The sequence below is a fragment of the Pongo abelii genome, chromosome Y (assembly GCF_028885655.2).
Source record: "Pongo abelii isolate AG06213 chromosome Y, NHGRI_mPonAbe1-v2.0_pri, whole genome shotgun sequence".
NCBI classification, from domain to species: domain Eukaryota; kingdom Metazoa; phylum Chordata; class Mammalia; order Primates; family Hominidae; genus Pongo; species Pongo abelii.
Window position 1 is genome coordinate 21,219,756 of NC_072009.2, and position 72,089 is coordinate 21,291,844.

A 72,089-nucleotide genomic window follows, 5' to 3' on the forward strand; every position below is an offset into this window, starting at 1 on the left:
TGTAGAGTGTGCCAGGGCTTATTGTGAGCGCTTTGAGACCTATGTTAGAAAAGGAAATGTCTTCTTATAGAAACTAGACAGCAGCATTCTCAGAAACTTCCTCGTGATGAGTGAATTCTACTCACAGAGCTGAACATTCCTTTGGATAGAACAGTTTTGAAACACTGTTTTTGTATAGTCTGCAAGTGGATAATTGGAGCGCTTTGAGGCCTGTGCTGGAAAACGAAATATCTTCACATAAAAACCAGACAGAAGCATTCTCAGAAACTTTTTCTCATGTGCATATTCAACTCACCGTGTTGAACCTGCCTTTTGATAGAGCAGTTTTGAAACACTCTTTTTCTAGAATCTGCAAGTGTATATTGGAGTGCTAAGAGGCCAACAATGGGAAAGGAAATATCTTCCCATGAGAACTAGACGGAAGCATTCTCAGAAACTTCCGTGTGCTTTATGCGTTTAACTCACATAGTGCAATCTTCCTTTAGATAGCGCTTTTTTGAAACCCTCTTTTTGTAGAATTTGCTAGTGGATGTTTGGGGCTATTTGAGGCGTGTGCTGCAAAAGGAAATATCTTCACATAAAAAGTAGACAGAAGCATTCTCAGAAACTTCTTTGTCATGACTTCATTCAACTCACAGACTTGAAACTTCCTTTTGAAAGAGGAGTTTTGAAACACTCTTTTTGTAGAATCTGCAAGTGGATATTTGGAGCGCTTTGAGGCCTATGCTGGGAAATGATATATCTTCACCTAAAAACTGGAGAGAAGCATTCTCAGAAACTTCTTTGTGAGGAGGGCATTCAACTCACAGAGTCGAACCTTCCTATTGATAGAGAAGTTTGGAAACACCCTTTTTGTAGAATTTGCAGGTGAATATTTGGAGCGATTTGAGAAATATGCTTGAAATGGAAACATCTTCACATGAAAACTAGACGGAAGAACTCTCAGAAACCTCTTCGTAATGAGTGCTTTCAACTCACAGAGTTGAAGCTTCTTTTCCAAAAAGCAGTTTTGAAACACTTTTCTTTAGAATCTGGAAGTGGATATTTGGAGCGCTTTGAGGCCTATTCTGGGAAGTGAAATATCTTCACCTAAACACTAGACTGAAGCTTTCTCAGAAACTTCTTCACGATATGTGTATTCACCTCACAGCTTTGAACCTTTCTTTTCATAGAGCAGTTTTGAAACACACTTTTTGTAGAATCTGCAACGGCATATTTGGAGCGCTTTGAGGCGTATGCTTGAAAAGGAAATATTTTCACATAAACGCTAGACAGAAGCATTCTCAGAAACTTCTTTCTGATGTGTGCATTCAACACACAGAGTTGAACCTGCCTTTTGATAGAGGAGTTTGGAAACACCCTTTTTGTAAAATCTGCAAGTTGATATTTGGAGCTATTTGAGGCCTATGCTGTAAAAGAAAATATTTTCACATAAACACTAGACAGAAGACGTCTAAGAAACTTCTGTGTGGTGAGTGCATTCAGCTCATAGGTTTGAACGTTGGTTTTGATAGAACATTTTGGAAAGACCCCTTTTGTAGAATCTGCAGATGTTTATTTGGAGGGCTTTGAGGCCTATGTTGGAAAAGGAAATTTCTTCACATAAAAACTAGACAGAAGCATTCTCAGAAACTTCCTTGTGATGAGAGCATTCTACTCACAGAGTTGAACGTTCCTTTTGATAGAACAGTTTTGAAACACTCTTTTTAGAGACTCTGTAAGTGGCTACTTGGAGCGCTTTGAGTCCTATGCTGGAAAACGAAATATCTTCACATAAAAACAACAGCGAAGCACTCTCAGAAACATTTTGCGAGGTGCGCATTCAACTCACCGAGTTGAAGCTTCCTTTTGGTAGAGCAGTTTTGAAAAACTCTTTTTCTAGGATCTGCAAGTGGATATTTGGAGTGCTAAGAGGCCAGCACTGGAAAAGGAAATAACTTCACATGAGAACTAGACGGAAGCATTGTCAGAAACTTCCGTGTGCTTTATGCCTTCAACTCAAATAGTGGAATCTTCCTTTTGATAGCACAGTTTTGAAACACTCCTTTTGTAGAATTTGCTAGTGGATGTTTGGAGCGATTTGAGGCCTATGCTGGAAAAGGAAATATCTTCACATAAAAACTAGAGAGAAGCGTTCTCAGAAACTTCTTTATGATGAGTGCATTGAACTCACAGCCTTGAACCTTCCTTTTGGAAGAGCAGTTTTGAAACACTCTTTTTGTAGAATCTGCAAGTGGATATTTAGAGCGCTTTGAAGCCTATGCTGGGAAATGAAATATCTTCACCTAAAACGTAGACCGTAGCATTCTCTGAAGCTTCTTCACGATGCGTGCATTCAACTCACAGAGTTGAATCTCATTTTGATAGAGCAGTTTGGAAACACTCTTTTTGTAAAATCTGCAAGTGGATATTACGAGGGCTTCGGGTCAATGTTGGAAAAGGAAATATCTTCACATGAAAACTAGACAGAAGCATTCTCAGAAACTTCTTGGTGATGAGTGCATTCAACTCACAGACTTGAACCTTCCTTTACAAAGAGCAGTTTAGAAACACAGTTTTTGTAGAATCTGAAAGTGGATATTTGGAGCGCTTTGAGGCGAGGCTGGGAAATGAAATATCTTCACCTAAAAACTAGACAGAAGCATTCTCAGAGACTTCTTCCTCATGTGCGCATTCAACTCACAGAGTTGAACCTGCCGTTTCACAGAGCAGTTTGGAAACACTCTATTGGTGTAAACTGCAATTCGATATTTGGAGCGATTTGAGGCCTATGCAAGGAAAAGGAAATATCTTCTGATAAAAACTAGACTGAATCATTCTCAGAACCTTCTGTGTGATGAGAGCATTCAATTCACAGACTTGAACCTTCCTTCTGATAGAGCACTTTTGAGACCCACTTTCATTGCCATCTGAAGATGGATGTTTGGAGCGCTTTTTGGCCAATGCTGCAATACGAAATATCATCACATAAAAACTAGACAGAAGCATTCTCAGAAACCTCTTTGCGATGAGTGCCTTCCACTCACAGAGTTGAACGTTCCTTTTGATAGAACAGTTTTGAAACACTGTTTTGGTAGTATCTGGAAGTGTTGATTCGGAGCGCTTTGAGGCCTGTGTAGGAAAAGGAAACATCTTCACGTAAAAAGTAGACAGAAGCATTCTCAGAAACTTCTTTGTGAGGAGGGCATTCAACTCACAGAGTTGAACCTTCCTATTGATAGAGAAGTTTTGAAACACCCTTTTTGTAGAATTTGCAGGTGAATATTTGGAGCGATTGGAGACCTATGCTTGAAATGGAAACATCTTCACATGAAAACTGGACAGAAGAATTCTCAGAAACCTCTTCGTAATGAGTGCTTTCAACTCACAGAGTTGAAGCTTCCTTTCCAAAGAGCAGTTTTGAAACACTTTTCTGTAGAATCTGGAAGTGGATATTTGGAGCGCTTTGAGGCCTATGCTGGGAAGTGAAATATCTTCACCTAAACACTAGACTGAAGCATTCTCAGAAACTTCTTCACGATCTGTGTATTCAACTCACAGCTTTGAACCTTTCTTTTCGTAGAGCAGTTTTGAAACCCACTTTTTGTAGAATCTGCAACGGCATATTTGGAGCGCTTTGAGGCGTGTGCTTGAAAAGGAAATATTTTCACATAAACGCTAGACAGAAGCATTCTCAGAAACTTCTTTCTGATGTGTGCATTCGACTCACAGAGTTGAACCTGTCTTTTGATAGAGGAGTTTGGAAACTCCCTTTTTGTAAAATCTGCAAGTTGATATTTGGAGCTATTTGAGGCCTATGCTGTAAAAGAAAATATTTTCACATAAACACTAGACACAAGCCTTCTAAGAAACTTCTGTGTGATGAGTGCATTCAGCTCACAGACTTGAACGCTGGTTTTGATAGAACAGTTTGGAAACACCCCTCTTGTAGGATCTGCAGGTGTTTATTTGGAGCGCATTGAGGCCTAGGTTGGAAAAGGAAATATCTTCACATAAACAGTAGACAGAAGCATTCTCGGAAACTTCCTTGTGATGAGTGCATTGTACTCACAGAGTTGAAAGTTCCTTTTGATAGAAGAGTTTTGAAACACTCTTTTTATAGACTCTACAAGTGGCTATTTGGAGCGCTTTGAAGCCCAGGCGGGAAAACGAAATATCTTCACATAAGAACTAGACAGTAGCGTTCTCAGAAACATTTTGCGATGTGCGCATTCAACTCACCGAGTGAAACCTGGCTTTTGGTAGAGCAGTTTTGAAACACTCTTTTTCTAGGATCTGCAAGTGGATATTTGGAGTGCTAAGAGGTCAACACTGGAAAAGGAAATATCTTCACATGAGAACTAGACGGAAGCATTGTCAGAAACTTCCGTGTGCTTCATGCATTCAACTCACATAGTGGAATCTTCCTTTTGATAGCACCGTTTTGACACACTCCTTTCGTAGAATTTGCTCGTGGATGTTTGGAGCGATTTGAGGCCTATGCTGGAAAAGAAAATATCTTCCCATAAAAACTAGACAGAAGAATTCTCAGAAATCTTTTCCGATGCGTGCATTCAACTCACCGAGTGGAACCTGCGTTTTGATAGAGCAGTTTTGAAACACTCTTTTTGTAGAATCTGAAAGTGGATATTTGGAGTGCTAAAGGGCCAACACTGGAAAAGTAAATATCTTCACCTGAGAACTAGACGGAAGGATTCTCAGAAACTTCCGTGTGCTTTATGCGTTCAACTCATATAGTGGAATCTTCCTTTGGATAGCACAGGTTTGAAACACTCCTTTTGTAGAATTTGCTACTGGATGTTTGGAGCGATTTGAGGCCTGTGCTGGAAAAGGAAATACCTTCACCTAAAAAGTACACACAAGCATTCTCAGAAACTGTTTCACCATACGTGCCTTCAACTCACAGAGTTGAAACTGCCTTTCGATAGGGCAGTTTGGAAACACTCTCTTTGTAATATCTGCAAGGGGATATTTGGAGCGATTTGAGGCCTATGCAAGGAAAAGGAAATATCTTCGCCTAAAAACGAGACAGAAGCATTCTCAGAAGCTTCTGTGGATGAGTGCATTCAACTCACAGACTTGAACCTTCCTTTTGATAGTTCAGTTTTGAAACACTCTTTCAGTCCCATCTGAAGGTGGATATTTGGAGCACCTTTAGGCCAATGCTGGAAAATGAAATATCATCACATAAAAACTAAACAGAAGAATTCTCAGAAACCTCTTTGTGATGAGTGCATTCAACTCACAGACGTGAAAGTTCCTGTAGATGGAAGAGCTTTGAAACACTCTTTTGGTGGGATCTACAAGTGTTTATTCGGAGCACTTTGAGGCCTATGATGGAAAAGGAAATATCTTCACGTAGAAATTAGACAAAAGCATTCTCAGCAAGTTCCCTGTGTTTTGGGCATTCGACACACAGAGTTCAACCTGCCTTTTGATAGAGAAGTTTTGCAACACTCTTTTTGTACAATCGGCAAGTGGATATTCAGAGCGCTTTGAGGCCTATGTTGGAAAAGGAACTATCTTCACGTGGAAACTAGACAAAAGCATTCTCAGAAAGTTCCCTGTGTTTTGGGCATTCAACACACAGAGTTCAACCTGCCTTTTGATAGAGAAGTTTTGCAACACTCTTTTTGTGGAATCTGCAAGTGGATATTTGGAGAGCTTTAAGTCCTATGCTGCAAAAGGAAATCTCATTGCATACAAGATTGACAGAAGCATTCTCAGAAACTTCTTTGTGATGAGTGCCTTCAACTCACAGAGTTGAACGTTCCTTTTGATAGAACAGTTTTGAAACACTGTTTTTGTAGTATCTGGAAGTGTTGATTCGGAGCGCATTGAGGCCTGTGTTGGAAAAGGAAATATCTTCGCGTAAAACATAGATAGAAACATTCTCAGAAACTTCTCTGTAAGGAGTGCATTCAACTCACAGAGTTGAACCTTCCTATTGATAGAGAAGTTTTGAAACACCCTTTTTGTAGAATTTGCAGGTGAATATTTGGAGCGATTAGAGACCTATGCTTGAAATGGAAACATCTTTACATGAAAACTAGACGGAAGAACTCCCAGAAACCTCTTCGCAATGAGTGCTTTCAACTCACAGAGTTGAAGCTTCCTTTCCAAAGAGCAGTTTTGAAACACTTTTCTGTAGAATCTGGAAGTGGATATTTGGAGCGCTTTGAGGCCTATGCTGGGAAGTGAAATATCTTCACCTAAACACTAGATTGAAGCATTCTCAGGAACTTCTTCACGATCTGTGTATTCAACTCACAGCTTTGAACCTTTCTTTTCGTAGAGCAGTTTTGAAACACACTTTTTGTAGAGTCTACAACGGCATATTTGGAGCGCTTTGAGGCGTATGCTTGAAAAGGAAATATTTTCACATAAAGGCTAGACAGAAGCATTCTCAGAAACTTCTTTCTGATGTGTGCATTAAACACACAGAGTTGAACCTGCCTTTTGATGGAGGAGTTTGGAAACACCCTTTTTGTAAAATCTGCACGTTGATATTTGGAGGTATTTGAGGCCTATGCTGTAAAAGAGAATATTTCCACATAAACACTAGACAGAAGACGTCTAAGAAACTTCTGTGTGGTGAGTGCATTCAGCTCACAGGCTTGAACGTTGGTTTTGATAGAACATTTTGGAAAGACCCCTTTTGTAGAATCTGCAGGTGTTTATTTGGAGCGCTTTGAGGCCTATGTTGGAAAAGGAAATTTCTTCACATAAAAACTAGACAGAAGCATTCTCAGAAACTTCCTTGTGATGAGTGCATTCTACTCACAGAGTTGAACGTTCCTTTCGATAGAACAGTTTTGAAACACTCTTTTTATAGACTCTGCAAGTGGCTATTTAGAGCGCTTTGAGTACTGTGCTGGAAAACGAAATATCTTCACATAAAAACTAAACCGAAGCACTCTCAGAAACTTTTTGCGAGGTGCGCATTCAACTCACCGAGTTGAACCTTCCTTTTGGTAGAGCAGTTTTGAAACACTCTTTCTAGGATCTGCAAGTGGTTATTTGGAGTGCTAAGAGGCCAACACTGGAAAAGGAAATAACTTCACATGAGAACTAGACGGAAGCACTGTCAGAAACTTCCGTGTGCTTTATGCCTTCAACTCAAATAGTGGAATCTTCCTTTTGATAGCACAGTTTTGAAACACTCCTTTTGTAGAATTTGCTAGTGGATGTTTGGAGCGATTTGAGGCCTATGCTGGAAAAGGAAATATCTTCACATAAAAACTAGAGAGAAGCATTCTCAGAAACTTCTTTTTGATGAGTGCATTCAACTCACAGACTTGAACCTTCCTTTTGGAAGAGCAGTTTTGAAACACTCTTCTTGTAGAATCTGCAAGTGGATATTTAGAGCGCTTTGAAGCCTTTGCTGGGAAATGAAATATCTTCACCTAAAACTTAGACAGTAGCATTCTCAGAAGCTTCTTCACGATGCGTGCATTTGACTCACAGAGTTGAACCTGCCTTTTGATAGAGCAGTTTGGAAACACTCTTTTTGTAAAATCTGCAAGTGGATGTTAGGAGGGCTTCGGGGCCAATGTTGGAAAAGGAAATATCTTCACATGAAAACTAGACAGAAGCATTCTCAGAAAATTCTTTGCGATGAGTGCATTCAACTCACAGACTTGGACCTTCCTTTTCAAAGAGCAGTTTAGAAACAAAGTTTTTGTAGAATCTGCAAGTGGATATTTGGAGCGCTTTGAGACGATGCTGGGAAATGAAATATCTTCAACTAAAAACTAGACAGAAGCATTCTCAGAGACTTCTTCATGATGTGTTCATTCAACTCACAGAGTTGATCCTGCCGTTTGACAGAGCAGTTTGGAAATACTCTATTCGTATAATCTGCAAGTCGATATTTGGAGGGATTTCAGGCCTATGCAAGGAAATGGAAATATCTTCTGATAAAAACTAGACTGAAGTATTCTCAGAACCTTCTGTGTGATGAGAGCATTCAACTCACAGACTTGAACCTTCCTTCTGATAGAGCATTTTTGAGACCCTCTTTCAGTGCCGTCTGAAGGCGGATATTTGGAGCGCTTTTTGGCCAATGTTGGAATAAGAAATATCATCCCATAAAAACTAGACAGAAGCATTCTCAGAAACCTCTTTGTGATGAGTGCCTTCAACTCACAGAGTTGAACGTTCCTTTTGATAGAACAGTTTTGAAAAACTGTTTTTTTAGAATCTGCAAGTGTTTTTTGGAGCGCTTTGAGGCCTATGTTGGAAAAGGAAATGTCTTCACATACAAAGTAGACAGAAGCAATCTCGGAATCTTCTTTGTGGTGAGTGCATTCAATTTACAGAGTTGAACCTTCCAATTGATAGAGAAGATTTGAAACAGCCTTTTTGTAGAATGTGCAAGTGAATATTTGGAGGTATTTGAGGCCTAGATTTTAAATGGAAGCATCTTCACATGAAAACTAGACAGGAGAATTCTCAGAAACGTCTTTGTGATGAGTGCATTCAACTCACAGACTTGAAGCTTCCTTTTGAAAGAGCAGTGTTGATACACGCTTTGCTAGAATGTGCAAGTGGATATATGGAGCGCTTTGAGGCCTATGCTGGAAAAGGATATCTCTTCACGTAAAAGCTGGAAAGAAGCATTCTCAGAAACTTCTTTGTGATGTGTGCCTTGAACTCACAAAGTTCAACCTTTCTTTTGGTAGAGAAGTTTTGAAACACTCTTTTAGTAGAATTTTCAAGTGGATGGATGGAGTGCTTGGAGGCCAATGCTGGAAAAGAAAATATGTTCACGTAGAAACTACATAAAAGCATTCTCAGAAGGTTCCCTGTGCTTTGGGCATTGAACTCACAGAGTTCAACCTACCTTTTGATAGAGCAGTTTTGAGACACTCTTCGTAGAATCTGCCAGTGGACATTAAGAGCGCTTTGAAGCCTTTGCTGCAAAAGGAAATATCATTGCGTAAAAGCTAGATGGAAGCATTCTGTGAACCTTCTGTGTGATGAGTGCATTGAACTCACAGAGTTGTACCTTCCTTTTGGTAGAAAAGTATTGCAACACTGTTTTTGTAGAATTCGCAAGTGGATATTTGGAGCTCTTTGAGGCTTATGCTGGAAAAGGAAATATCTTCATATAGAAGCTAGACAGAAACATTATCAGAAACTTCTATGTCTTGAGGGGATTGAACTGAGAGAGTTGAAGATTCCTTTTCCTGGAGCAGTCCTGCAACACTCTTTTTGTGGAAACTGCAGGTGGAAATTTGGTGCGATTGCGGCATCTAGTGGAAAAGGAAATACTTGCAGATGAAAACTAGACAGAACCATTATCAGAAACTTCTTTCTGATGAGTGCATTCAACTCACAGACTTGAACCTTCCTTTTGAAAGAGCAGTTTTGAAACACTCCTTTTGTAGAATCTGCAAGTGCATATTTGGAGCGCTTTGAGGCCTATGCTGGGAAATGAAATATCTTCACCTAAAAACTAGACAGAAGCATTCTCAGAAACTTCTTCACGATATGTGCATTCAACTCACAGAGTTGAAACTTTCTTTTCATAGAACACTTTTGAAACACACTTTTTGTAGAGTCTGCAACTGCATATCTGGAGCGCTTTGAGGCCTATGCTTGAAAAGGAAATATCTTCACATGAACACTAGACAGAAGCATTCTCAGAAACTTCTTTGTGATGTGAGCATTCAACTCACAGAGTTGAACCTTCCTTTTGATAGAACAGTTTGGAAACACCCTTTTTAGAAAATCTGCAAGTGGATATTTCGAGCTTTTGGAGGCCTATGCTGGAAAAGAAAATATCTTCACATAAACCCTAGACAGAACCATTCTCAGAAACTTCAGTTTGATGTGTGCATTTAACTCACAGTCTTCAACGTTCATTTTGATAGAACATTTTGGAAACACTCCTTTTGTAGAGTGTGCCAGGGCTTATTGTGAGCGCTTTGAGACCTATGTTAGAAAAGGAAATGTCTTCTTATAGAAACTAGACAGCAGCATTCTCAGAAACTTCCTCGTGATGAGTGAATTCTACTCACAGAGCTGAACATTCCTTTGGATAGAACAGTTTTGAAACACTGTTTTTGTATAGTCTGCAAGTGGATAATTGGAGCGCTTTGAGGCCTGTGCTGGAAAACGAAATATCTTCACATAAAAACCAGACAGAAGCATTCTCAGAAACTTTTTCTCATGTGCATATTCAACTCACCGTGTTGAACCTGCCTTTTGATAGAGCAGTTTTGAAACACTCTTTTTCTAGAATCTGCAAGTGTATATTGGAGTGCTAAGAGGCCAACAATGGGAAAGGAAATATCTTCCCATGAGAACTAGACGGAAGCATTCTCAGAAACTTCCGTGTGCTTTATGCGTTTAACTCACATAGTGCAATCTTCCTTTAGATAGCGCTTTTTTGAAACCCTCTTTTTGTAGAATTTGCTAGTGGATGTTTGGGGCTATTTGAGGCGTGTGCTGCAAAAGGAAATATCTTCACATAAAAAGTAGACAGAAGCATTCTCAGAAACTTCTTTGTCATGACTTCATTCAACTCACAGACTTGAAACTTCCTTTTGAAAGAGGAGTTTTGAAACACTCTTTTTGTAGAATCTGCAAGTGGATATTTGGAGCGCTTTGAGGCCTATGCTGGGAAATGATATATCTTCACCTAAAAACTGGAGAGAAGCATTCTCAGAAACTTCTTTGTGAGGAGGGCATTCAACTCACAGAGTCGAACCTTCCTATTGATAGAGAAGTTTGGAAACACCCTTTTTGTAGAATTTGCAGGTGAATATTTGGAGCGATTTGAGAAATATGCTTGAAATGGAAACATCTTCACATGAAAACTAGACGGAAGAACTCTCAGAAACCTCTTCGTAATGAGTGCTTTCAACTCACAGAGTTGAAGCTTCTTTTCCAAAAAGCAGTTTTGAAACACTTTTCTTTAGAATCTGGAAGTGGATATTTGGAGCGCTTTGAGGCCTATTCTGGGAAGTGAAATATCTTCACCTAAACACTAGACTGAAGCTTTCTCAGAAACTTCTTCACGATATGTGTATTCACCTCACAGCTTTGAACCTTTCTTTTCATAGAGCAGTTTTGAAACACACTTTTTGTAGAATCTGCAACGGCATATTTGGAGCGCTTTGAGGCGTATGCTTGAAAAGGAAATATTTTCACATAAACGCTAGACAGAAGCATTCTCAGAAACTTCTTTCTGATGTGTGCATTCAACACACAGAGTTGAACCTGCCTTTTGATAGAGGAGTTTGGAAACACCCTTTTTGTAAAATCTGCAAGTTGATATTTGGAGCTATTTGAGGCCTATGCTGTAAAAGAAAATATTTTCACATAAACACTAGACAGAAGACGTCTAAGAAACTTCTGTGTGGTGAGTGCATTCAGCTCATAGGTTTGAACGTTGGTTTTGATAGAACATTTTGGAAAGACCCCTTTTGTAGAATCTGCAGATGTTTATTTGGAGGGCTTTGAGGCCTATGTTGGAAAAGGAAATTTCTTCACATAAAAACTAGACAGAAGCATTCTCAGAAACTTCCTTGTGATGAGAGCATTCTACTCACAGAGTTGAACGTTCCTTTTGATAGAACAGTTTTGAAACACTCTTTTTAGAGACTCTGTAAGTGGCTACTTGGAGCGCTTTGAGTCCTATGCTGGAAAACGAAATATCTTCACATAAAAACAACAGCGAAGCACTCTCAGAAACATTTTGCGAGGTGCGCATTCAACTCACCGAGTTGAAGCTTCCTTTTGGTAGAGCAGTTTTGAAAAACTCTTTTTCTAGGATCTGCAAGTGGATATTTGGAGTGCTAAGAGGCCAGCACTGGAAAAGGAAATAACTTCACATGAGAACTAGACGGAAGCATTGTCAGAAACTTCCGTGTGCTTTATGCCTTCAACTCAAATAGTGGAATCTTCCTTTTGATAGCACAGTTTTGAAACACTCCTTTTGTAGAATTTGCTAGTGGATGTTTGGAGCGATTTGAGGCCTATGCTGGAAAAGGAAATATCTTCACATAAAAACTAGAGAGAAGCGTTCTCAGAAACTTCTTTATGATGAGTGCATTGAACTCACAGCCTTGAACCTTCCTTTTGGAAGAGCAGTTTTGAAACACTCTTTTTGTAGAATCTGCAAGTGGATATTTAGAGCGCTTTGAAGCCTATGCTGGGAAATGAAATATCTTCACCTAAAACGTAGACCGTAGCATTCTCTGAAGCTTCTTCACGATGCGTGCATTCAACTCACAGAGTTGAATCTCATTTTGATAGAGCAGTTTGGAAACACTCTTTTTGTAAAATCTGCAAGTGGATATTACGAGGGCTTCGGGTCAATGTTGGAAAAGGAAATATCTTCACATGAAAACTAGACAGAAGCATTCTCAGAAACTTCTTGGTGATGAGTGCATTCAACTCACAGACTTGAACCTTCCTTTACAAAGAGCAGTTTAGAAACACAGTTTTTGTAGAATCTGAAAGTGGATATTTGGAGCGCTTTGAGGCGAGGCTGGGAAATGAAATATCTTCACCTAAAAACTAGACAGAAGCATTCTCAGAGACTTCTTCCTCATGTGCGCATTCAACTCACAGAGTTGAACCTGCCGTTTCACAGAGCAGTTTGGAAACACTCTATTGGTGTAAACTGCAATTCGATATTTGGAGCGATTTGAGGCCTATGCAAGGAAAAGGAAATATCTTCTGATAAAAACTAGACTGAATCATTCTCAGAACCTTCTGTGTGATGAGAGCATTCAATTCACAGACTTGAACCTTCCTTCTGATAGAGCACTTTTGAGACCCACTTTCATTGCCATCTGAAGATGGATGTTTGGAGCGCTTTTTGGCCAATGCTGCAATACGAAATATCATCACATAAAAACTAGACAGAAGCATTCTCAGAAACCTCTTTGCGATGAGTGCCTTCCACTCACAGAGTTGAACGTTCCTTTTGATAGAACAGTTTTGAAACACTGTTTTGGTAGTATCTGGAAGTGTTGATTCGGAGCGCTTTGAGGCCTGTGTAGGAAAAGGAAACATCTTCACGTAAAAAGTAGACAGAAGCATTCTCAGAAACTTCTTTGTGAGGAGGGCATTCAACTCACAGAGTTGAACCTTCCTATTGATAGAGAAGTTTTGAAACACCCTTTTTGTAGAATTTGCAGGTGAATATTTGGAGCGATTGGAGACCTATGCTTGAAATGGAAACATCTTCACATGAAAACTGGACAGAAGAATTCTCAGAAACCTCTTCGTAATGAGTGCTTTCAACTCACAGAGTTGAAGCTTCCTTTCCAAAGAGCAGTTTTGAAACACTTTTCTGTAGAATCTGGAAGTGGATATTTGGAGCGCTTTGAGGCCTATGCTGGGAAGTGAAATATCTTCACCTAAACACTAGACTGAAGCATTCTCAGAAACTTCTTCACGATCTGTGTATTCAACTCACAGCTTTGAACCTTTCTTTTCGTAGAGCAGTTTTGAAACCCACTTTTTGTAGAATCTGCAACGGCATATTTGGAGCGCTTTGAGGCGTGTGCTTGAAAAGGAAATATTTTCACATAAACGCTAGACAGAAGCATTCTCAGAAACTTCTTTCTGATGTGTGCATTCGACTCACAGAGTTGAACCTGTCTTTTGATAGAGGAGTTTGGAAACTCCCTTTTTGTAAAATCTGCAAGTTGATATTTGGAGCTATTTGAGGCCTATGCTGTAAAAGAAAATATTTTCACATAAACACTAGACACAAGCCTTCTAAGAAACTTCTGTGTGATGAGTGCATTCAGCTCACAGACTTGAACGCTGGTTTTGATAGAACAGTTTGGAAACACCCCTCTTGTAGGATCTGCAGGTGTTTATTTGGAGCGCATTGAGGCCTAGGTTGGAAAAGGAAATATCTTCACATAAACAGTAGACAGAAGCATTCTCGGAAACTTCCTTGTGATGAGTGCATTGTACTCACAGAGTTGAAAGTTCCTTTTGATAGAAGAGTTTTGAAACACTCTTTTTATAGACTCTACAAGTGGCTATTTGGAGCGCTTTGAAGCCCAGGCGGGAAAACGAAATATCTTCACATAAGAACTAGACAGTAGCGTTCTCAGAAACATTTTGCGATGTGCGCATTCAACTCACCGAGTGAAACCTGGCTTTTGGTAGAGCAGTTTTGAAACACTCTTTTTCTAGGATCTGCAAGTGGATATTTGGAGTGCTAAGAGGTCAACACTGGAAAAGGAAATATCTTCACATGAGAACTAGACGGAAGCATTGTCAGAAACTTCCGTGTGCTTCATGCATTCAACTCACATAGTGGAATCTTCCTTTTGATAGCACCGTTTTGACACACTCCTTTCGTAGAATTTGCTCGTGGATGTTTGGAGCGATTTGAGGCCTATGCTGGAAAAGAAAATATCTTCCCATAAAAACTAGACAGAAGAATTCTCAGAAATCTTTTCCGATGCGTGCATTCAACTCACCGAGTGGAACCTGCGTTTTGATAGAGCAGTTTTGAAACACTCTTTTTGTAGAATCTGAAAGTGGATATTTGGAGTGCTAAAGGGCCAACACTGGAAAAGTAAATATCTTCACCTGAGAACTAGACGGAAGGATTCTCAGAAACTTCCGTGTGCTTTATGCGTTCAACTCATATAGTGGAATCTTCCTTTGGATAGCACAGGTTTGAAACACTCCTTTTGTAGAATTTGCTACTGGATGTTTGGAGCGATTTGAGGCCTGTGCTGGAAAAGGAAATACCTTCACCTAAAAAGTACACACAAGCATTCTCAGAAACTGTTTCACCATACGTGCCTTCAACTCACAGAGTTGAAACTGCCTTTCGATAGGGCAGTTTGGAAACACTCTCTTTGTAATATCTGCAAGGGGATATTTGGAGCGATTTGAGGCCTATGCAAGGAAAAGGAAATATCTTCGCCTAAAAACGAGACAGAAGCATTCTCAGAAGCTTCTGTGGATGAGTGCATTCAACTCACAGACTTGAACCTTCCTTTTGATAGTTCAGTTTTGAAACACTCTTTCAGTCCCATCTGAAGGTGGATATTTGGAGCACCTTTAGGCCAATGCTGGAAAATGAAATATCATCACATAAAAACTAAACAGAAGAATTCTCAGAAACCTCTTTGTGATGAGTGCATTCAACTCACAGACGTGAAAGTTCCTGTAGATGGAAGAGCTTTGAAACACTCTTTTGGTGGGATCTACAAGTGTTTATTCGGAGCACTTTGAGGCCTATGATGGAAAAGGAAATATCTTCACGTAGAAATTAGACAAAAGCATTCTCAGCAAGTTCCCTGTGTTTTGGGCATTCGACACACAGAGTTCAACCTGCCTTTTGATAGAGAAGTTTTGCAACACTCTTTTTGTACAATCGGCAAGTGGATATTCAGAGCGCTTTGAGGCCTATGTTGGAAAAGGAACTATCTTCACGTGGAAACTAGACAAAAGCATTCTCAGAAAGTTCCCTGTGTTTTGGGCATTCAACACACAGAGTTCAACCTGCCTTTTGATAGAGAAGTTTTGCAACACTCTTTTTGTGGAATCTGCAAGTGGATATTTGGAGAGCTTTAAGTCCTATGCTGCAAAAGGAAATCTCATTGCATACAAGATTGACAGAAGCATTCTCAGAAACTTCTTTGTGATGAGTGCCTTCAACTCACAGAGTTGAACGTTCCTTTTGATAGAACAGTTTTGAAACACTGTTTTTGTAGTATCTGGAAGTGTTGATTCGGAGCGCATTGAGGCCTGTGTTGGAAAAGGAAATATCTTCGCGTAAAACATAGATAGAAACATTCTCAGAAACTTCTCTGTAAGGAGTGCATTCAACTCACAGAGTTGAACCTTCCTATTGATAGAGAAGTTTTGAAACACCCTTTTTGTAGAATTTGCAGGTGAATATTTGGAGCGATTAGAGACCTATGCTTGAAATGGAAACATCTTTACATGAAAACTAGACGGAAGAACTCCCAGAAACCTCTTCGCAATGAGTGCTTTCAACTCACAGAGTTGAAGCTTCCTTTCCAAAGAGCAGTTTTGAAACACTTTTCTGTAGAATCTGGAAGTGGATATTTGGAGCGCTTTGAGGCCTATGCTGGGAAGTGAAATATCTTCACCTAAACACTAGATTGAAGCATTCTCAGGAACTTCTTCACGATCTGTGTATTCAACTCACAGCTTTGAACCTTTCTTTTCGTAGAGCAGTTTTGAAACACACTTTTTGTAGAGTCTACAACGGCATATTTGGAGCGCTTTGAGGCGTATGCTTGAAAAGGAAATATTTTCACATAAAGGCTAGACAGAAGCATTCTCAGAAACTTCTTTCTGATGTGTGCATTAAACACACAGAGTTGAACCTGCCTTTTGATGGAGGAGTTTGGAAACACCCTTTTTGTAAAATCTGCACGTTGATATTTGGAGGTATTTGAGGCCTATGCTGTAAAAGAGAATATTTCCACATAAACACTAGACAGAAGACGTCTAAGAAACTTCTGTGTGGTGAGTGCATTCAGCTCACAGGCTTGAACGTTGGTTTTGATAGAACATTTTGGAAAGACCCCTTTTGTAGAATCTGCAGGTGTTTATTTGGAGCGCTTTGAGGCCTATGTTGGAAAAGGAAATTTCTTCACATAAAAACTAGACAGAAGCATTCTCAGAAACTTCCTTGTGATGAGTGCATTCTACTCACAGAGTTGAACGTTCCTTTCGATAGAACAGTTTTGAAACACTCTTTTTATAGACTCTGCAAGTGGCTATTTAGAGCGCTTTGAGTACTGTGCTGGAAAACGAAATATCTTCACATAAAAACTAAACCGAAGCACTCTCAGAAACTTTTTGCGAGGTGCGCATTCAACTCACCGAGTTGAACCTTCCTTTTGGTAGAGCAGTTTTGAAACACTCTTTCTAGGATCTGCAAGTGGTTATTTGGAGTGCTAAGAGGCCAACACTGGAAAAGGAAATAACTTCACATGAGAACTAGACGGAAGCACTGTCAGAAACTTCCGTGTGCTTTATGCCTTCAACTCAAATAGTGGAATCTTCCTTTTGATAGCACAGTTTTGAAACACTCCTTTTGTAGAATTTGCTAGTGGATGTTTGGAGCGATTTGAGGCCTATGCTGGAAAAGGAAATATCTTCACATAAAAACTAGAGAGAAGCATTCTCAGAAACTTCTTTTTGATGAGTGCATTCAACTCACAGACTTGAACCTTCCTTTTGGAAGAGCAGTTTTGAAACACTCTTCTTGTAGAATCTGCAAGTGGATATTTAGAGCGCTTTGAAGCCTTTGCTGGGAAATGAAATATCTTCACCTAAAACTTAGACAGTAGCATTCTCAGAAGCTTCTTCACGATGCGTGCATTTGACTCACAGAGTTGAACCTGCCTTTTGATAGAGCAGTTTGGAAACACTCTTTTTGTAAAATCTGCAAGTGGATGTTAGGAGGGCTTCGGGGCCAATGTTGGAAAAGGAAATATCTTCACATGAAAACTAGACAGAAGCATTCTCAGAAAATTCTTTGCGATGAGTGCATTCAACTCACAGACTTGGACCTTCCTTTTCAAAGAGCAGTTTAGAAACAAAGTTTTTGTAGAATCTGCAAGTGGATATTTGGAGCGCTTTGAGACGATGCTGGGAAATGAAATATCTTCAACTAAAAACTAGACAGAAGCATTCTCAGAGACTTCTTCATGATGTGTTCATTCAACTCACAGAGTTGATCCTGCCGTTTGACAGAGCAGTTTGGAAATACTCTATTCGTATAATCTGCAAGTCGATATTTGGAGCGATTTCAGGCCTATGCAAGGAAATGGAAATATCTTCTGATAAAAACTAGACTGAAGTATTCTCAGAACCTTCTGTGTGATGAGAGCATTCAACTCACAGACTTGAACCTTCCTTCTGATAGAGCATTTTTGAGACCCTCTTTCAGTGCCATCTGAAGGCGGATATTTGGAGCGCTTTTTGGCCAATGTTGGAATAAGAAATATCATCCCATAAAAACTAGACAGAAGCATTCTCAGAAACCTCTTTGTGATGAGTGCCTTCAACTCACAGAGTTGAACGTTCCTTTTGATAGAACAGTTTTGAAAAACTGTTTTTTTAGAATCTGCAAGTGTTTTTTGGAGCGCTTTGAGGCCTATGTTGGAAAAGGAAATGTCTTCACATACAAAGTAGACAGAAGCAATCTCGGAATCTTCTTTGTGGTGAGTGCATTCAATTTACAGAGTTGAACCTTCCAATTGATAGAGAAGATTTGAAACAGCCTTTTTGTAGAATGTGCAAGTGAATATTTGGAGGTATTTGAGGCCTAGATTTTAAATGGAAGCATCTTCACATGAAAACTAGACAGGAGAATTCTCAGAAACGTCTTTGTGATGAGTGCATTCAACTCACAGACTTGAAGCTTCCTTTTGAAAGAGCAGTGTTGATACACGCTTTGCTAGAATGTGCAAGTGGATATATGGAGCGCTTTGAGGCCTATGCTGGAAAAGGATATCTCTTCACGTAAAAGCTGGAAAGAAGCATTCTCAGAAACTTCTTTGTGATGTGTGCCTTGAACTCACAAAGTTCAACCTTTCTTTTGGTAGAGAAGTTTTGAAACACTCTTTTAGTAGAATTTTCAAGTGGATGGATGGAGTGCTTGGAGGCCAATGCTGGAAAAGAAAATATGTTCACGTAGAAACTACATAAAAGCATTCTCAGAAGGTTCCCTGTGCTTTGGGCATTGAGCTCACAGAGTTCAACCTACCTTTTGATAGAGCAGTTTTGAGACACTCTTCGTAGAATCTGCCAGTGGACATTAAGAGCGCTTTGAAGCCTTTGCTGCAAAAGGAAATATCATTGCGTAAAAGCTAGATGGAAGCATTCTGTGAACCTTCTGTGTGATGAGTGCATTGAACTCACAGAGTTGTACCTTCCTTTTGGTAGAAAAGTATTGCAACACTGTTTTTGTAGAATTCGCAAGTGGATATTTGGAGCTCTTTGAGGCTTATGCTGGAAAAGGAAATATCTTCATATAGAAGCTAGACAGAAACATTATCAGAAACTTCTATGTCTTGAGGGGATTGAACTGAGAGAGTTGAAGATTCCTTTTCCTGGAGCAGTCCTGCAACACTCTTTTTGTGGAAACTGCAGGTGGAAATTTGGTGCGATTGCGGCATCTAGTGGAAAAGGAAATACTTGCAGATGAAAACTAGACAGAACCATTATCAGAAACTTCTTTCTGATGAGTGCATTCAACTCACAGACTTGAACCTTCCTTTTGAAAGAGCAGTTTTGAAACACTCTTTTTGTAGAATCTGCAAGTGCATATTTGGAGCGCTTTGAGGCCTATGCTGGGAAATGAAATATCTTCACCTAAAAACTAGACAGAAGCATTCTCAGAAACTTCTTCACGATATGTGCATTCAACTCACAGAGTTGAAACTTTCTTTTCATAGAACACTTTTGAAACACACTTTTTGTAGAGTCTGCAACTGCATATCTGGAGCGCTTTGAGGCCTATGCTTGAAAAGGAAATATCTTCACATGAACACTAGACAGAAGCATTCTCAGAAACTTCTTTGTGATGTGAGCATTCAACTCACAGAGTTGAACCTTCCTTTTGATAGAACAGTTTGGAAACACCCTTTTTAGAAAATCTGCAAGTGGATATTTCGAGCTTTTGGAGGCCTATGCTGGAAAAGAAAATATCTTCACATAAACCCTAGACAGAACCATTCTCAGAAACTTCAGTTTGATGTGTGCATTTAACTCACAGTCTTCAACGTTCATTTTGATAGAACATTTTGGAAACACTCCTTTTGTAGAGTGTGCCAGGGCTTATTGTGAGCGCTTTGAGACCTATGTTAGAAAAGGAAATGTCTTCTTATAGAAACTAGACAGCAGCATTCTCAGAAACTTCCTCGTGATGAGTGAATTCTACTCACAGAGCTGAACATTCCTTTGGATAGAACAGTTTTGAAACACTGTTTTTGTATAGTCTGCAAGTGGATAATTGGAGCGCTTTGAGGCCTGTGCTGGAAAACGAAATATCTTCACATAAAAACCAGACAGAAGCATTCTCAGAAACTTTTTCTCATGTGCATATTCAACTCACCGTGTTGAACCTGCCTTTTGATAGAGCAGTTTTGAAACACTCTTTTTCTAGAATCTGCAAGTGTATATTGGAGTGCTAAGAGGCCAACAATGGGAAAGGAAATATCTTCCCATGAGAACTAGACGGAAGCATTCTCAGAAACTTCCGTGTGCTTTATGCGTTTAACTCACATAGTGCAATCTTCCTTTAGATAGCGCTTTTTTGAAACCCTCTTTTTGTAGAATTTGCTAGTGGATGTTTGGGGCTATTTGAGGCGTGTGCTGCAAAAGGAAATATCTTCACATAAAAAGTAGACAGAAGCATTCTCAGAAACTTCTTTGTCATGACTTCATTCAACTCACAGACTTGAAACTTCCTTTTGAAAGAGGAGTTTTGAAACACTCTTTTTGTAGAATCTGCAAGTGGATATTTGGAGCGCTTTGAGGCCTATGCTGGGAAATGATATATCTTCACCTAAAAACTGGAGAGAAGCATTCTCAGAAACTTCTTTGTGAGGAGTGCATTCAACTCACAGAGTCGAACCTTCCTATTGATAGAGAAGTTTGGAAACACCCTTTTTGTAGAATTTGCAGGTGAATATTTGGAGCGATTTGAGAAATATGCTTGAAATGGAAACATCTTCACATGAAAACTAGACGGAAGAACTCTCAGAAACCTCTTCGTAATGAGTGCTTTCAACTCACAGAGTTGAAGCTTCTTTTCCAAAAAGCAGTTTTGAAACACTTTTCTTTAGAATCTGGAAGTGGATATTTGGAGCGCTTTGAGGCCTATTCTGGGAAGTGAAATATCTTCACCTAAACACTAGACTGAAGCTTTCTCAGAAACTTCTTCACGATATGTGTATTCACCTCACAGCTTTGAACCTTTCTTTTCATAGAGCAGTTTTGAAACACACTTTTTGTAGAATCTGCAACGGCATATTTGGAGCGCTTTGAGGCGTATGCTTGAAAAGGAAATATTTTCACATAAACGCTAGACAGAAGCATTCTCAGAAACTTCTTTCTGATGTGTGCATTCAACACACAGAGTTGAACCTGCCTTTTGATAGAGGAGTTTGGAAACACCCTTTTTGTAAAATCTGCAAGTTGATATTTGGAGCTATTTGAGGCCTATGCTGTAAAAGAAAATATTTTCACATAAACACTAGACAGAAGACGTCTAAGAAACTTCTGTGTGGTGAGTGCATTCAGCTCATAGGTTTGAACGTTGGTTTTGATAGAACATTTTGGAAAGACCCCTTTTGTAGAATCTGCAGATGTTTATTTGGAGGGCTTTGAGGCCTATGTTGGAAAAGGAAATTTCTTCACATAAAAACTAGACAGAAGCATTCTCAGAAACTTCCTTGTGATGAGAGCATTCTACTCACAGAGTTGAACGTTCCTTTTGATAGAACAGTTTTGAAACACTCTTTTTAGAGACTCTGTAAGTGGCTACTTGGAGCGCTTTGAGTCCTATGCTGGAAAACGAAATATCTTCACATAAAAACAACAGCGAAGCACTCTCAGAAACATTTTGCGAGGTGCGCATTCAACTCACCGAGTTGAAGCTTCCTTTTGGTAGAGCAGTTTTGAAAAACTCTTTTTCTAGGATCTGCAAGTGGATATTTGGAGTGCTAAGAGGCCAGCACTGGAAAAGGAAATAACTTCACATGAGAACTAGACGGAAGCATTGTCAGAAACTTCCGTGTGCTTTATGCCTTCAACTCAAATAGTGGAATCTTCCTTTTGATAGCACAGTTTTGAAACACTCCTTTTGTAGAATTTGCTAGTGGATGTTTGGAGCGATTTGAGGCCTATGCTGGAAAAGGAAATATCTTCACATAAAAACTAGAGAGAAGCGTTCTCAGAAACTTCTTTATGATGAGTGCATTGAACTCACAGCCTTGAACCTTCCTTTTGGAAGAGCAGTTTTGAAACACTCTTTTTGTAGAATCTGCAAGTGGATATTTAGAGCGCTTTGAAGCCTATGCTGGGAAATGAAATATCTTCACCTAAAACGTAGACCGTAGCATTCTCTGAAGCTTCTTCACGATGCGTGCATTCAACTCACAGAGTTGAATCTCATTTTGATAGAGCAGTTTGGAAACACTCTTTTTGTAAAATCTGCAAGTGGATATTACGAGGGCTTCGGGTCAATGTTGGAAAAGGAAATATCTTCACATGAAAACTAGACAGAAGCATTCTCAGAAACTTCTTGGTGATGAGTGCATTCAACTCACAGACTTGAACCTTCCTTTACAAAGAGCAGTTTAGAAACACAGTTTTTGTAGAATCTGAAAGTGGATATTTGGAGCGCTTTGAGGCGAGGCTGGGAAATGAAATATCTTCACCTAAAAACTAGACAGAAGCATTCTCAGAGACTTCTTCCTCATGTGCGCATTCAACTCACAGAGTTGAACCTGCCGTTTCACAGAGCAGTTTGGAAACACTCTATTGGTGTAAACTGCAATTCGATATTTGGAGCGATTTGAGGCCTATGCAAGGAAAAGGAAATATCTTCTGATAAAAACTAGACTGAATCATTCTCAGAACCTTCTGTGTGATGAGAGCATTCAATTCACAGACTTGAACCTTCCTTCTGATAGAGCACTTTTGAGACCCACTTTCATTGCCATCTGAAGATGGATGTTTGGAGCGCTTTTTGGCCAATGCTGCAATACGAAATATCATCACATAAAAACTAGACAGAAGCATTCTCAGAAACCTCTTTGCGATGAGTGCCTTCCACTCACAGAGTTGAACGTTCCTTTTGATAGAACAGTTTTGAAACACTGTTTTGGTAGTATCTGGAAGTGTTGATTCGGAGCGCTTTGAGGCCTGTGTAGGAAAAGGAAATATCTTCACGTAAAAAGTAGACAGAAGCATTCTCAGAAACTTCTTTGTGAGGAGGGCATTCAACTCACAGAGTTGAACCTTCCTATTGATAGAGAAGTTTGGAAACACCCTTTTTGTAGAATTTGCAGGTGAATATTTGGAGCGATTGGAGACCTATGCTTGAAATGGAAACATCTTCACATGAAAACTGGACAGAAGAATTCTCAGAAACCTCTTCGTAATGAGTGCTTTCAACTCACAGAGTTGAAGCTTCCTTTCCAAAGAGCAGTTTTGAAACACTTTTCTGTAGAATCTGGAAGTGGATATTTGGAGCCCTTTGAGGCCTATGCTGGGAAGTGAAATATCTTCACCTAAACACTAGACTGAAGCATTCTCAGAAACTTCTTCACGATCTGTGTATTCAACTCACAGCTTTGAACCTTTCTTTTCGTAGAGCAGTTTTGAAACCCACTTTTTGTAGAATCTGCAACGGCATATTTGGAGCGCTTTGAGGCGTGTGCTTGAAAAGGAAATATTTTCACATAAACGCTAGACAGAAGCATTCTCAGAAACTTCTTTCTGATGTGTGCATTCGACTCACAGAGTTGAACCTGTCTTTTGATAGAGGAGTTTGGAAACTCCCTTTTTGTAAAATCTGCAAGTTGATATTTGGAGCTATTTGAGGCCTATGCTGTAAAAGAAAATATTTTCACATAAACACTAGACACAAGCCTTCTAAGAAACTTCTGTGTGATGAGTGCATTCAGCTCACAGACTTGAACGCTGGTTTTGATAGAACAGTTTGGAAACACCCCTCTTGTAGGATCTGCAGGTGTTTATTTGGAGCGCATTGAGGCCTAGGTTGGAAAAGGAAATATCTTCACATAAACAGTAGACAGAAGCATTCTCGGAAACTTCCTTGTGATGAGTGCATTGTACTCACAGAGTTGAAAGTTCCTTTTGATAGAAGAGTTTTGAAACACTCTTTTTATAGACTCTACAAGTGGCTATTTGGAGCGCTTTGAAGCCCAGGCGGGAAAACGAAATATCTTCACATAAGAACTAGACAGTAGCGTTCTCAGAAACATTTTGCGATGTGCGCATTCAACTCACCGAGTGAAACCTGGCTTTTGGTAGAGCAGTTTTGAAACACTCTTTTTCTAGGATCTGCAAGTGGATATTTGGAGTGCTAAGAGGTCAACACTGGAAAAGGAAATATCTTCACATGAGAACTAGACGGAAGCATTGTCAGAAACTTCCGTGTGCTTCATGCATTCAACTCACATAGTGGAATCTTCCTTTTGATAGCACCGTTTTGACACACTCCTTTCGTAGAATTTGCTCGTGGATGTTTGGAGCGATTTGAGGCCTATGCTGGAAAAGAAAATATCTTCCCATAAAAACTAGACAGAAGAATTCTCAGAAATCTTTTCCGATGCGTGCATTCAACTCACCGAGTGGAACCTGCGTTTTGATAGAGCAGTTTTGAAACACTCTTTTTGTAGAATCTGAAAGTGGATATTTGGAGTGCTAAAGGGCCAACACTGGAAAAGTAAATATCTTCACCTGAGAACTAGACGGAAGGATTCTCAGAAACTTCCGTGTGCTTTATGCGTTCAACTCATATAGTGGAATCTTCCTTTGGATAGCACAGGTTTGAAACACTCCTTTTGTAGAATTTGCTACTGGATGTTTGGAGCGATTTGAGGCCTGTGCTGGAAAAGGAAATACCTTCACCTAAAAAGTACACACAAGCATTCTCAGAAACTGTTTCACCATACGTGCCTTCAACTCACAGAGTTGAAACTGCCTTTCGATAGGGCAGTTTGGAAACACTCTCTTTGTAATATCTGCAAGGGGATATTTGGAGCGATTTGAGGCCTATGCAAGGAAAAGGAAATATCTTCGCCTAAAAACGAGACAGAAGCATTCTCAGAAGCTTCTGTGGATGAGTGCATTCAACTCACAGACTTGAACCTTCCTTTTGATAGTTCAGTTTTGAAACACTCTTTCAGTCCCATCTGAAGGTGGATATTTGGAGCACCTTTAGGCCAATGCTGGAAAATGAAATATCATCACATAAAAACTAAACAGAAGAATTCTCAGAAACCTCTTTGTGATGAGTGCATTCAACTCACAGACGTGAAAGTTCCTGTAGATGGAAGAGCTTTGAAACACTCTTTTGTTGGGATCTACAAGTGTTTATTCGGAGCACTTTGAGGCCTATGATGGAAAAGGAAATATCTTCACGTAGAAATTAGACAAAAGCATTCTCAGCAAGTTCCCTGTGTTTTGGGCATTCGACACACAGAGTTCAACCTGCCTTTTGATAGAGAAGTTTTGCAACACTCTTTTTGTACAATCGGCAAGTGGATATTCAGAGCGCTTTGAGGCCTATGTTGGAAAAGGAACTATCTTCACGTGGAAACTAGACAAAAGCATTCTCAGAAAGTTCCCTGTGTTTTGGGCATTCAACACACAGAGTTCAACCTGCCTTTTGATAGAGAAGTTTTGCAACACTCTTTTTGTGGAATCTGCAAGTGGATATTTGGAGAGCTTTAAGTCCTATGCTGCAAAAGGAAATCTCATTGCATACAAGATTGACAGAAGCATTCTCAGAAACTTCTTTGTGATGAGTGCCTTCAACTCACAGAGTTGAACGTTCCTTTTGATAGAACAGTTTTGAAACACTGTTTTTGTAGTATCTGGAAGTGTTGATTCGGAGCGCATTGAGGCCTGTGTTGGAAAAGGAAATATCTTCGCGTAAAACATAGATAGAAACATTCTCAGAAACTTCTCTGTAAGGAGTGCATTCAACTCACAGAGTTGAACCTTCCTATTGATAGAGAAGTTTTGAAACACCCTTTTTGTAGAATTTGCAGGTGAATATTTGGAGCGATTAGAGACCTATGCTTGAAATGGAAACATCTTTACATGAAAACTAGACGGAAGAACTCCCAGAAACCTCTTCGCAATGAGTGCTTTCAACTCACAGAGTTGAAGCTTCCTTTCCAAAGAGCAGTTTTGAAACACTTTTCTGTAGAATCTGGAAGTGGATATTTGGAGCGCTTTGAGGCCTATGCTGGGAAGTGAAATATCTTCACCTAAACACTAGATTGAAGCATTCTCAGGAACTTCTTCACGATCTGTGTATTCAACTCACAGCTTTGAACCTTTCTTTTCGTAGAGCAGTTTTGAAACACACTTTTTGTAGAGTCTACAACGGCATATTTGGAGCGCTTTGAGGCGTATGCTTGAAAAGGAAATATTTTCACATAAAGGCTAGACAGAAGCATTCTCAGAAACTTCTTTCTGATGTGTGCATTAAACACACAGAGTTGAACCTGCCTTTTGATGGAGGAGTTTGGAAACACCCTTTTTGTAAAATCTGCACGTTGATATTTGGAGGTATTTGAGGCCTATGCTGTAAAAGAGAATATTTCCACATAAACACTAGACAGAAGACGTCTAAGAAACTTCTGTGTGGTGAGTGCATTCAGCTCACAGGCTTGAACGTTGGTTTTGATAGAACATTTTGGAAAGACCCCTTTTGTAGAATCTGCAGGTGTTTATTTGGAGCGCTTTGAGGCCTATGTTGGAAAAGGAAATTTCTTCACATAAAAACTAGACAGAAGCATTCTCAGAAACTTCCTTGTGATGAGTGCATTCTACTCACAGAGTTGAACGTTCCTTTCGATAGAACAGTTTTGAAACACTCTTTTTATAGACTCTGCAAGTGGCTATTTAGAGCGCTTTGAGTACTGTGCTGGAAAACGAAATATCTTCACATAAAAACTAAACCGAAGCACTCTCAGAAACTTTTTGCGAGGTGCGCATTCAACTCACCGAGTTGAACCTTCCTTTTGGTAGAGCAGTTTTGAAACACTCTTTCTAGGATCTGCAAGTGGTTATTTGGAGTGCTAAGAGGCCAACACTGGAAAAGGAAATAACTTCACATGAGAACTAGACGGAAGCACTGTCAGAAACTTCCGTGTGCTTTATGCCTTCAACTCAAATAGTGGAATCTTCCTTTTGATAGCACAGTTTTGAAACACTCCTTTTGTAGAATTTGCTAGTGGATGTTTGGAGCGATTTGAGGCCTATGCTGGAAAAGGAAATATCTTCACATAAAAACTAGAGAGAAGCATTCTCAGAAACTTCTTTTTGATGAGTGCATTCAACTCACAGACTTGAACCTTCCTTTTGGAAGAGCAGTTTTGAAACACTCTTCTTGTAGAATCTGCAAGTGGATATTTAGAGCGCTTTGAAGCCTTTGCTGGGAAATGAAATATCTTCACCTAAAACTTAGACAGTAGCATTCTCAGAAGCTTCTTCACGATGCGTGCATTTGACTCACAGAGTTGAACCTGCCTTTTGATAGAGCAGTTTGGAAACACTCTTTTTGTAAAATCTGCAAGTGGATGTTAGGAGGGCTTCGGGGCCAATGTTGGAAAAGGAAATATCTTCACATGAAAACTAGACAGAAGCATTCTCAGAAAATTCTTTGCGATGAGTGCATTCAACTCACAGACTTGGACCTTCCTTTTCAAAGAGCAGTTTAGAAACAAAGTTTTTGTAGAATCTGCAAGTGGATATTTGGAGCGCTTTGAGACGATGCTGGGAAATGAAATATCTTCAACTAAAAACTAGACAGAAGCATTCTCAGAGACTTCTTCATGATGTGTTCATTCAACTCACAGAGTTGATCCTGCCGTTTGACAGAGCAGTTTGGAAATACTCTATTCGTATAATCTGCAAGTCGATATTTGGAGGGATTTCAGGCCTATGCAAGGAAATGGAAATATCTTCTGATAAAAACTAGACTGAAGTATTCTCAGAACCTTCTGTGTGATGAGAGCATTCAACTCACAGACTTGAACCTTCCTTCTGATAGAGCATTTTTGAGACCCTCTTTCAGTGCCGTCTGAAGGCGGATATTTGGAGCGCTTTTTGGCCAATGTTGGAATAAGAAATATCATCCCATAAAAACTAGACAGAAGCATTCTCAGAAACCTCTTTGTGATGAGTGCCTTCAACTCACAGAGTTGAACGTTCCTTTTGATAGAACAGTTTTGAAAAACTGTTTTTTTAGAATCTGCAAGTGTTTTTTGGAGCGCTTTGAGGCCTATGTTGGAAAAGGAAATGTCTTCACATACAAAGTAGACAGAAGCAATCTCGGAATCTTCTTTGTGGTGAGTGCATTCAATTTACAGAGTTGAACCTTCCAATTGATAGAGAAGATTTGAAACAGCCTTTTTGTAGAATGTGCAAGTGAATATTTGGAGGTATTTGAGGCCTAGATTTTAAATGGAAGCATCTTCACATGAAAACTAGACAGGAGAATTCTCAGAAACGTCTTTGTGATGAGTGCATTCAACTCACAGACTTGAAGCTTCCTTTTGAAAGAGCAGTGTTGATACACGCTTTGCTAGAATGTGCAAGTGGATATATGGAGCGCTTTGAGGCCTATGCTGGAAAAGGATATCTCTTCACGTAAAAGCTGGAAAGAAGCATTCTCAGAAACTTCTTTGTGATGTGTGCCTTGAACTCACAAAGTTCAACCTTTCTTTTGGTAGAGAAGTTTTGAAACACTCTTTTAGTAGAATTTTCAAGTGGATGGATGGAGTGCTTGGAGGCCAATGCTGGAAAAGAAAATATGTTCACGTAGAAACTACATAAAAGCATTCTCAGAAGGTTCCCTGTGCTTTGGGCATTGAACTCACAGAGTTCAACCTACCTTTTGATAGAGCAGTTTTGAGACACTCTTCGTAGAATCTGCCAGTGGACATTAAGAGCGCTTTGAAGCCTTTGCTGCAAAAGGAAATATCATTGCGTAAAAGCTAGATGGAAGCATTCTGTGAACCTTCTGTGTGATGAGTGCATTGAACTCACAGAGTTGTACCTTCCTTTTGGTAGAAAAGTATTGCAACACTGTTTTTGTAGAATTCGCAAGTGGATATTTGGAGCTCTTTGAGGCTTATGCTGGAAAAGGAAATATCTTCATATAGAAGCTAGACAGAAACATTATCAGAAACTTCTATGTCTTGAGGGGATTGAACTGAGAGAGTTGAAGATTCCTTTTCCTGGAGCAGTCCTGCAACACTCTTTTTGTGGAAACTGCAGGTGGAAATTTGGTGCGATTGCGGCATCTAGTGGAAAAGGAAATACTTGCAGATGAAAACTAGACAGAACCATTATCAGAAACTTCTTTCTGATGAGTGCATTCAACTCACAGACTTGAACCTTCCTTTTGAAAGAGCAGTTTTGAAACACTCTTTTTGTAGAATCTGCAAGTGCATATTTGGAGCGCTTTGAGGCCTATGCTGGGAAATGAAATATCTTCACCTAAAAACTAGACAGAAGCATTCTCAGAAACTTCTTCACGATATGTGCATTCAACTCACAGAGTTGAAACTTTCTTTTCATAGAACACTTTTGAAACACACTTTTTGTAGAGTCTGCAACTGCATATCTGGAGCGCTTTGAGGCCTATGCTTGAAAAGGAAATATCTTCACATGAACACTAGACAGAAGCATTCTCAGAAACTTCTTTGTGATGTGAGCATTCAACTCACAGAGTTGAACCTTCCTTTTGATAGAACAGTTTGGAAACACCCTTTTTAGAAAATCTGCAAGTGGATATTTCGAGCTTTTGGAGGCCTATGCTGGAAAAGAAAATATCTTCACATAAACCCTAGACAGAACCATTCTCAGAAACTTCAGTTTGATGTGTGCATTTAACTCACAGTCTTCAACGTTCATTTTGATAGAACATTTTGGAAACACTCCTTTTGTAGAGTGTGCCAGGGCTTATTGTGAGCGCTTTGAGACCTATGTTAGAAAAGGAAATGTCTTCTTATAGAAACTAGACAGCAGCATTCTCAGAAACTTCCTCGTGATGAGTGAATTCTACTCACAGAGCTGAACATTCCTTTGGATAGAACAGTTTTGAAACACTGTTTTTGTATAGTCTGCAAGTGGATAATTGGAGCGCTTTGAGGCCTGTGCTGGAAAACGAAATATCTTCACATAAAAACCAGACAGAAGCATTCTCAGAAACTTTTTCTCATGTGCATATTCAACTCACCGTGTTGAACCTGCCTTTTGATAGAGCAGTTTTGAAACACTCTTTTTCTAGAATCTGCAAGTGTATATTGGAGTGCTAAGAGGCCAACAATGGGAAAGGAAATATCTTCCCATGAGAACTAGACGGAAGCATTCTCAGAAACTTCCGTGTGCTTTATGCGTTTAACTCACATAGTGCAATCTTCCTTTAGATAGCGCTTTTTTGAAACCCTCTTTTTGTAGAATTTGCTAGTGGATGTTTGGGGCTATTTGAGGCGTGTGCTGCAAAAGGAAATATCTTCACATAAAAAGTAGACAGAAGCATTCTCAGAAACTTCTTTGTCATGACTTCATTCAACTCACAGACTTGAAACTTCCTTTTGAAAGAGGAGTTTTGAAACACTCTTTTTGTAGAATCTGCAAGTGGATATTTGGAGCGCTTTGAGGCCTATGCTGGGAAATGATATATCTTCACCTAAAAACTGGAGAGAAGCATTCTCAGAAACTTCTTTGTGAGGAGTGCATTCAACTCACAGAGTCGAACCTTCCTATTGATAGAGAAGTTTGGAAACACCCTTTTTGTAGAATTTGCAGGTGAATATTTGGAGCGATTTGAGAAATATGCTTGAAATGGAAACATCTTCACATGAAAACTAGACGGAAGAACTCTCAGAAACCTCTTCGTAATGAGTGCTTTCAACTCACAGAGTTGAAGCTTCTTTTCCAAAAAGCAGTTTTGAAACACTTTTCTTTAGAATCTGGAAGTGGATATTTGGAGCGCTTTGAGGCCTATTCTGGGAAGTGAAATATCTTCACCTAAACACTAGACTGAAGCTTTCTCAGAAACTTCTTCACGATATGTGTATTCACCTCACAGCTTTGAACCTTTCTTTTCATAGAGCAGTTTTGAAACACACTTTTTGTAGAATCTGCAACGGCATATTTGGAGCGCTTTGAGGCGTATGCTTGAAAAGGAAATATTTTCACATAAACGCTAGACAGAAGCATTCTCAGAAACTTCTTTCTGATGTGTGCATTCAACACACAGAGTTGAACCTGCCTTTTGATAGAGGAGTTTGGAAACACCCTTTTTGTAAAATCTGCAAGTTGATATTTGGAGCTATTTGAGGCCTATGCTGTAAAAGAAAATATTTTCACATAAACACTAGACAGAAGACGTCTAAGAAACTTCTGTGTGGTGAGTGCATTCAGCTCATAGGTTTGAACGTTGGTTTTGATAGAACATTTTGGAAAGACCCCTTTTGTAGAATCTGCAGATGTTTATTTGGAGGGCTTTGAGGCCTATGTTGGAAAAGGAAATTTCTTCACATAAAAACTAGACAGAAGCATTCTCAGAAACTTCCTTGTGATGAGAGCATTCTACTCACAGAGTTGAACGTTCCTTTTGATAGAACAGTTTTGAAACACTCTTTTTAGAGACTCTGTAAGTGGCTACTTGGAGCGCTTTGAGTCCTATGCTGGAAAACGAAATATCTTCACATAAAAACAACAGCGAAGCACTCTCAGAAACATTTTGCGAGGTGCGCATTCAACTCACCGAGTTGAAGCTTCCTTTTGGTAGAGCAGTTTTGAAAAACTCTTTTTCTAGGATCTGCAAGTGGATATTTGGAGTGCTAAGAGGCCAGCACTGGAAAAGGAAATAACTTCACATGAGAACTAGACGGAAGCATTGTCAGAAACTTCCGTGTGCTTTATGCCTTCAACTCAAATAGTGGAATCTTCCTTTTGATAGCACAGTTTTGAAACACTCCTTTTGTAGAATTTGCTAGTGGATGTTTGGAGCGATTTGAGGCCTATGCTGGAAAAGGAAATATCTTCACATAAAAACTAGAGAGAAGCGTTCTCAGAAACTTCTTTATGATGAGTGCATTGAACTCACAGCCTTGAACCTTCCTTTTGGAAGAGCAGTTTTGAAACACTCTTTTTGTAGAATCTGCAAGTGGATATTTAGAGCGCTTTGAAGCCTATGCTGGGAAATGAAATATCTTCACCTAAAACGTAGACCGTAGCATTCTCTGAAGCTTCTTCACGATGCGTGCATTCAACTCACAGAGTTGAATCTCATTTTGATAGAGCAGTTTGGAAACACTCTTTTTGTAAAATCTGCAAGTGGATATTACGAGGGCTTCGGGTCAATGTTGGAAAAGGAAATATCTTCACATGAAAACTAGACAGAAGCATTCTCAGAAACTTCTTGGTGATGAGTGCATTCAACTCACAGACTTGAACCTTCCTTTACAAAGAGCAGTTTAGAAACACAGTTTTTGTAGAATCTGAAAGTGGATATTTGGAGCGCTTTGAGGCGAGGCTGGGAAATGAAATATCTTCACCTAAAAACTAGACAGAAGCATTCTCAGAGACTTCTTCCTCATGTGCGCATTCAACTCACAGAGTTGAACCTGCCGTTTCACAGAGCAGTTTGGAAACACTCTATTGGTGTAAACTGCAATTCGATATTTGGAGCGATTTGAGGCCTATGCAAGGAAAAGGAAATATCTTCTGATAAAAACTAGACTGAATCATTCTCAGAACCTTCTGTGTGATGAGAGCATTCAATTCACAGACTTGAACCTTCCTTCTGATAGAGCACTTTTGAGACCCACTTTCATTGCCATCTGAAGATGGATGTTTGGAGCGCTTTTTGGCCAATGCTGCAATACGAAATATCATCACATAAAAACTAGACAGAAGCATTCTCAGAAACCTCTTTGCGATGAGTGCCTTCCACTCACAGAGTTGAACGTTCCTTTTGATAGAACAGTTTTGAAACACTGTTTTGGTAGTATCTGGAAGTGTTGATTCGGAGCGCTTTGAGGCCTGTGTAGGAAAAGGAAATATCTTCACGTAAAAAGTAGACAGAAGCATTCTCAGAAACTTCTTTGTGAGGAGGGCATTCAACTCACAGAGTTGAACCTTCCTATTGATAGAGAAGTTTGGAAACACCCTTTTTGTAGAATTTGCAGGTGAATATTTGGAGCGATTGGAGACCTATGCTTGAAATGGAAACATCTTCACATGAAAACTGGACAGAAGAATTCTCAGAAACCTCTTCGTAATGAGTGCTTTCAACTCACAGAGTTGAAGCTTCCTTTCCAAAGAGCAGTTTTGAAACACTTTTCTGTAGAATCTGGAAGTGGATATTTGGAGCCCTTTGAGGCCTATGCTGGGAAGTGAAATATCTTCACCTAAACACTAGACTGAAGCATTCTCAGAAACTTCTTCACGATCTGTGTATTCAACTCACAGCTTTGAACCTTTCTTTTCGTAGAGCAGTTTTGAAACCCACTTTTTGTAGAATCTGCAACGGCATATTTGGAGCGCTTTGAGGCGTGTGCTTGAAAAGGAAATATTTTCACATAAACGCTAGACAGAAGCATTCTCAGAAACTTCTTTCTGATGTGTGCATTCGACTCACAGAGTTGAACCTGTCTTTTGATAGAGGAGTTTGGAAACTCCCTTTTTGTAAAATCTGCAAGTTGATATTTGGAGCTATTTGAGGCCTATGCTGTAAAAGAAAATATTTTCACATAAACACTAGACACAAGCCTTCTAAGAAACTTCTGTGTGATGAGTGCATTCAGCTCACAGACTTGAACGCTGGTTTTGATAGAACAGTTTGGAAACACCCCTCTTGTAGGATCTGCAGGTGTTTATTTGGAGCGCATTGAGGCCTAGGTTGGAAAAGGAAATATCTTCACATAAACAGTAGACAGAAGCATTCTCGGAAACTTCCTTGTGATGAGTGCATTGTACTCACAGAGTTGAAAGTTCCTTTTGATAGAAGAGTTTTGAAACACTCTTTTTATAGACTCTACAAGTGGCTATTTGGAGCGCTTTGAAGCCCAGGCGGGAAAACGAAATATCTTCACATAAGAACTAGACAGTAGCGTTCTCAGAAACATTTTGCGATGTGCGCATTCAACTCACCGAGTGAAACCTGGCTTTTGGTAGAGCAGTTTTGAAACACTCTTTTTCTAGGATCTGCAAGTGGATATTTGGAGTGCTAAGAGGTCAACACTGGAAAAGGAAATATCTTCACATGAGAACTAGACGGAAGCATTGTCAGAAACTTCCGTGTGCTTCATGCATTCAACTCACATAGTGGAATCTTCCTTTTGATAGCACCGTTTTGACACACTCCTTTCGTAGAATTTGCTCGTGGATGTTTGGAGCGATTTGAGGCCTATGCTGGAAAAGAAAATATCTTCCCATAAAAACTAGACAGAAGAATTCTCAGAAATCTTTTCCGATGCGTGCATTCAACTCACCGAGTGGAACCTGCGTTTTGATAGAGCAGTTTTGAAACACTCTTTTTGTAGAATCTGAAAGTGGATATTTGGAGTGCTAAAGGGCCAACACTGGAAAAGTAAATATCTTCACCTGAGAACTAGACGGAAGGATTCTCAGAAACTTCCGTGTGCTTTATGCGTTCAACTCATATAGTGGAATCTTCCTTTGGATAGCACAGGTTTGAAACACTCCTTTTGTAGAATTTGCTACTGGATGTTTGGAGCGATTTGAGGCCTGTGCTGGAAAAGGAAATACCTTCACCTAAAAAGTACACACAAGCATTCTCAGAAACTGTTTCACCATACGTGCCTTCAACTCACAGAGTTGAAACTGCCTTTCGATAGGGCAGTTTGGAAACACTCTCTTTGTAATATCTGCAAGGGGATATTTGGAGCGATTTGAGGCCTATGCAAGGAAAAGGAAATATCTTCGCCTAAAAACGAGACAGAAGCATTCTCAGAAGCTTCTGTGGATGAGTGCATTCAACTCACAGACTTGAACCTTCCTTTTGATAGTTCAGTTTTGAAACACTCTTTCAGTCCCATCTGAAGGTGGATATTTGGAGCACCTTTAGGCCAATGCTGGAAAATGAAATATCATCACATAAAAACTAAACAGAAGAATTCTCAGAAACCTCTTTGTGATGAGTGCATTCAACTCACAGACGTGAAAGTTCCTGTAGATGGAAGAGCTTTGAAACACTCTTTTGTTGGGATCTACAAGTGTTTATTCGGAGCACTTTGAGGCCTATGATGGAAAAGGAAATATCTTCACGTAGAAATTAGACAAAAGCATTCTCAGCAAGTTCCCTGTGTTTTGGGCATTCGACACACAGAGTTCAACCTGCCTTTTGATAGAGAAGTTTTGCAACACTCTTTTTGTACAATCGGCAAGTGGATATTCAGAGCGCTTTGAGGCCTATGTTGGAAAAGGAACTATCTTCACGTGGAAACTAGACAAAAGCATTCTCAGAAAGTTCCCTGTGTTTTGGGCATTCAACACACAGAGTTCAACCTGCCTTTTGATAGAGAAGTTTTGCAACACTCTTTTTGTGGAATCTGCAAGTGGATATTTGGAGAGCTTTAAGTCCTATGCTGCAAAAGGAAATCTCATTGCATACAAGATTGACAGAAGCATTCTCAGAAACTTCTTTGTGATGAGTGCCTTCAACTCACAGAGTTGAACGTTCCTTTTGATAGAACAGTTTTGAAACACTGTTTTTGTAGTATCTGGAAGTGTTGATTCGGAGCGCATTGAGGCCTGTGTTGGAAAAGGAAATATCTTCGCGTAAAACATAGATAGAAACATTCTCAGAAACTTCTCTGTAAGGAGTGCATTCAACTCACAGAGTTGAACCTTCCTATTGATAGAGAAGTTTTGAAACACCCTTTTTGTAGAATTTGCAGGTGAATATTTGGAGCGATTAGAGACCTATGCTTGAAATGGAAACATCTTTACATGAAAACTAGACGGAAGAACTCCCAGAAACCTCTTCGCAATGAGTGCTTTCAACTCACAGAGTTGAAGCTTCCTTTCCAAAGAGCAGTTTTGAAACACTTTTCTGTAGAATCTGGAAGTGGATATTTGGAGCGCTTTGAGGCCTATGCTGGGAAGTGAAATATCTTCACCTAAACACTAGATTGAAGCATTCTCAGGAACTTCTTCACGATCTGTGTATTCAACTCACAGCTTTGAACCTTTCTTTTCGTAGAGCAGTTTTGAAACACACTTTTTGTAGAGTCTACAACGGCATATTTGGAGCGCTTTGAGGCGTATGCTTGAAAAGGAAATATTTTCACATAAAGGCTAGACAGAAGCATTCTCAGAAACTTCTTTCTGATGTGTGCATTAAACACACAGAGTTGAACCTGCCTTTTGATGGAGGAGTTTGGAAACACCCTTTTTGTAAAATCTGCACGTTGATATTTGGAGGTATTTGAGGCCTATGCTGTAAAAGAGAATATTTCCACATAAACACTAGACAGAAGACGTCTAAGAAACTTCTGTGTGGTGAGTGCATTCAGCTCACAGGCTTGAACGTTGGTTTTGATAGAACATTTTGGAAAGACCCCTTTTGTAGAATCTGCAGGTGTTTATTTGGAGCGCTTTGAGGCCTATGTTGGAAAAGGAAATTTCTTCACATAAAAACTAGACAGAAGCATTCTCAGAAACTTCCTTGTGATGAGTGCATTCTACTCACAGAGTTGAACGTTCCTTTCGATAGAACAGTTTTGAAACACTCTTTTTATAGACTCTGCAAGTGGCTATTTAGAGCGCTTTGAGTACTGTGCTGGAAAACGAAATATCTTCACATAAAAACTAAACCGAAGCACTCTCAGAAACTTTTTGCGAGGTGCGCATTCAACTCACCGAGTTGAACCTTCCTTTTGGTAGAGCAGTTTTGAAACACTCTTTCTAGGATCTGCAAGTGGTTATTTGGAGTGCTAAGAGGCCAACACTGGAAAAGGAAATAACTTCACATGAGAACTAGACGGAAGCACTGTCAGAAACTTCCGTGTGCTTTATGCCTTCAACTCAAATAGTGGAATCTTCCTTTTGATAGCACAGTTTTGAAACACTCCTTTTGTAGAATTTGCTAGTGGATGTTTGGAGCGATTTGAGGCCTATGCTGGAAAAGGAAATATCTTCACATAAAAACTAGAGAGAAGCATTCTCAGAAACTTCTTTTTGATGAGTGCATTCAACTCACAGACTTGAACCTTCCTTTTGGAAGAGCAGTTTTGAAACACTCTTCTTGTAGAATCTGCAAGTGGATATTTAGAGCGCTTTGAAGCCTTTGCTGGGAAATGAAATATCTTCACCTAAAACTTAGACAGTAGCATTCTCAGAAGCTTCTTCACGATGCGTGCATTTGACTCACAGAGTTGAACCTGCCTTTTGATAGAGCAGTTTGGAAACACTCTTTTTGTAAAATCTGCAAGTGGATGTTAGGAGGGCTTCGGGGCCAATGTTGGAAAAGGAAATATCTTCACATGAAAACTAGACAGAAGCATTCTCAGAAAATTCTTTGCGATGAGTGCATTCAACTCACAGACTTGGACCTTCCTTTTCAAAGAGCAGTTTAGAAACAAAGTTTTTGTAGAATCTGCAAGTGGATATTTGGAGCGCTTTGAGACGATGCTGGGAAATGAAATATCTTCAACTAAAAACTAGACAGAAGCATTCTCAGAGACTTCTTCATGATGTGTTCATTCAACTCACAGAGTTGATCCTGCCGTTTGACAGAGCAGTTTGGAAATACTCTATTCGTATAATCTGCAAGTCGATATTTGGAGGGATTTCAGGCCTATGCAAGGAAATGGAAATATCTTCTGATAAAAACTAGACTGAAGTATTCTCAGAACCTTCTGTGTGATGAGAGCATTCAACTCACAGACTTGAACCTTCCTTCTGATAGAGCATTTTTGAGACCCTCTTTCAGTGCCGTCTGAAGGCGGATATTTGGAGCGCTTTTTGGCCAATGTTGGAATAAGAAATATCATCCCATAAAAACTAGACAGAAGCATTCTCAGAAACCTCTTTGTGATGAGTGCCTTCAACTCACAGAGTTGAACGTTCCTTTTGATAGAACAGTTTTGAAAAACTGTTTTTTTAGAATCTGCAAGTGTTTTTTGGAGCGCTTTGAGGCCTATGTTGGAAAAGGAAATGTCTTCACATACAAAGTAGACAGAAGCAATCTCGGAATCTTCTTTGTGGTGAGTGCATTCAATTTACAGAGTTGAACCTTCCAATTGATAGAGAAGATTTGAAACAGCCTTTTTGTAGAATGTGCAAGTGAATATTTGGAGGTATTTGAGGCCTAGATTTTAAATGGAAGCATCTTCACATGAAAACTAGACAGGAGAATTCTCAGAAACGTCTTTGTGATGAGTGCATTCAACTCACAGACTTGAAGCTTCCTTTTGAAAGAGCAGTGTTGATACACGCTTTGCTAGAATGTGCAAGTGGATATATGGAGCGCTTTGAGGCCTATGCTGGAAAAGGATATCTCTTCACGTAAAAGCTGGAAAGAAGCATTCTCAGAAACTTCTTTGTGATGTGTGCCTTGAACTCACAAAGTTCAACCTTTCTTTTGGTAGAGAAGTTTTGAAACACTCTTTTAGTAGAATTTTCAAGTGGATGGATGGAGTGCTTGGAGGCCAATGCTGGAAAAGAAAATATGTTCACGTAGAAACTACATAAAAGCATTCTCAGAAGGTTCCCTGTGCTTTGGGCATTGAGCTCACAGAGTTCAACCTACCTTTTGATAGAGCAGTTTTGAGACACTCTTCGTAGAATCTGCCAGTGGACATTAAGAGCGCTTTGAAGCCTTTGCTGCAAAAGGAAATATCATTGCGTAAAAGCTAGATGGAAGCATTCTGTGAACCTTCTGTGTGATGAGTGCATTGAACTCACAGAGTTGTACCTTCCTTTTGGTAGAAAAGTATTGCAACACAGTTTTTGTAGAATTCGCAAGTGGATATTTGGAGCTCTTTGAGGCTTATGCTGGAAAAGGAAATATCTTCATATAGAAGCTAGACAGAAACATTATCAGAAACTTCTATGTCTTGAGGGGATTGAACTGAGAGAGTTGAAGATTCCTTTTCCTGGAGCAGTCCTGCAACACTCTTTTTGTGGAAACTGCAGGTGGAAATTTGGTGCGATTGCGGCATCTAGTGGAAAAGGAAATACTTGCAGATGAAAACTAGACAGAACCATTATCAGAAACTTCTTTCTGATGAGTGCATTCAACTCACAGACTTGAACCTTCCTTTTGAAAGAGCAGTTTTGAAACACTCTTTTTGTAGAATCTGCAAGTGCATATTTGGAGCGCTTTGAGGCCTATGCTTGAAAAGGAAATATCTTCACATGAACACTAGACAGAAGCATTCTCAGAAACTTCTTTGTGATGTGAGCATTCAACTCACAGAGTTGAACCTTCCTTTTGATAGAACAGTTTGGAAACACCCTTTTTAGAAAATCTGCAAGTGGATATTTCGAGCTTTTGGAGGCCTATGCTGGAAAAGAAAATATCTTCACATAAACCCTAGACAGAACCATTCTCAGAAACTTCAGTTTGATGTGTGCATTTAACTCACAGTCTTCAACGTTCATTTTGATAGAACATTTTGGAAACACTCCTTTTGTAGAGTGTGCCAGGGCTTATTGTGAGCGCTTTGAGACCTATGTTAGAAAAGGAAATGTCTTCTTATAGAAACTAGACAGCAGCATTCTCAGAAACTTCCTCGTGATGAGTGAATTCTACTCACAGAGCTGAACATTCCTTTGGATAGAACAGTTTTGAAACACTGTTTTTGTATAGTCTGCAAGTGGATAATTGGAGCGCTTTGAGGCCTGTGCTGGAAAACGAAATATCTTCACATAAAAACCAGACAGAAGCATTCTCAGAAACTTTTTCTCATGTGCATATTCAACTCACCGTGTTGAACCTGCCTTTTGATAGAGCAGTTTTGAAACACTCTTTTTCTAGAATCTGCAAGTGTATATTGGAGTGCTAAGAGGCCAACAATGGGAAAGGAAATATCTTCCCATGAGAACTAGACGGAAGCATTCTCAGAAACTTCCGTGTGCTTTATGCGTTTAACTCACATAGTGCAATCTTCCTTTAGATAGCGCTTTTTTGAAACCCTCTTTTTGTAGAATTTGCTAGTGGATGTTTGGGGCTATTTGAGGCGTGTGCTGCAAAAGGAAATATCTTCACATAAAAAGTAGACAGAAGCATTCTCAGAAACTTCTTTGTCATGACTTCATTCAACTCACAGACTTGAAACTTCCTTTTGAAAGAGGAGTTTTGAAACACTCTTTTTGTAGAATCTGCAAGTGGATATTTGGAGCGCTTTGAGGCCTATGCTGGGAAATGATATATCTTCACCTAAAAACTGGAGAGAAGCATTCTCAGAAACTTCTTTGTGAGGAGTGCATTCAACTCACAGAGTCGAACCTTCCTATTGATAGAGAAGTTTGGAAACACCCTTTTTGTAGAATTTGCAGGTGAATATTTGGAGCGATTTGAGAAATATGCTTGAAATGGAAACATCTTCACATGAAAACTAGACGGAAGAACTCTCAGAAACCTCTTCGTAATGAGTGCTTTCAACTCACAGAGTTGAAGCTTCTTTTCCAAAAAGCAGTTTTGAAACACTTTTCTTTAGAATCTGGAAGTGGATATTTGGAGCGCTTTGAGGCCTATTCTGGGAAGTGAAATATCTTCACCTAAACACTAGACTGAAGCTTTCTCAGAAACTTCTTCACGATATGTGTATTCACCTCACAGCTTTGAACCTTTCTTTTCATAGAGCAGTTTTGAAACACACTTTTTGTAGAATCTGCAACGGCATATTTGGAGCGCTTTGAGGCGTATGCTTGAAAAGGAAATATTTTCACATAAACGCTAGACAGAAGCATTCTCAGAAACTTCTTTCTGATGTGTGCATTCAACACACAGAGTTGAACCTGCCTTTTGATAGAGGAGTTTGGAAACACCCTTTTTGTAAAATCTGCAAGTTGATATTTGGAGCTATTTGAGGCCTATGCTGTAAAAGAAAATATTTTCACATAAACACTAGACAGAAGACGTCTAAGAAACTTCTGTGTGGTGAGTGCATTCAGCTCATAGGTTTGAACGTTGGTTTTGATAGAACATTTTGGAAAGACCCCTTTTGTAGAATCTGCAGATGTTTATTTGGAGGGCTTTGAGGCCTATGTTGGAAAAGGAAATTTCTTCACATAAAAACTAGACAGAAGCATTCTCAGAAACTTCCTTGTGATGAGAGCATTCTACTCACAGAGTTGAACGTTCCTTTTGATAGAACAGTTTTGAAACACTCTTTTTAGAGACTCTGTAAGTGGCTACTTGGAGCGCTTTGAGTCCTATGCTGGAAAACGAAATATCTTCACATAAAAACAACAGCGAAGCACTCTCAGAAACATTTTGCGAGGTGCGCATTCAACTCACCGAGTTGAAGCTTCCTTTTGGTAGAGCAGTTTTGAAAAACTCTTTTTCTAGGATCTGCAAGTGGATATTTGGAGTGCTAAGAGGCCAGCACTGGAAAAGGAAATAACTTCACATGAGAACTAGACGGAAGCATTGTCAGAAACTTCCGTGTGCTTTATGCCTTCAACTCAAATAGTGGAATCTTCCTTTTGATAGCACAGTTTTGAAACACTCCTTTTGTAGAATTTGCTAGTGGATGTTTGGAGCGATTTGAGGCCTATGCTGGAAAAGGAAATATCTTCACATAAAAACTAGAGAGAAGCGTTCTCAGAAACTTCTTTATGATGAGTGCATTGAACTCACAGCCTTGAACCTTCCTTTTGGAAGAGCAGTTTTGAAACACTCTTTTTGTAGAATCTGCAAGTGGATATTTAGAGCGCTTTGAAGCCTATGCTGGGAAATGAAATATCTTCACCTAAAACGTAGACCGTAGCATTCTCTGAAGCTTCTTCACGATGCGTGCATTCAACTCACAGAGTTGAATCTCATTTTGATAGAGCAGTTTGGAAACACTCTTTTTGTAAAATCTGCAAGTGGATATTACGAGGGCTTCGGGTCAATGTTGGAAAAGGAAATATCTTCACATGAAAACTAGACAGAAGCATTCTCAGAAACTTCTTGGTGATGAGTGCATTCAACTCACAGACTTGAACCTTCCTTTACAAAGAGCAGTTTAGAAACACAGTTTTTGTAGAATCTGAAAGTGGATATTTGGAGCGCTTTGAGGCGAGGCTGGGAAATGAAATATCTTCACCTAAAAACTAGACAGAAGCATTCTCAGAGACTTCTTCCTCATGTGCGCATTCAACTCACAGAGTTGAACCTGCCGTTTCACAGAGCAGTTTGGAAACACTCTATTGGTGTAAACTGCAATTCGATATTTGGAGCGATTTGAGGCCTATGCAAGGAAAAGGAAATATCTTCTGATAAAAACTAGACTGAATCATTCTCAGAACCTTCTGTGTGATGAGAGCATTCAATTCACAGACTTGAACCTTCCTTCTGATAGAGCACTTTTGAGACCCACTTTCATTGCCATCTGAAGATGGATGTTTGGAGCGCTTTTTGGCCAATGCTGCAATACGAAATATCATCACATAAAAACTAGACAGAAGCATTCTCAGAAACCTCTTTGCGATGAGTGCCTTCCACTCACAGAGTTGAACGTTCCTTTTGATAGAACAGTTTTGAAACACTGTTTTGGTAGTATCTGGAAGTGTTGATTCGGAGCGCTTTGAGGCCTGTGTAGGAAAAGGAAATATCTTCACGTAAAAAGTAGACAGAAGCATTCTCAGAAACTTCTTTGTGAGGAGGGCATTCAACTCACAGAGTTGAACCTTCCTATTGATAGAGAAGTTTGGAAACACCCTTTTTGTAGAATTTGCAGGTGAATATTTGGAGCGATTGGAGACCTATGCTTGAAATGGAAACATCTTCACATGAAAACTGGACAGAAGAATTCTCAGAAACCTCTTCGTAATGAGTGCTTTCAACTCACAGAGTTGAAGCTTCCTTTCCAAAGAGCAGTTTTGAAACACTTTTCTGTAGAATCTGGAAGTGGATATTTGGAGCCCTTTGAGGCCTATGCTGGGAAGTGAAATATCTTCACCTAAACACTAGACTGAAGCATTCTCAGAAACTTCTTCACGATCTGTGTATTCAACTCACAGCTTTGAACCTTTCTTTTCGTAGAGCAGTTTTGAAACCCACTTTTTGTAGAATCTGCAACGGCATATTTGGAGCGCTTTGAGGCGTGTGCTTGAAAAGGAAATATTTTCACATAAACGCTAGACAGAAGCATTCTCAGAAACTTCTTTCTGATGTGTGCATTCGACTCACAGAGTTGAACCTGTCTTTTGATAGAGGAGTTTGGAAACTCCCTTTTTGTAAAATCTGCAAGTTGATATTTGGAGCTATTTGAGGCCTATGCTGTAAAAGAAAATATTTTCACATAAACACTAGACACAAGCCTTCTAAGAAACTTCTGTGTGATGAGTGCATTCAGCTCACAGACTTGAACGCTGGTTTTGATAGAACAGTTTGGAAACACCCCTCTTGTAGGATCTGCAGGTGTTTATTTGGAGCGCATTGAGGCCTAGGTTGGAAAAGGAAATATCTTCACATAAACAGTAGACAGAAGCATTCTCGGAAACTTCCTTGTGATGAGTGCATTGTACTCACAGAGTTGAAAGTTCCTTTTGATAGAAGAGTTTTGAAACACTCTTTTTATAGACTCTACAAGTGGCTATTTGGAGCGCTTTGAAGCCCAGGCGGGAAAACGAAATATCTTCACATAAGAACTAGACAGTAGCGTTCTCAGAAACATTTTGCGATGTGCGCATTCAACTCACCGAGTGAAACCTGGCTTTTGGTAGAGCAGTTTTGAAACACTCTTTTTCTAGGATCTGCAAGTGGATATTTGGAGTGCTAAGAGGTCAACACTGGAAAAGGAAATATCTTCACATGAGAACTAGACGGAAGCATTGTCAGAAACTTCCGTGTGCTTCATGCATTCAACTCACATAGTGGAATCTTCCTTTTGATAGCACCGTTTTGACACACTCCTTTCGTAGAATTTGCTCGTGGATGTTTGGAGCGATTTGAGGCCTATGCTGGAAAAGAAAATATCTTCCCATAAAAACTAGACAGAAGAATTCTCAGAAATCTTTTCCGATGCGTGCATTCAACTCACCGAGTGGAACCTGCGTTTTGATAGAGCAGTTTTGAAACACTCTTTTTGTAGAATCTGAAAGTGGATATTTGGAGTGCTAAAGGGCCAACACTGGAAAAGTAAATATCTTCACCTGAGAACTAGACGGAAGGATTCTCAGAAACTTCCGTGTGCTTTATGCGTTCAACTCATATAGTGGAATCTTCCTTTGGATAGCACAGGTTTGAAACACTCCTTTTGTAGAATTTGCTACTGGATGTTTGGAGCGATTTGAGGCCTGTGCTGGAAAAGGAAATACCTTCACCTAAAAAGTACACACAAGCATTCTCAGAAACTGTTTCACCATACGTGCCTTCAACTCACAGAGTTGAAACTGCCTTTCGATAGGGCAGTTTGGAAACACTCTCTTTGTAATATCTGCAAGGGGATATTTGGAGCGATTTGAGGCCTATGCAAGGAAAAGGAAATATCTTCGCCTAAAAACGAGACAGAAGCATTCTCAGAAGCTTCTGTGGATGAGTGCATTCAACTCACAGACTTGAACCTTCCTTTTGATAGTTCAGTTTTGAAACACTCTTTCAGTCCCATCTGAAGGTGGATATTTGGAGCACCTTTAGGCCAATGCTGGAAAATGAAATATCATCACATAAAAACTAAACAGAAGAATTCTCAGAAACCTCTTTGTGATGAGTGCATTCAACTCACAGACGTGAAAGTTCCTGTAGATGGAAGAGCTTTGAAACACTCTTTTGTTGGGATCTACAAGTGTTTATTCGGAGCACTTTGAGGCCTATGATGGAAAAGGAAATATCTTCACGTAGAAATTAGACAAAAGCATTCTCAGCAAGTTCCCTGTGTTTTGGGCATTCGACACACAGAGTTCAACCTGCCTTTTGATAGAGAAGTTTTGCAACACTCTTTTTGTACAATCGGCAAGTGGATATTCAGAGCGCTTTGAGGCCTATGTTGGAAAAGGAACTATCTTCACGTGGAAACTAGACAAAAGCATTCTCAGAAAGTTCCCTGTGTTTTGGGCATTCAACACACAGAGTTCAACCTGCCTTTTGATAGAGAAGTTTTGCAACACTCTTTTTGTGGAATCTGCAAGTGGATATTTGGAGAGCTTTAAGTCCTATGCTGCAAAAGGAAATCTCATTGCATACAAGATTGACAGAAGCATTCTCAGAAACTTCTTTGTGATGAGTGCCTTCAACTCACAGAGTTGAACGTTCCTTTTGATAGAACAGTTTTGAAACACTGTTTTTGTAGTATCTGGAAGTGTTGATTCGGAGCGCATTGAGGCCTGTGTTGGAAAAGGAAATATCTTCGCGTAAAACATAGATAGAAACATTCTCAGAAACTTCTCTGTAAGGAGTGCATTCAACTCACAGAGTTGAACCTTCCTATTGATAGAGAAGTTTTGAAACACCCTTTTTGTAGAATTTGCAGGTGAATATTTGGAGCGATTAGAGACCTATGCTTGAAATGGAAACATCTTTACATGAAAACTAGACGGAAGAACTCCCAGAAACCTCTTCGCAATGAGTGCTTTCAACTCACAGAGTTGAAGCTTCCTTTCCAAAGAGCAGTTTTGAAACACTTTTCTGTAGAATCTGGAAGTGGATATTTGGAGCGCTTTGAGGCCTATGCTGGGAAGTGAAATATCTTCACCTAAACACTAGATTGAAGCATTCTCAGGAACTTCTTCACGATCTGTGTATTCAACTCACAGCTTTGAACCTTTCTTTTCGTAGAGCAGTTTTGAAACACACTTTTTGTAGAGTCTACAACGGCATATTTGGAGCGCTTTGAGGCGTATGCTTGAAAAGGAAATATTTTCACATAAAGGCTAGACAGAAGCATTCTCAGAAACTTCTTTCTGATGTGTGCATTAAACACACAGAGTTGAACCTGCCTTTTGATGGAGGAGTTTGGAAACACCCTTTTTGTAAAATCTGCACGTTGATATTTGGAGGTATTTGAGGCCTATGCTGTAAAAGAGAATATTTCCACATAAACACTAGACAGAAGACGTCTAAGAAACTTCTGTGTGGTGAGTGCATTCAGCTCACAGGCTTGAACGTTGGTTTTGATAGAACATTTTGGAAAGACCCCTTTTGTAGAATCTGCAGGTGTTTATTTGGAGCGCTTTGAGGCCTATGTTGGAAAAGGAAATTTCTTCACATAAAAACTAGACAGAAGCATTCTCAGAAACTTCCTTGTGATGAGTGCATTCTACTCACAGAGTTGAACGTTCCTTTCGATAGAACAGTTTTGAAACACTCTTTTTATAGACTCTGCAAGTGGCTATTTAGAGCGCTTTGAGTACTGTGCTGGAAAACGAAATATCTTCACATAAAAACTAAACCGAAGCACTCTCAGAAACTTTTTGCGAGGTGCGCATTCAACTCACCGAGTTGAACCTTCCTTTTGGTAGAGCAGTTTTGAAACACTCTTTCTAGGATCTGCAAGTGGTTATTTGGAGTGCTAAGAGGCCAACACTGGAAAAGGAAATAACTTCACATGAGAACTAGACGGAAGCACTGTCAGAAACTTCCGTGTGCTTTATGCCTTCAACTCAAATAGTGGAATCTTCCTTTTGATAGCACAGTTTTGAAACACTCCTTTTGTAGAATTTGCTAGTGGATGTTTGGAGCGATTTGAGGCCTATGCTGGAAAAGGAAATATCTTCACATAAAAACTAGAGAGAAGCATTCTCAGAAACTTCTTTTTGATGAGTGCATTCAACTCACAGACTTGAACCTTCCTTTTGGAAGAGCAGTTTTGAAACACTCTTCTTGTAGAATCTGCAAGTGGATATTTAGAGCGCTTTGAAGCCTTTGCTGGGAAATGAAATATCTTCACCTAAAACTTAGACAGTAGCATTCTCAGAAGCTTCTTCACGATGCGTGCATTTGACTCACAGAGTTGAACCTGCCTTTTGATAGAGCAGTTTGGAAACACTCTTTTTGTAAAATCTGCAAGTGGATGTTAGGAGGGCTTCGGGGCCAATGTTGGAAAAGGAAATATCTTCACATGAAAACTAGACAGAAGCATTCTCAGAAAATTCTTTGCGATGAGTGCATTCAACTCACAGACTTGGACCTTCCTTTTCAAAGAGCAGTTTAGAAACAAAGCTTTTGTAGAATCTGCAAGTGGATATTTGGAGCGCTTTGAGACGATGCTGGGAAATGAAATATCTTCAACTAAAAACTAGACAGAAGCATTCTCAGAGACTTCTTCATGATGTGTTCATTCAACTCACAGAGTTGATCCTGCCGTTTGACAGAGCAGTTTGGAAATACTCTATTCGTATAATCTGCAAGTCGATATTTGGAGCGATTTCAGGCCTATGCAAGGAAATGGAAATATCTTCTGATAAAAACTAGACTGAAGTATTCTCAGAACCTTCTGTGTGATGAGAGCATTCAACTCACAGACTTGAACCTTCCTTCTGATAGAGCATTTTTGAGACCCTCTTTCAGTGCCATCTGAAGGCGGATATTTGGAGCGCTTTTTGGCCAATGTTGGAATAAGAAATATCATCCCATAAAAACTAGACAGAAGCATTCTCAGAAACCTCTTTGTGATGAGTGCCTTCAACTCACAGAGTTGAACGTTCCTTTTGATAGAACAGTTTTGAAAAACTGTTTTTTTAGAATCTGCAAGTGTTTTTTGGAGCGCTTTGAGGCCTATGTTGGAAAAGGAAATGTCTTCACATACAAAGTAGACAGAAGCAATCTCGGAATCTTCTTTGTGGTGAGTGCATTCAATTTACAGAGTTGAACCTTCCAATTGATAGAGAAGATTTGAAACAGCCTTTTTGTAGAATGTGCAAGTGAATATTTGGAGGTATTTGAGGCCTAGATTTTAAATGGAAGCATCTTCACATGAAAACTAGACAGGAGAATTCTCAGAAACGTCTTTGTGATGAGTGCATTCAACTCACAGACTTGAAGCTTCCTTTTGAAAGAGCAGTGTTGATACACGCTTTGCTAGAATGTGCAAGTGGATATATGGAGCGCTTTGAGGCCTATGCTGGAAAAGGATATCTCTTCACGTAAAAGCTGGAAAGAAGCATTCTCAGAAACTTCTTTGTGATGTGTGCCTTGAACTCACAAAGTTCAACCTTTCTTTTGGTAGAGAAGTTTTGAAACACTCTTTTAGTAGAATTTTCAAGTGGATGGATGGAGTGCTTGGAGGCCAATGCTGGAAAAGAAAATATGTTCACGTAGAAACTACATAAAAGCATTCTCAGAAGGTTCCCTGTGCTTTGGGCATTGAGCTCACAGAGTTCAACCTACCTTTTGATAGAGCAGTTTTGAGACACTCTTCGTAGAATCTGCCAGTGGACATTAAGAGCGCTTTGAAGCCTTTGCTGCAAAAGGAAATATCATTGCGTAAAAGCTAGATGGAAGCATTCTGTGAACCTTCTGTGTGATGAGTGCATTGAACTCACAGAGTTGTACCTTCCTTTTGGTAGAAAAGTATTGCAACACTGTTTTTGTAGAATTCGCAAGTGGATATTTGGAGCTCTTTGAGGCTTATGCTGGAAAAGGAAATATCTTCATATAGAAGCTAGACAGAAACATTATCAGAAACTTCTATGTCTTGAGGGGATTGAACTGAGAGAGTTGAAGATTCCTTTTCCTGGAGCAGTCCTGCAACACTCTTTTTGTGGAAACTGCAGGTGGAAATTTGGTGCGATTGCGGCATCTAGTGGAAAAGGAAATACTTGCAGATGAAAACTAGACAGAACCATTATCAGAAACTTCTTTCTGATGAGTGCATTCAACTCACAGACTTGAACCTTCCTTTTGAAAGAGCAGTTTTGAAACACTCTTTTTGTAGAATCTGCAAGTGCATATTTGGAGCGCTTTGAGGCCTATGCTGGGAAATGAAATATCTTCACCTAAAAACTAGACAGAAGCATTCTCAGAAACTTCTTCACGATATGTGCATTCAACTCACAGAGTTGAAACTTTCTTTTCATAGAACACTTTTGAAACACACTTTTTGTAGAGTCTGCAACTGCATATCTGGAGCGCTTTGAGGCCTATGCTTGAAAAGGAAATATCTTCACATGAACACTAGACAGAAGCATTCTCAGAAACTTCTTTGTGATGTGAGCATTCAACTCACAGAGTTGAACCTTCCTTTTGATAGAACAGTTTGGAAACACCCTTTTTAGAAAATCTGCAAGTGGATATTTCGAGCTTTTGGAGGCCTATGCTGGAAAAGAAAATATCTTCACATAAACCCTAGACAGAACCATTCTCAGAAACTTCAGTTTGATGTGTGCATTTAACTCACAGTCTTCAACGTTCATTTTGATAGAACATTTTGGAAACACTCCTTTTGTAGAGTGTGCCAGGGCTTATTGTGAGCGCTTTGAGACCTATGTTAGAAAAGGAAATGTCTTCTTATAGAAACTAGACAGCAGCATTCTCAGAAACTTCCTCGTGATGAGTGAATTCTACTCACAGAGCTGAACATTCCTTTGGATAGAACAGTTTTGAAACACTGTTTTTGTATAGTCTGCAAGTGGATAATTGGAGCGCTTTGAGGCCTGTGCTGGAAAACGAAATATCTTCACATAAAAACCAGACAGAAGCATTCTCAGAAACTTTTTCTCATGTGCATATTCAACTCACCGTGTTGAACCTGCCTTTTGATAGAGCAGTTTTGAAACACTCTTTTTCTAGAATCTGCAAGTGTATATTGGAGTGCTAAGAGGCCAACAATGGGAAAGGAAATATCTTCCCATGAGAACTAGACGGAAGCATTCTCAGAAACTTCCGTGTGCTTTATGCGTTTAACTCACATAGTGCAATCTTCCTTTAGATAGCGCTTTTTTGAAACCCTCTTTTTGTAGAATTTGCTAGTGGATGTTTGGGGCTATTTGAGGCGTGTGCTGCAAAAGGAAATATCTTCACATAAAAAGTAGACAGAAGCATTCTCAGAAACTTCTTTGTCATGACTTCATTCAACTCACAGACTTGAAACTTCCTTTTGAAAGAGGAGTTTTGAAACACTCTTTTTGTAGAATCTGCAAGTGGATATTTGGAGCGCTTTGAGGCCTATGCTGGGAAATGATATATCTTCACCTAAAAACTGGAGAGAAGCATTCTCAGAAACTTCTTTGTGAGGAGTGCATTCAACTCACAGAGTCGAACCTTCCTATTGATAGAGAAGTTTGGAAACACCCTTTTTGTAGAATTTGCAGGTGAATATTTGGAGCGATTTGAGAAATATGCTTGAAATGGAAACATCTTCACATGAAAACTAGACGGAAGAACTCTCAGAAACCTCTTCGTAATGAGTGCTTTCAACTCACAGAGTTGAAGCTTCTTTTCCAAAAAGCAGTTTTGAGACACTTTTCTTTAGAATCTGGAAGTGGATATTTGGAGCGCTTTGAGGCCTATTCTGGGAAGTGAAATATCTTCACCTAAACACTAGACTGAAGCTTTCTCAGAAACTTCTTCACGATATGTGTATTCACCTCACAGCTTTGAACCTTTCTTTTCATAGAGCAGTTTTGAAACACACTTTTTGTAGAATCTGCAACGGCATATTTGGAGCGCTTTGAGGCGTATGCTTGAAAAGGAAATATTTTCACATAAACGCTAGACAGAAGCATTCTCAGAAACTTCTTTCTGATGTGTGCATTCAACACACAGAGTTGAACCTGCCTTTTGATAGAGGAGTTTGGAAACACCCTTTTTGTAAAATCTGCAAGTTGATATTTGGAGCTATTTGAGGCCTATGCTGTAAAAGAAAATATTTTCACATAAACACTAGACAGAAGACGTCTAAGAAACTTCTGTGTGGTGAGTGCATTCAGCTCATAGGTTTGAACGTTGGTTTTGATAGAACATTTTGGAAAGACCCCTTTTGTAGAATCTGCAGATGTTTATTTGGAGGGCTTTGAGGCCTATGTTGGAAAAGGAAATTTCTTCACATAAAAACTAGACAGAAGCATTCTCAGAAACTTCCTTGTGATGAGAGCATTCTACTCACAGAGTTGAACGTTCCTTTTGATAGAACAGTTTTGAAACACTCTTTTTAGAGACTCTGTAAGTGGCTACTTGGAGCGCTTTGAGTCCTATGCTGGAAAACGAAATATCTTCACATAAAAACAACAGCGAAGCACTCTCAGAAACATTTTGCGAGGTGCGCATTCAACTCACCGAGTTGAAGCTTCCTTTTGGTAGAGCAGTTTTGAAAAACTCTTTTTCTAGGATCTGCAAGTGGATATTTGGAGTGCTAAGAGGCCAGCACTGGAAAAGGAAATAACTTCACATGAGAACTAGACGGAAGCATTGTCAGAAACTTCCGTGTGCTTTATGCCTTCAACTCAAATAGTGGAATCTTCCTTTTGATAGCACAGTTTTGAAACACTCCTTTTGTAGAATTTGCTAGTGGATGTTTGGAGCGATTTGAGGCCTATGCTGGAAAAGGAAATATCTTCACATAAAAACTAGAGAGAAGCGTTCTCAGAAACTTCTTTATGATGAGTGCATTGAACTCACAGCCTTGAACCTTCCTTTTGGAAGAGCAGTTTTGAAACACTCTTTTTGTAGAATCTGCAAGTGGATATTTAGAGCGCTTTGAAGCCTATGCTGGGAAATGAAATATCTTCACCTAAAACGTAGACCGTAGCATTCTCTGAAGCTTCTTCACGATGCGTGCATTCAACTCACAGAGTTGAATCTCATTTTGATAGAGCAGTTTGGAAACACTCTTTTTGTAAAATCTGCAAGTGGATATTACGAGGGCTTCGGGTCAATGTTGGAAAAGGAAATATCTTCACATGAAAACTAGACAGAAGCATTCTCAGAAACTTCTTGGTGATGAGTGCATTCAACTCACAGACTTGAACCTTCCTTTACAAAGAGCAGTTTAGAAACACAGTTTTTGTAGAATCTGAAAGTGGATATTTGGAGCGCTTTGAGGCGAGGCTGGGAAATGAAATATCTTCACCTAAAAACTAGACAGAAGCATTCTCAGAGACTTCTTCCTCATGTGCGCATTCAACTCACAGAGTTGAACCTGCCGTTTCACAGAGCAGTTTGGAAACACTCTATTGGTGTAAACTGCAATTCGATATTTGGAGCGATTTGAGGCCTATGCAAGGAAAAGGAAATATCTTCTGATAAAAACTAGACTGAATCATTCTCAGAACCTTCTGTGTGATGAGAGCATTCAATTCACAGACTTGAACCTTCCTTCTGATAGAGCACTTTTGAGACCCACTTTCATTGCCATCTGAAGATGGATGTTTGGAGCGCTTTTTGGCCAATGCTGCAATACGAAATATCATCACATAAAAACTAGACAGAAGCATTCTCAGAAACCTCTTTGCGATGAGTGCCTTCCACTCACAGAGTTGAACGTTCCTTTTGATAGAACAGTTTTGAAACACTGTTTTGGTAGTATCTGGAAGTGTTGATTCGGAGCGCTTTGAGGCCTGTGTAGGAAAAGGAAATATCTTCACGTAAAAAGTAGACAGAAGCATTCTCAGAAACTTCTTTGTGAGGAGGGCATTCAACTCACAGAGTTGAACCTTCCTATTGATAGAGAAGTTTGGAAACACCCTTTTTGTAGAATTTGCAGGTGAATATTTGGAGCGATTGGAGACCTATGCTTGAAATGGAAACATCTTCACATGAAAACTGGACAGAAGAATTCTCAGAAACCTCTTCGTAATGAGTGCTTTCAACTCACAGAGTTGAAGCTTCCTTTCCAAAGAGCAGTTTTGAAACACTTTTCTGTAGAATCTGGAAGTGGATATTTGGAGCGCTTTGAGGCCTATGCTGGGAAGTGAAATATCTTCACCTAAACACTAGACTGAAGCATTCTCAGAAACTTCTTCACGATCTGTGTATTCAACTCACAGCTTTGAACCTTTCTTTTCGTAGAGCAGTTTTGAAACCCACTTTTTGTAGAATCTGCAACGGCATATTTGGAGCGCTTTGAGGCGTGTGCTTGAAAAGGAAATATTTTCACATAAACGCTAGACAGAAGCATTCTCAGAAACTTCTTTCTGATGTGTGCATTCGACTCACAGAGTTGAACCTGTCTTTTGATAGAGGAGTTTGGAAACTCCCTTTTTGTAAAATCTGCAAGTTGATATTTGGAGCTATTTGAGGCCTATGCTGTAAAAGAAAATATTTTCACATAAACACTAGACACAAGCCTTCTAAGAAACTTCTGTGTGATGAGTGCATTCAGCTCACAGACTTGAACGCTGGTTTTGATAGAACAGTTTGGAAACACCCCTCTTGTAGGATCTGCAGGTGTTTATTTGGAGCGCATTGAGGCCTAGGTTGGAAAAGGAAATATCTTCACATAAACAGTAGACAGAAGCATTCTCGGAAACTTCCTTGTGATGAGTGCATTGTACTCACAGAGTTGAAAGTTCCTTTTGATAGAAGAGTTTTGAAACACTCTTTTTATAGACTCTACAAGTGGCTATTTGGAGCGCTTTGAAGCCCAGGCGGGAAAACGAAATATCTTCACATAAGAACTAGACAGTAGCGTTCTCAGAAACATTTTGCGATGTGCGCATTCAACTCACCGAGTGAAACCTGGCTTTTGGTAGAGCAGTTTTGAAACACTCTTTTTCTAGGATCTGCAAGTGGATATTTGGAGTGCTAAGAGGTCAACACTGGAAAAGGAAATATCTTCACATGAGAACTAGACGGAAGCATTGTCAGAAACTTCCGTGTGCTTCATGCATTCAACTCACATAGTGGAATCTTCCTTTTGATAGCACCGTTTTGACACACTCCTTTCGTAGAATTTGCTCGTGGATGTTTGGAGCGATTTGAGGCCTATGCTGGAAAAGAAAATATCTTCCCATAAAAACTAGACAGAAGAATTCTCAGAAATCTTTTCCGATGCGTGCATTCAACTCACCGAGTGGAACCTGCGTTTTGATAGAGCAGTTTTGAAACACTCTTTTTGTAGAATCTGAAAGTGGATATTTGGAGTGCTAAAGGGCCAACACTGGAAAAGTAAATATCTTCACCTGAGAACTAGACGGAAGGATTCTCAGAAACTTCCGTGTGCTTTATGCGTTCAACTCATATAGTGGAATCTTCCTTTGGATAGCACAGGTTTGAAACACTCCTTTTGTAGAATTTGCTACTGGATGTTTGGAGCGATTTGAGGCCTGTGCTGGAAAAGGAAATACCTTCACCTAAAAAGTACACACAAGCATTCTCAGAAACTGTTTCACCATACGTGCCTTCAACTCACAGAGTTGAAACTGCCTTTCGATAGGGCAGTTTGGAAACACTCTCTTTGTAATATCTGCAAGGGGATATTTGGAGCGATTTGAGGCCTATGCAAGGAAAAGGAAATATCTTCGCCTAAAAACGAGACAGAAGCATTCTCAGAAGCTTCTGTGGATGAGTGCATTCAACTCACAGACTTGAACCTTCCTTTTGATAGTTCAGTTTTGAAACACTCTTTCAGTCCCATCTGAAGGTGGATATTTGGAGCACCTTTAGGCCAATGCTGGAAAATGAAATATCATCACATAAAAACTAAACAGAAGAATTCTCAGAAACCTCTTTGTGATGAGTGCATTCAACTCACAGACGTGAAAGTTCCTGTAGATGGAAGAGCTTTGAAACTCTCTTTTGGTGGGATCTACAAGTGTTTATTCGGAGCACTTTGAGGCCTATGATGGAAAAGGAAATATCTTCACGTAGAAATTAGACAAAAGCATTCTCAGCAAGTTCCCTGTGTTTTGGGCATTCGACACACAGAGTTCAACCTGCCTTTTGATAGAGAAGTTTTGCAACACTCTTTTTGTACAATCGGCAAGTGGATATTCAGAGCGCTTTGAGGCCTATGTTGGAAAAGGAACTATCTTCACGTGGAAACTAGACAAAAGCATTCTCAGAAAGTTCCCTGTGTTTTGGGCATTCAACACACAGAGTTCAACCTGCCTTTTGATAGAGAAGTTTTGCAACACTCTTTTTGTGGAATCTGCAAGTGGATATTTGGAGAGCTTTAAGTCCTATGCTGCAAAAGGAAATCTCATTGCATACAAGATTGACAGAAGCATTCTCAGAAACTTCTTTGTGATGAGTGCCTTCAACTCACAGAGTTGAACGTTCCTTTTGATAGAACAGTTTTGAAACACTGTTTTTGTAGTATCTGGAAGTGTTGATTCGGAGTGCATTGAGGCCTGTGTTGGAAAAGGAAATATCTTCGCGTAAAACATAGATAGAAACATTCTCAGAAACTTCTCTGTAAGGAGTGCATTCAACTCACAGAGTTGAACCTTCCTATTGATAGAGAAGTTTTGAAATACCCTTTTTGTAGAATTTGCAGGTGAATATTTGGAGCGATTAGAGACCTATGCTTGAAATGGAAACATCTTTACATGAAAACTAGACGGAAGAACTCCCAGAAACCTCTTCGCAATGAGTGCTTTTAACTCACAGAGTTGAAGCTTCCTTTCCAAAGAGCAGTTTTGAAACACTTTTCTGTAGAATCTGGAAGTGGATATTTGGAGCGCTTTGAGGCCTATGCTGGGAAGTGAAATATCTTCACCTAAACACTAGATTGAAGCATTCTCAGGAACTTCTTCACGATCTGTGTATTCAACTCACAGCTTTGAACCTTTCTTTTCGTAGAGCAGTTTTGAAACACACTTTTTGTAGAGTCTACAACGGCATATTTGGAGCGCTTTGAGGCGTATGCTTGAAAAGGAAATATTTTCACATAAAGGCTAGACAGAAGCATTCTCAGAAACTTCTTTCTGATGTGTGCATTAAACACACAGAGTTGAACCTGCCTTTTGATGGAGGAGTTTGGAAACACCCTTTTTGTAAAATCTGCACGTTGATATTTGGAGGTATTTGAGGCCTATGCTGTAAAAGAGAATATTTCCACATAAACACTAGACAGAAGACGTCTAAGAAACTTCTGTGTGGTGAGTGCATTCAGCTCACAGGCTTGAACGTTGGTTTTGATAGAACATTTTGGAAAGACCCCTTTTGTAGAATCTGCAGGTGTTTATTTGGAGCGCTTTGAGGCCTATGTTGGAAAAGGAAATTTCTTCACATAAAAACTAGACAGAAGCATTCTCAGAAACTTCCTTGTGATGAGTGCATTCTACTCACAGAGTTGAACGTTCCTTTCGATAGAACAGTTTTGAAACACTCTTTTTATAGACTCTGCAAGTGGCTATTTAGAGCGCTTTGAGTACTGTGCTGGAAAACGAAATATCTTCACATAAAAACTAAACCGAAGCACTCTCAGAAACTTTTTGCGAGGTGCGCATTCAACTCACCGAGTTGAACCTTCCTTTTGGTAGAGCAGTTTTGAAACACTCTTTCTAGGATCTGCAAGTGGTTATTTGGAGTGCTAAGAGGCCAACACTGGAAAAGGAAATAACTTCACATGAGAACTAGACGGAAGCACTGTCAGAAACTTCCGTGTGCTTTATGCCTTCAACTCAAATAGTGGAATCTTCCTTTTGATAGCACAGTTTTGAAACACTCCTTTTGTAGAATTTGCTAGTGGATGTTTGGAGCGATTTGAGGCCTATGCTGGAAAAGGAAATATCTTCACATAAAAACTAGAGAGAAGCATTCTCAGAAACTTCTTTTTGATGAGTGCATTCAACTCACAGACTTGAACCTTCCTTTTGGAAGAGCAGTTTTGAAACACTCTTCTTGTAGAATCTGCAAGTGGATATTTAGAGCGCTTTGAAGCCTTTGCTGGGAAATGAAATATCTTCACCTAAAACTTAGACAGTAGCATTCTCAGAAGCTTCTTCACGATGCGTGCATTTGACTCACAGAGTTGAACCTGCCTTTTGATAGAGCAGTTTGGAAACACTCTTTTTGTAAAATCTGCAAGTGGATGTTAGGAGGGCTTCGGGGCCAATGTTGGAAAAGGAAATATCTTCACATGAAAACTAGACAGAAGCATTCTCAGAAAATTCTTTGCGATGAGTGCATTCAACTCACAGACTTGGACCTTCCTTTTCAAAGAGCAGTTTAGAAACAAAGTTTTTGTAGAATCTGCAAGTGGATATTTGGAGCGCTTTGAGACGATGCTGGGAAATGAAATATCTTCAACTAAAAACTAGACAGAAGCATTCTCAGAGACTTCTTCATGATGTGTTCATTCAACTCACAGAGTTGATCCTGCCGTTTGACAGAGCAGTTTGGAAATACTCTATTCGTATAATCTGCAAGTCGATATTTGGAGGGATTTCAGGCCTATGCAAGGAAATGGAAATATCTTCTGATAAAAACTAGACTGAAGTATTCTCAGAACCTTCTGTGTGATGAGAGCATTCAACTCACAGACTTGAACCTTCCTTCTGATAGAGCATTTTTGAGACCCTCTTTCAGTGCCGTCTGAAGGCGGATATTTGGAGCGCTTTTTGGCCAATGTTGGAATAAGAAATATCATCCCATAAAAACTAGACAGAAGCATTCTCAGAAACCTCTTTGTGATGAGTGCCTTCAACTCACAGAGTTGAACGTTCCTTTTGATAGAACAGTTTTGAAAAACTGTTTTTTTAGAATCTGCAAGTGTTTTTTGGAGCGCTTTGAGGCCTATGTTGGAAAAGGAAATGTCTTCACATACAAAGTAGACAGAAGCAATCTCGGAATCTTCTTTGTGGTGAGTGCATTCAATTTACAGAGTTGAACCTTCCAATTGATAGAGAAGATTTGAAACAGCCTTTTTGTAGAATGTGCAAGTGAATATTTGGAGGTATTTGAGGCCTAGATTTTAAATGGAAGCATCTTCACATGAAAACTAGACAGGAGAATTCTCAGAAACGTCTTTGTGATGAGTGCATTCAACTCACAGACTTGAAGCTTCCTTTTGAAAGAGCAGTGTTGATACACGCTTTGCTAGAATGTGCAAGTGGATATATGGAGCGCTTTGAGGCCTATGCTGGAAAAGGATATCTCTTCACGTAAAAGCTGGAAAGAAGCATTCTCAGAAACTTCTTTGTGATGTGTGCCTTGAACTCACAAAGTTCAACCTTTCTTTTGGTAGAGAAGTTTTGAAACACTCTTTTAGTAGAATTTTCAAGTGGATGGATGGAGTGCTTGGAGGCCAATGCTGGAAAAGAAAATATGTTCACGTAGAAACTACATAAAAGCATTCTCAGAAGGTTCCCTGTGCTTTGGGCATTGAACTCACAGAGTTCAACCTACCTTTTGATAGAGCAGTTTTGAGACACTCTTCGTAGAATCTGCCAGTGGACATTAAGAGCGCTTTGAAGCCTTTGCTGCAAAAGGAAATATCATTGCGTAAAAGCTAGATGGAAGCATTCTGTGAACCTTCTGTGTGATGAGTGCATTGAACTCACAGAGTTGTACCTTCCTTTTGGTAGAAAAGTATTGCAACACTGTTTTTGTAGAATTCGCAAGTGGATATTTGGAGCTCTTTGAGGCTTATGCTGGAAAAGGAAATATCTTCATATAGAAGCTAGACAGAAACATTATCAGAAACTTCTATGTCTTGAGGGGATTGAACTGAGAGAGTTGAAGATTCCTTTTCCTGGAGCAGTCCTGCAACACTCTTTTTGTGGAAACTGCAGGTGGAAATTTGGTGCGATTGCGGCATCTAGTGGAAAAGGAAATACTTGCAGATGAAAACTAGACAGAACCATTATCAGAAACTTCTTTCTGATGAGTGCATTCAACTCACAGACTTGAACCTTCCTTTTGAAAGAGCAGTTTTGAAACACTCCTTTTGTAGAATCTGCAAGTGCATATTTGGAGCGCTTTGAGGCCTATGCTGGGAAATGAAATATCTTCACCTAAAAACTAGACAGAAGCATTCTCAGAAACTTCTTCACGATATGTGCATTCAACTCACAGAGTTGAAACTTTCTTTTCATAGAACACTTTTGAAACACACTTTTTGTAGAGTCTGCAACTGCATATCTGGAGCGCTTTGAGGCCTATGCTTGAAAAGGAAATATCTTCACATGAACACTAGACAGAAGCATTCTCAGAAACTTCTTTGTGATGTGAGCATTCAACTCACAGAGTTGAACCTTCCTTTTGATAGAACAGTTTGGAAACACCCTTTTTAGAAAATCTGCAAGTGGATATTTCGAGCTTTTGGAGGCCTATGCTGGAAAAGAAAATATCTTCACATAAACCCTAGACAGAACCATTCTCAGAAACTTCAGTTTGATGTGTGCATTTAACTCACAGTCTTCAACGTTCATTTTGATAGAACATTTTGGAAACACTCCTTTTGTAGAGTGTGCCAGGGCTTATTGTGAGCGCTTTGAGACCTATGTTAGAAAAGGAAATGTCTTCTTATAGAAACTAGACAGCAGCATTCTCAGAAACTTCCTCGTGATGAGTGAATTCTACTCACAGAGCTGAACATTCCTTTGGATAGAACAGTTTTGAAACACTGTTTTTGTATAGTCTGCAAGTGGATAATTGGAGCGCTTTGAGGCCTGTGCTGGAAAACGAAATATCTTCACATAAAAACCAGACAGAAGCATTCTCAGAAACTTTTTCTCATGTGCATATTCAACTCACCGTGTTGAACCTGCCTTTTGATAGAGCAGTTTTGAAACACTCTTTTTCTAGAATCTGCAAGTGTATATTGGAGTGCTAAGAGGCCAACAATGGGAAAGGAAATATCTTCCCATGAGAACTAGACGGAAGCATTCTCAGAAACTTCCGTGTGCTTTATGCGTTTAACTCACATAGTGCAATCTTCCTTTAGATAGCGCTTTTTTGAAACCCTCTTTTTGTAGAATTTGCTAGTGGATGTTTGGGGCTATTTGAGGCGTGTGCTGCAAAAGGAAATATCTTCACATAAAAAGTAGACAGAAGCATTCTCAGAAACTTCTTTGTCATGACTTCATTCAACTCACAGACTTGAAACTTCCTTTTGAAAGAGGAGTTTTGAAACACTCTTTTTGTAGAATCTGCAAGTGGATATTTGGAGCGCTTTGAGGCCTATGCTGGGAAATGATATATCTTCACCTAAAAACTGGAGAGAAGCATTCTCAGAAACTTCTTTGTGAGGAGGGCATTCAACTCACAGAGTCGAACCTTCCTATTGATAGAGAAGTTTGGAAACACCCTTTTTGTAGAATTTGCAGGTGAATATTTGGAGCGATTTGAGAAATATGCTTGAAATGGAAACATCTTCACATGAAAACTAGACGGAAGAACTCTCAGAAACCTCTTCGTAATGAGTGCTTTCAACTCACAGAGTTGAAGCTTCTTTTCCAAAAAGCAGTTTTGAAACACTTTTCTTTAGAATCTGGAAGTGGATATTTGGAGCGCTTTGAGGCCTATTCTGGGAAGTGAAATATCTTCACCTAAACACTAGACTGAAGCTTTCTCAGAAACTTCTTCACGATATGTGTATTCACCTCACAGCTTTGAACCTTTCTTTTCATAGAGCAGTTTTGAAACACACTTTTTGTAGAATCTGCAACGGCATATTTGGAGCGCTTTGAGGCGTATGCTTGAAAAGGAAATATTTTCACATAAACGCTAGACAGAAGCATTCTCAGAAACTTCTTTCTGATGTGTGCATTCAACACACAGAGTTGAACCTGCCTTTTGATAGAGGAGTTTGGAAACACCCTTTTTGTAAAATCTGCAAGTTGATATTTGGAGCTATTTGAGGCCTATGCTGTAAAAGAAAATATTTTCACATAAACACTAGACAGAAGACGTCTAAGAAACTTCTGTGTGGTGAGTGCATTCAGCTCATAGGTTTGAACGTTGGTTTTGATAGAACATTTTGGAAAGACCCCTTTTGTAGAATCTGCAGATGTTTATTTGGAGGGCTTTGAGGCCTATGTTGGAAAAGGAAATTTCTTCACATAAAAACTAGACAGAAGCATTCTCAGAAACTTCCTTGTGATGAGAGCATTCTACTCACAGAGTTGAACGTTCCTTTTGATAGAACAGTTTTGAAACACTCTTTTTAGAGACTCTGTAAGTGGCTACTTGGAGCGCTTTGAGTCCTATGCTGGAAAACGAAATATCTTCACATAAAAACAACAGCGAAGCACTCTCAGAAACATTTTGCGAGGTGCGCATTCAACTCACCGAGTTGAAGCTTCCTTTTGGTAGAGCAGTTTTGAAAAACTCTTTTTCTAGGATCTGCAAGTGGATATTTGGAGTGCTAAGAGGCCAGCACTGGAAAAGGAAATAACTTCACATGAGAACTAGACGGAAGCATTGTCAGAAACTTCCGTGTGCTTTATGCCTTCAACTCAAATAGTGGAATCTTCCTTTTGATAGCACAGTTTTGAAACACTCCTTTTGTAGAATTTGCTAGTGGATGTTTGGAGCGATTTGAGGCCTATGCTGGAAAAGGAAATATCTTCACATAAAAACTAGAGAGAAGCGTTCTCAGAAACTTCTTTATGATGAGTGCATTGAACTCACAGCCTTGAACCTTCCTTTTGGAAGAGCAGTTTTGAAACACTCTTTTTGTAGAATCTGCAAGTGGATATTTAGAGCGCTTTGAAGCCTATGCTGGGAAATGAAATATCTTCACCTAAAACGTAGACCGTAGCATTCTCTGAAGCTTCTTCACGATGCGTGCATTCAACTCACAGAGTTGAATCTCATTTTGATAGAGCAGTTTGGAAACACTCTTTTTGTAAAATCTGCAAGTGGATATTACGAGGGCTTCGGGTCAATGTTGGAAAAGGAAATATCTTCACATGAAAACTAGACAGAAGCATTCTCAGAAACTTCTTGGTGATGAGTGCATTCAACTCACAGACTTGAACCTTCCTTTACAAAGAGCAGTTTAGAAACACAGTTTTTGTAGAATCTGAAAGTGGATATTTGGAGCGCTTTGAGGCGAGGCTGGGAAATGAAATATCTTCACCTAAAAACTAGACAGAAGCATTCTCAGAGACTTCTTCCTCATGTGCGCATTCAACTCACAGAGTTGAACCTGCCGTTTCACAGAGCAGTTTGGAAACACTCTATTGGTGTAAACTGCAATTCGATATTTGGAGCGATTTGAGGCCTATGCAAGGAAAAGGAAATATCTTCTGATAAAAACTAGACTGAATCATTCTCAGAACCTTCTGTGTGATGAGAGCATTCAATTCACAGACTTGAACCTTCCTTCTGATAGAGCACTTTTGAGACCCACTTTCATTGCCATCTGAAGATGGATGTTTGGAGCGCTTTTTGGCCAATGCTGCAATACGAAATATCATCACATAAAAACTAGACAGAAGCATTCTCAGAAACCTCTTTGCGATGAGTGCCTTCCACTCACAGAGTTGAACGTTCCTTTTGATAGAACAGTTTTGAAACACTGTTTTGGTAGTATCTGGAAGTGTTGATTCGGAGCGCTTTGAGGCCTGTGTAGGAAAAGGAAATATCTTCACGTAAAAAGTAGACAGAAGCATTCTCAGAAACTTCTTTGTGAGGAGGGCATTCAACTCACAGAGTTGAACCTTCCTATTGATAGAGAAGTTTTGAAACACCCTTTTTGTAGAATTTGCAGGTGAATATTTGGAGCGATTGGAGACCTATGCTTGAAATGGAAACATCTTCACATGAAAACTGGACAGAAGAATTCTCAGAAACCTCTTCGTAATGAGTGCTTTCAACTCACAGAGTTGAAGCTTCCTTTCCAAAGAGCAGTTTTGAAACACTTTTCTGTAGAATCTGGAAGTGGATATTTGGAGCGCTTTGAGGCCTATGCTGGGAAGTGAAATATCTTCACCTAAACACTAGACTGAAGCATTCTCAGAAACTTCTTCACGATCTGTGTATTCAACTCACAGCTTTGAACCTTTCTTTTCGTAGAGCAGTTTTGAAACCCACTTTTTGTAGAATCTGCAACGGCATATTTGGAGCGCTTTGAGGCGTGTGCTTGAAAAGGAAATATTTTCACATAAACGCTAGACAGAAGCATTCTCAGAAACTTCTTTCTGATGTGTGCATTCGACTCACAGAGTTGAACCTGTCTTTTGATAGAGGAGTTTGGAAACTCCCTTTTTGTAAAATCTGCAAGTTGATATTTGGAGCTATTTGAGGCCTATGCTGTAAAAGAAAATATTTTCACATAAACACTAGACACAAGCCTTCTAAGAAACTTCTGTGTGATGAGTGCATTCAGCTCACAGACTTGAACGCTGGTTTTGATAGAACAGTTTGGAAACACCCCTCTTGTAGGATCTGCAGGTGTTTATTTGGAGCGCATTGAGGCCTAGGTTGGAAAAGGAAATATCTTCACATAAACAGTAGACAGAAGCATTCTCGGAAACTTCCTTGTGATGAGTGCATTGTACTCACAGAGTTGAAAGTTCCTTTTGATAGAAGAGTTTTGAAACACTCTTTTTATAGACTCTACAAGTGGCTATTTGGAGCGCTTTGAAGCCCAGGCGGGAAAACGAAATATCTTCACATAAGAACTAGACAGTAGCGTTCTCAGAAACATTTTGCGATGTGCGCATTCAACTCACCGAGTGAAACCTGGCTTTTGGTAGAGCAGTTTTGAAACACTCTTTTTCTAGGATCTGCAAGTGGATATTTGGAGTGCTAAGAGGTCAACACTGGAAAAGGAAATATCTTCACATGAGAACTAGACGGAAGCATTGTCAGAAACTTCCGTGTGCTTCATGCATTCAACTCACATAGTGGAATCTTCCTTTTGATAGCACCGTTTTGACACACTCCTTTCGTAGAATTTGCTCGTGGATGTTTGGAGCGATTTGAGGCCTATGCTGGAAAAGAAAATATCTTCCCATAAAAACTAGACAGAAGAATTCTCAGAAATCTTTTCCGATGCGTGCATTCAACTCACCGAGTGGAACCTGCGTTTTGATAGAGCAGTTTTGAAACACTCTTTTTGTAGAATCTGAAAGTGGATATTTGGAGTGCTAAAGGGCCAACACTGGAAAAGTAAATATCTTCACCTGAGAACTAGACGGAAGGATTCTCAGAAACTTCCGTGTGCTTTATGCGTTCAACTCATATAGTGGAATCTTCCTTTGGATAGCACAGGTTTGAAACACTCCTTTTGTAGAATTTGCTACTGGATGTTTGGAGCGATTTGAGGCCTGTGCTGGAAAAGGAAATACCTTCACCTAAAAAGTACACACAAGCATTCTCAGAAACTGTTTCACCATACGTGCCTTCAACTCACAGAGTTGAAACTGCCTTTCGATAGGGCAGTTTGGAAACACTCTCTTTGTAATATCTGCAAGGGGATATTTGGAGCGATTTGAGGCCTATGCAAGGAAAAGGAAATATCTTCGCCTAAAAACGAGACAGAAGCATTCTCAGAAGCTTCTGTGGATGAGTGCATTCAACTCACAGACTTGAACCTTCCTTTTGATAGTTCAGTTTTGAAACACTCTTTCAGTCCCATCTGAAGGTGGATATTTGGAGCACCTTTAGGCCAATGCTGGAAAATGAAATATCATCACATAAAAACTAAACAGAAGAATTCTCAGAAACCTCTTTGTGATGAGTGCATTCAACTCACAGACGTGAAAGTTCCTGTAGATGGAAGAGCTTTGAAACTCTCTTTTGGTGGGATCTACAAGTGTTTATTCGGAGCACTTTGAGGCCTATGATGGAAAAGGAAATATCTTCACGTAGAAATTAGACAAAAGCATTCTCAGCAAGTTCCCTGTGTTTTGGGCATTCGACACACAGAGTTCAACCTGCCTTTTGATAGAGAAGTTTTGCAACACTCTTTTTGTACAATCGGCAAGTGGATATTCAGAGCGCTTTGAGGCCTATGTTGGAAAAGGAACTATCTTCACGTGGAAACTAGACAAAAGCATTCTCAGAAAGTTCCCTGTGTTTTGGGCATTCAACACACAGAGTTCAACCTGCCTTTTGATAGAGAAGTTTTGCAACACTCTTTTTGTGGAATCTGCAAGTGGATATTTGGAGAGCTTTAAGTCCTATGCTGCAAAAGGAAATCTCATTGCATACAAGATTGACAGAAGCATTCTCAGAAACTTCTTTGTGATGAGTGCCTTCAACTCACAGAGTTGAACGTTCCTTTTGATAGAACAGTTTTGAAACACTGTTTTTGTAGTATCTGGAAGTGTTGATTCGGAGCGCATTGAGGCCTGTGTTGGAAAAGGAAATATCTTCGCGTAAAACATAGATAGAAACATTCTCAGAAACTTCTCTGTAAGGAGTGCATTCAACTCACAGAGTTGAACCTTCCTATTGATAGAGAAGTTTTGAAATACCCTTTTTGTAGAATTTGCAGGTGAATATTTGGAGCGATTAGAGACCTATGCTTGAAATGGAAACATCTTTACATGAAAACTAGACGGAAGAACTCCCAGAAACCTCTTCGCAATGAGTGCTTTTAACTCACAGAGTTGAAGCTTCCTTTCCAAAGAGCAGTTTTGAAACACTTTTCTGTAGAATCTGGAAGTGGATATTTGGAGCGCTTTGAGGCCTATGCTGGGAAGTGAAATATCTTCACCTAAACACTAGATTGAAGCATTCTCAGGAACTTCTTCACGATCTGTGTATTCAACTCACAGCTTTGAACCTTTCTTTTCGTAGAGCAGTTTTGAAACACACTTTTTGTAGAGTCTACAACGGCATATTTGGAGCGCTTTGAGGCGTATGCTTGAAAAGGAAATATTTTCACATAAAGGCTAGACAGAAGCATTCTCAGAAACTTCTTTCTGATGTGTGCATTAAACACACAGAGTTGAACCTGCCTTTTGATGGAGGAGTTTGGAAACACCCTTTTTGTAAAATCTGCACGTTGATATTTGGAGGTATTTGAGGCCTATGCTGTAAAAGAGAATATTTCCACATAAACACTAGACAGAAGACGTCTAAGAAACTTCTGTGTGGTGAGTGCATTCAGCTCACAGGCTTGAACGTTGGTTTTGATAGAACATTTTGGAAAGACCCCTTTTGTAGAATCTGCAGGTGTTTATTTGGAGCGCTTTGAGGCCTATGTTGGAAAAGGAAATTTCTTCACATAAAAACTAGACAGAAGCATTCTCAGAAACTTCCTTGTGATGAGTGCATTCTACTCACAGAGTTGAACGTTCCTTTCGATAGAACAGTTTTGAAACACTCTTTTTATAGACTCTGCAAGTGGCTATTTAGAGCGCTTTGAGTACTGTGCTGGAAAACGAAATATCTTCACATAAAAACTAAACCGAAGCACTCTCAGAAACTTTTTGCGAGGTGCGCATTCAACTCACCGAGTTGAACCTTCCTTTTGGTAGAGCAGTTTTGAAACACTCTTTCTAGGATCTGCAAGTGGTTATTTGGAGTGCTAAGAGGCCAACACTGGAAAAGGAAATAACTTCACATGAGAACTAGACGGAAGCACTGTCAGAAACTTCCGTGTGCTTTATGCCTTCAACTCAAATAGTGGAATCTTCCTTTTGATAGCACAGTTTTGAAACACTCCTTTTGTAGAATTTGCTAGTGGATGTTTGGAGCGATTTGAGGCCTATGCTGGAAAAGGAAATATCTTCACATAAAAACTAGAGAGAAGCATTCTCAGAAACTTCTTTTTGATGAGTGCATTCAACTCACAGACTTGAACCTTCCTTTTGGAAGAGCAGTTTTGAAACACTCTTCTTGTAGAATCTGCAAGTGGATATTTAGAGCGCTTTGAAGCCTTTGCTGGGAAATGAAATATCTTCACCTAAAACTTAGACAGTAGCATTCTCAGAAGCTTCTTCATGATGCGTGCATTTGACTCACAGAGTTGAACCTGCCTTTTGATAGAGCAGTTTGGAAACACTCTTTTTGTAAAATCTGCAAGTGGATGTTAGGAGGGCTTCGGGGCCAATGTTGGAAAAGGAAATATCTTCACATGAAAACTAGACAGAAGCATTCTCAGAAAATTCTTTGCGATGAGTGCATTCAACTCACAGACTTGGACCTTCCTTTTCAAAGAGCAGTTTAGAAACAAAGTTTTTGTAGAATCTGCAAGTGGATATTTGGAGCGCTTTGAGACGATGCTGGGAAATGAAATATCTTCAACTAAAAACTAGACAGAAGCATTCTCAGAGACTTCTTCATGATGTGTTCATTCAACTCACAGAGTTGATCCTGCCGTTTGACAGAGCAGTTTGGAAATACTCTATTCGTATAATCTGCAAGTCGATATTTGGAGGGATTTCAGGCCTATGCAAGGAAATGGAAATATCTTCTGATAAAAACTAGACTGAAGTATTCTCAGAACCTTCTGTGTGATGAGAGCATTCAACTCACAGACTTGAACCTTCCTTCTGATAGAGCATTTTTGAGACCCTCTTTCAGTGCCGTCTGAAGGCGGATATTTGGAGCGCTTTTTGGCCAATGTTGGAATAAGAAATATCATCCCATAAAAACTAGACAGAAGCATTCTCAGAAACCTCTTTGTGATGAGTGCCTTCAACTCACAGAGTTGAACGTTCCTTTTGATAGAACAGTTTTGAAAAACTGTTTTTTTAGAATCTGCAAGTGTTTTTTGGAGCGCTTTGAGGCCTATGTTGGAAAAGGAAATGTCTTCACATACAAAGTAGACAGAAGCAATCTCGGAATCTTCTTTGTGGTGAGTGCATTCAATTTACAGAGTTGAACCTTCCAATTGATAGAGAAGATTTGAAACAGCCTTTTTGTAGAATGTGCAAGTGAATATTTGGAGGTATTTGAGGTCTAGATTTTAAATGGAAGCATCTTCACATGAAAACTAGACAGGAGAATTCTCAGAAACGTCTTTGTGATGAGTGCATTCAACTCACAGACTTGAAGCTTCCTTTTGAAAGAGCAGTGTTGATACACGCTTTGCTAGAATGTGCAAGTGGATATATGGAGCGCTTTGAGGCCTATGCTGGAAAAGGATATCTCTTCACGTAAAAGCTGGAAAGAAGCATTCTCAGAAACTTCTTTGTGATGTGTGCCTTGAACTCACAAAGTTCAACCTTTCTTTTGGTAGAGAAGTTTTGAAACACTCTTTTAGTAGAATTTTCAAGTGGATGGATGGAGTGCTTGGAGGCCAATGCTGGAAAAGAAAATATGTTCACGTAGAAACTACATAAAAGCATTCTCAGAAGGTTCCCTGTGCTTTGGGCATTGAACTCACAGAGTTCAACCTACCTTTTGATAGAGCAGTTTTGAGACACTCTTCGTAGAATCTGCCAGTGGACATTAAGAGCGCTTTGAAGCCTTTGCTGCAAAAGGAAATATCATTGCGTAAAAGCTAGATGGAAGCATTCTGTGAACCTTCTGTGTGATGAGTGCATTGAACTCACAGAGTTGTACCTTCCTTTTGGTAGAAAAGTATTGCAACACTGTTTTTGTAGAATTCGCAAGTGGATATTTGGAGCTCTTTGAGGCTTATGCTGGAAAAGGAAATATCTTCATATAGAAGCTAGACAGAAACATTATCAGAAACTTCTATGTCTTGAGGGGATTGAACTGAGAGAGTTGAAGATTCCTTTTCCTGGAGCAGTCCTGCAACACTCTTTTTGTGGAAACTGCAGGTGGAAATTTGGTGCGATTGCGGCATCTAGTGGAAAAGGAAATACTTGCAGATGAAAACTAGACAGAACCATTATCAGAAACTTCTTTCTGATGAGTGCATTCAACTCACAGACTTGAACCTTCCTTTTGAAAGAGCAGTTTTGAAACACTCCTTTTGTAGAATCTGCAAGTGCATATTTGGAGCGCTTTGAGGCCTATGCTGGGAAATGAAATATCTTCACCTAAAAACTAGACAGAAGCATTCTCAGAAACTTCTTCACGATATGTGCATTCAACTCACAGAGTTGAAACTTTCTTTTCATAGAACACTTTTGAAACACACTTTTTGTAGAGTCTGCAACTGCATATCTGGAGCGCTTTGAGGCCTATGCTTGAAAAGGAAATATCTTCACATGAACACTAGACAGAAGCATTCTCAGAAACTTCTTTGTGATGTGAGCATTCAACTCACAGAGTTGAACCTTCCTTTTGATAGAACAGTTTGGAAACACCCTTTTTAGAAAATCTGCAAGTGGATATTTCGAGCTTTTGGAGGCCTATGCTGGAAAAGAAAATATCTTCACATAAACCCTAGACAGAACCATTCTCAGAAACTTCAGTTTGATGTGTGCATTTAACTCACAGTCTTCAACGTTCATTTTGATAGAACATTTTGGAAACACTCCTTTTGTAGAGTGTGCCAGGGCTTATTGTGAGCGCTTTGAGACCTATGTTAGAAAAGGAAATGTCTTCTTATAGAAACTAGACAGCAGCATTCTCAGAAACTTCCTCGTGATGAGTGAATTCTACTCACAGAGCTGAACATTCCTTTGGATAGAACAGTTTTGAAACACTGTTTTTGTATAGTCTGCAAGTGGATAATTGGAGCGCTTTGAGGCCTGTGCTGGAAAACGAAATATCTTCACATAAAAACCAGACAGAAGCATTCTCAGAAACTTTTTCTCATGTGCATATTCAACTCACCGTGTTGAACCTGCCTTTTGATAGAGCAGTTTTGAAACACTCTTTTTCTAGAATCTGCAAGTGTATATTGGAGTGCTAAGAGGCCAACAATGGGAAAGGAAATATCTTCCCATGAGAACTAGACGGAAGCATTCTCAGAAACTTCCGTGTGCTTTATGCGTTTAACTCACATAGTGCAATCTTCCTTTAGATAGCGCTTTTTTGAAACCCTCTTTTTGTAGAATTTGCTAGTGGATGTTTGGGGCTATTTGAGGCGTGTGCTGCAAAAGGAAATATCTTCACATAAAAAGTAGACAGAAGCATTCTCAGAAACTTCTTTGTCATGACTTCATTCAACTCACAGACTTGAAACTTCCTTTTGAAAGAGGAGTTTTGAAACACTCTTTTTGTAGAATCTGCAAGTGGATATTTGGAGCGCTTTGAGGCCTATGCTGGGAAATGATATATCTTCACCTAAAAACTGGACAGAAGCATTCTCAGAAACTTCTTTGTGAGGAGGGCATTCAACTCACAGAGTCGAACCTTCCTATTGATAGAGAAGTTTGGAAACACCCTTTTTGTAGAATTTGCAGGTGAATATTTGGAGCGATTTGAGAAATATGCTTGAAATGGAAACATCTTCACATGAAAACTAGACGGAAGAACTCTCAGAAACCTCTTCGTAATGAGTGCTTTCAACTCACAGAGTTGAAGCTTCTTTTCCAAAAAGCAGTTTTGAAACACTTTTCTTTAGAATCTGGAAGTGGATATTTGGAGCGCTTTGAGGCCTATTCTGGGAAGTGAAATATCTTCACCTAAACACTAGACTGAAGCTTTCTCAGAAACTTCTTCACGATATGTGTATTCACCTCACAGCTTTGAACCTTTCTTTTCATAGAGCAGTTTTGAAACACACTTTTTGTAGAATCTGCAACGGCATATTTGGAGCGCTTTGAGGCGTATGCTTGAAAAGGAAATATTTTCACATAAACGCTAGACAGAAGCATTCTCAGAAACTTCTTTCTGATGTGTGCATTCAACACACAGAGTTGAACCTGCCTTTTGATAGAGGAGTTTGGAAACACCCTTTTTGTAAAATCTGCAAGTTGATATTTGGAGCTATTTGAGGCCTATGCTGTAAAAGAAAATATTTTCACATAAACACTAGACAGAAGACGTCTAAGAAACTTCTGTGTGGTGAGTGCATTCAGCTCATAGGTTTGAACGTTGGTTTTGATAGAACATTTTGGAAAGACCCCTTTTGTAGAATCTGCAGATGTTTATTTGGAGGGCTTTGAGGCCTATGTTGGAAAAGGAAATTTCTTCACATAAAAACTAGACAGAAGCATTCTCAGAAACTTCCTTGTGATGAGAGCATTCTACTCACAGAGTTGAACGTTCCTTTTGATAGAACAGTTTTGAAACACTCTTTTTAGAGACTCTGTAAGTGGCTACTTGGAGCGCTTTGAGTCCTATGCTGGAAAACGAAATATCTTCACATAAAAACAACAGCGAAGCACTCTCAGAAACATTTTGCGAGGTGCGCATTCAACTCACCGAGTTGAAGCTTCCTTTTGGTAGAGCAGTTTTGAAAAACTCTTTTTCTAGGATCTGCAAGTGGATATTTGGAGTGCTAAGAGGCCAGCACTGGAAAAGGAAATAACTTCACATGAGAACTAGACGGAAGCATTGTCAGAAACTTCCGTGTGCTTTATGCCTTCAACTCAAATAGTGGAATCTTCCTTTTGATAGCACAGTTTTGAAACACTCCTTTTGTAGAATTTGCTAGTGGATGTTTGGAGCGATTTGAGGCCTATGCTGGAAAAGGAAATATCTTCACATAAAAACTAGAGAGAAGCGTTCTCAGAAACTTCTTTATGATGAGTGCATTGAACTCACAGCCTTGAACCTTCCTTTTGGAAGAGCAGTTTTGAAACACTCTTTTTGTAGAATCTGCAAGTGGATATTTAGAGCGCTTTGAAGCCTATGCTGGGAAATGAAATATCTTCACCTAAAACGTAGACCGTAGCATTCTCTGAAGCTTCTTCACGATGCGTGCATTCAACTCACAGAGTTGAATCTCATTTTGATAGAGCAGTTTGGAAACACTCTTTTTGTAAAATCTGCAAGTGGATATTACGAGGGCTTCGGGTCAATGTTGGAAAAGGAAATATCTTCACATGAAAACTAGACAGAAGCATTCTCAGAAACTTCTTGGTGATGAGTGCATTCAACTCACAGACTTGAACCTTCCTTTACAAAGAGCAGTTTAGAAACACAGTTTTTGTAGAATCTGAAAGTGGATATTTGGAGCGCTTTGAGGCGAGGCTGGGAAATGAAATATCTTCACCTAAAAACTAGACAGAAGCATTCTCAGAGACTTCTTCCTCATGTGCGCATTCAACTCACAGAGTTGAACCTGCCGTTTCACAGAGCAGTTTGGAAACACTCTATTGGTGTAAACTGCAATTCGATATTTGGAGCGATTTGAGGCCTATGCAAGGAAAAGGAAATATCTTCTGATAAAAACTAGACTGAATCATTCTCAGAACCTTCTGTGTGATGAGAGCATTCAATTCACAGACTTGAACCTTCCTTCTGATAGAGCACTTTTGAGACCCACTTTCATTGCCATCTGAAGATGGATGTTTGGAGCGCTTTTTGGCCAATGCTGCAATACGAAATA